This window comes from Salvelinus namaycush, chromosome 11 (assembly GCF_016432855.1).
Source record: "Salvelinus namaycush isolate Seneca chromosome 11, SaNama_1.0, whole genome shotgun sequence".
Lineage (NCBI taxonomy): Eukaryota > Metazoa > Chordata > Actinopteri > Salmoniformes > Salmonidae > Salvelinus > Salvelinus namaycush.
In genome coordinates this window covers 29,342,749-29,414,280 of record NC_052317.1, presented here as the reverse complement: position 1 = coordinate 29,414,280, position 71,532 = coordinate 29,342,749, and the positions used below count along the sequence as shown (strand labels likewise).

At 43.5% G+C, this 71,532-nt stretch overlaps 1 protein-coding gene across 1 annotated transcript; it reads right to left on the bottom strand.

Annotated features, from left to right (window-relative positions):
- Positions 1–11,499: 11,499 nt before the first annotated feature.
- On the bottom strand, positions 11,500–41,189 carry tmie (transmembrane inner ear). The gene is made up of 4 exons (XM_039003203.1): positions 41,070–41,189; positions 31,083–31,200; positions 12,756–12,905; positions 11,500–11,633 (listed from the first exon to the last, which is right to left on the bottom strand). The coding sequence occupies exons 1-4, from the start codon at positions 41,187–41,189 to the stop codon at positions 11,500–11,502; spliced, it is 522 nt and encodes a 173-aa protein (XP_038859131.1).
- Between the last annotated feature and the right edge of the window lie 30,343 nt (positions 41,190–71,532).

The window sequence follows — 71,532 nt, the reverse complement described above, 5'->3', positions numbered from 1 at the left end:
AATTGGATGTAACATATCATACGAATTGCACCAAAAAAAGGAGGTAACATACAGGAAATGGATGACGTAGTAGACGATTGTGCAACATTTTCGGGGACCCGTTTTGGTTCGTGAGCAGTACTTTCAAAGCTACTGGCTGAAATTATACAAAACTTGTATAACGCATCTTGAATACAGTAACAGAGGAGCAAACACAGAGAAATAGAATGGACGTCCCCATTCAAGTCAATGATGGCATAATGGGTGGACCGGTAGTCATTTTTAGTGAACCCATTGGAGCAAAGCAGGAAGTAAAAACAGGAAGTAAAAGTAGGAAGTGTACCCATCAATCTGTGCTGTGATTTGTTGATTCAACTCAACTGACATTACAAAAATACATTCCATTATATGAGCCACATCAGTTAACATAATTTGAATGAACATTCTACATTACATCCAAGATGGATGGAACCAATATACACAGGCAGGTAGGAAAGCAAAGGCTAGCTTTTTCAAACAGAAATGTGCATCCTGTAGCACAAACTCAAAAAAGTTCTGGGACACTGTAAAGTCCATGGAGAATAAGAGCACCTCCTCCCAGCTGCCCACTGCACTGAGGCTAGGAAACGCTGTCACCACTGGTAAATCCGCAATAATTGAGAATTTCAGTAAGCATTTTTCTGTGGCTGGCCATGCTTTCCACCTTGCTACCCCTACCCCGGTCAACAGCCCTGCGCCCCCCACAGCAACTTGCCCAAGCCTCCCTCATTTCTCCGTCACCCAAATCCAGATAGCTGATGTTCTGAAAGAGCTGCAAAATCTGGACCCCTACAAATCAGCCGGGCTAGACAATCTGGACCCTCTATTTCTAAAATTATCTGCCGAAATTGTTGCAATCCCTATTACTAGCCTGTTCAACCTTTCTTTCGTATCGTCTGAGATTCCCATAGATTGGAAAGCTGCCATGGTCATCCCCCTCTTCAAAGGGGGAGACACTCTAGACCCAAACTGCTACAGACCTATATCTATCCTACCCTGCCTTTCAAAAGTCTTCGAATGCCAAGTTAACAAACAGATCACCGACCATTTCGAATCCCACCGTACCTTCTCCGTTATGCAATGTGGTTTCTGAGCAGGTCATGGGTGCACCTCAGCCATGCTCAAGGTACTAAACGATATCATAACCGCCATCATCGACCTGGCCAAGGCTTTCGACTCTGTCAATCACCACATTCTTATCAGCAGACTCAACAGCCTTGGTTTCTCAAATGACTGCCTCGCCTGGTTCACCAACTACTTCTCAGACAGAGTTCAGTGTGTCAAATTGGAGGGCCTGTTGTCCGGACCTCTGACAGTCTCTATGGGGGTGCCACAGGGTTCAATCCTCGGGCCGTCTCTTTTCTCTGTACACATCAATGATGTCGCTCTTGTTGTTGGTGATTCTCTGATCCACCTCTACGCAGATGACACCATTCTGTATACTTCTGGCCCTTCGTTGGACACTGTGAACTAACCTCCAGACGAGCTTCAATGCCATACAACTCTCCATCCGTGGCCTCCAACTGCTCTTAAATGCAAGTAAAACTAAATGCATGCTCTTCAACCGATCGCTGCCCACACCTGCCCGCCCGTCCAGAATCACTACTCTGGACGGTTCTGACTTAGAATATGTGGACAACTACAAATACCAGCTTACTGGTGCTCTTCCATGCCATCCCTAGGAGGGGTGCGTCACTTGACTGGGTTGAGTCACTGATGTGATCTTCCTGTCCGGGTTGGCAAACCCCCCCCCCCCCCCCACTTGGGTTGTGCTGTGGGGGAGATCTTCTTGGGCTATACTCGGCCTTGTCTCAGGATGGTAAGTTGGTGGTTGAAGATATCCCTCTAGTGGTGTGGGGGCTGTGCTTTGGAAAAGTGGGTGGGGTTATATCCTGCCTGTTTGGCCCTGTCTGGGGGTATCGTCAGACGGGGACACAGCGTCTCCTGATCCCTCATATCTCAGCCTCCAGTATTTATTCTGCAGTAGTTTGTGTCGGGGGGCTAGGGTCAGTCTGTTATATCTGGAGTATTGCTTCTGTCTTATCCCGTGTCCTGTGTGAATTTAAGTATGCTTTCTTTTTCTTTTCTTTCTCTTGAAGGACCTGAGCCCTAGAACCATGCCTCAGGACTACCTGGTCTGATGACTCCTTGCTGTCCACAGTCCACCTGGCTGTGCTGCTGCTCCAGTTTCAACTGTTCTTCTTGCGGCTATGGAACCTTGACCTGCTGTTTTCAACTCTCTAGAGACAGCGGTAGAGATACTCTGAATGATCGGCTATGAAAATGTCAGTTGGTTTTACTCCTGAGGTGCTGACCTGTTGCACCCTCGACAACCACTGTGATTATTATTTGACCCTGCTGGTCATCTATGAACATTTGAACATCTTGGCCATGTTCTGTTATAATTTCCACCTGGCACAGCCAGAAGAGGACTGGCCACCCCTCATAGCCTGGCTCCTCTCTAGATTTCTTCCTAGGTTCTGGCCTTTCTAGGGAGTTTTTCCTAGCCACCGTGCTTCTACACCTGCATTGCTTGCTGTTTGGGGTTTTAGGCTGAGTTTCTGTACAGCCCTTTGTGACATCAGCTGATGTAAGAAGAGCTTTATAAATAAATTAGATTTTTATATTCATTACGTGTATGTGTAAATACACACGTTTGCATTAGATCCATGAACACATTCAAACCCCCTCTCCTCATCCCATAATTATTGCTTTGGATTACTGATTTAATGAACTTCAAAACAGTCATAAATACAATGTCAGTGTACCCACATGTTCAGTTACACTGTACCAGCCGATCTAATTACTATGAAAATATAGTCAAGCCAAGTGTGACCACTATCTTCCTCCCTCCCACTGTGACGTCCCTAGGCTACGACTCTTCTCACTGATGGTGTTATTTTCTCAGTCTGAGACACACAGGCGCACTCACACACTCTTGCACGCCCGCTCACACACACTCGCATGCACACTGTTAGTCTACACCTGTTGTTTATGAAGCATGTGAACGAATACTATTATATTTGTCTCTCTCTCTCTGGTATTCTGTCTGTCCGGTGGAGACCGAGGTGCAACATGCACACTCCCCCTCCTGACTCCTCTTTGCATGCGGATATGTAGGGTCATCTGAATAATCCTCAGATGACCCGACACCTCTGTGGGAATGAAATGTGGTTGCGTGTGCATTTGTGACCATGCGTGTGTGCATCAGAGCCAGTAAACTGACACAATGCAGCGCATGACTGATCAAAGTGTGCTGGAATAACGTCTACTTTCCATTTGAATAGCTTTTCCACTTGTCTGTAAGGCAAAGAATTAGGGGAGTGAAGTTACACTTTGTCCCTAATCCTCCCCTCATCGTTTCCTCCTGTCCGGTGTTTGCTTTACCGTCTCCTGTAAATGTCAAACACTTACGGAATTTAACATTTCGAATTCTCTCACAAACAGAATTATATTTTCATTATCAGTTTAACCAAGCTGTCTGAAACCATTTTTTTAAATTTAGGCCAGGGGGGAACCGTGAGGGCCTTCTACGCCTTCAGAGAAGGCCTAAGGATTTTTTTAAACTATAAATGTCGTTTGAATTTATATTTCATCTTTTCAAAACTATTTCAAATGTATTCTAATTTTATTTTTAAATGATATTCTGATTAAATCTCTTCGATTTGTGTTGGAAAGGGTTAACACTGAAAATATGTTTTTACCTACATTCATACAGATTCTTTACTGTGTCCAGTTTGCTAATTATCCCTGAAATGAAAGCTAGACAGTCAAGGAGGAATTTTCTTTCTTCACATTTTGACAGTGAGGAAATAACAAACTGTCAATGCGGCCCTCAGGACATTGTTGAAGACCGACTGCAGCCCATGTGAGAATTTGTTTGACACCCCTGAGCTATATAAAAGGCATGTGCCATTCAATTTATAAAGGCCTTCTCGAAGGCCAAAATAGCGAGTAGTAGTTTTCCGACAGTCTAGCTAGCCAGTTTTTATTGTAAGCTAGTAGTGGCTGCAGCAGCTGTTATCGAAAAAGATGTTGCTAATTTGTTAGATTCGCCATTTTCAAGATTAGCTTTAAACAAATTAAGTTTCAAATGATTATCATCTGTGAGTGGAACCGTGTTTTATTTATTCTTGCTCGATTGCTGTTTGTAGCTATCTTTTTGAATATAGATTGTGTGTGAAACATTTTCCACTTAAACTTTAGATCACCGGTTAGGCTACTTTATATGCTGAATGTGAAAAATATGTTTGCAAATAGAAATATTTTCACATTTCGATTGGGAAATGCTTAGTCTAATGGTTGTTTTTTTGTATTCTTATGTGATTGGGACCTACTGGCTTATTATGTCTGAGTGAATGGGCTGCTTATCTTTCAACTTCATGCTGTGTGTGACTGCTGTCTTTCTATCGACCCTATGTGTTTTACAAAAAGTCTGCTCTCCTACATGGTGATAGTGATTGCGTTAGGCTACCATAGGTTGTGTAAGCTGTGTGGTTGTTGTTGCTGGTAGCATTATCTGTACGGGTGCTGTGTCTGTGAGTGGAAGCCAGTAGCATGGCTCAGCCTCAGGCCTTTTTTATTCAGTTGGGCGCATTAAGTGATGTTATGTTCCTGTTATTATACTTGATTTTTGAGTTTGGTATAATGTGTTGGAAGATTTTCTTTCCACACTTTTTTGTTCTAGGTAGAACCATTTGGGGTTCCACGTGGAACCCTCTGTGGAAAGGGTTCTAAGTGGGACCCAAAATGGTTATTCTAGGAACCAAAAGGGTTCTACCAGGAACCAACAAAGGTATTTCAAAGGGTTCTCCCATTGGGACAGCCAAACAACACTTTTAGGTTCTAGATAGCACCTTAATTTCTAAGAGTGTAGGTCCAATAGCCAATGTTCCCAACTGATTTAGGTCATGCAGGTAAAGTGTGCAGTAAAACTTTTTGAGAAGGAAGGGATGTCAGTATTACCACAGACTTTGCTGTAGGGGCCGATTCCAATTTAGGAAATTATGCCTTTCTTACGCTCGCCTTTCCTACTCACAGTAGTTGGTATTCAGACTTACCTTGTGCAGGTGCGTAACGGGCTTTGAAGGCGGGGTTCCCTTGCGCCCCTGAATAAATGTAATTCAACCTCTGAAAACTCTCCCACTTGCTGGCCAACATATTTTGTCGTGGCCTTTTCATTCAATACGGTTGTCATCTTAAACCATCCCTTTAAATATGGTGTACCTCTAATTAGAATTTTATCGACAGATTAGAATACATTGATAGAACGGGTTAAGAAAATAGGGATCAATGAAAGTAATCCATCTAAATATATGCATATTAGTTTCCGTTTCAGCACCAACTGGTAGATGTAAAAATACTCTGATTTTGTAGATTATTTAGGCACATTTTAGGGTTAGGGAAGAACTGTATGTATGAATCATTAAAGAAATATGTTTGGAGAGCCTTTATGCACAACATATATTGATGGGTTCAAAATACAGTGCTATGATTCATCCTGAAAGTTGTCATATTCAAGTTCAATCCATTAAATATTGGAAATTGGAAAGAAGTATACAATAGGGGTGGTCCTGTAAATCTAACCTAATTTTCACTAATTATGGAACTGTATGACAACGTTCCATTCGTTGTGAACCGATTTTCAGTTTGCTTCCATATGGTTGGTTTCGCATTCATCTCCAGGGATCATAAGGAATAATCATTTAAAACAATTGCTATGTATTTACAATCCCCTTCTCCAAACGGATTACTAATTTACCTAGCTCATATCAATAGCTCTTATCAATGTATACATTACAGTGCATAGAGAATGCTGTTATTTCTATAAGAACGTAGATGCTTTTCCCACGTGATACCGGCAGGTTCGCTCAACCTTAGTCATGGTTTCCTTACTATATGCGGTGGAATTATGAGGGAATTAAATCAATGTCAGAATACGGCTTATCTGTAGACACACCACCGCCACACCTTCATTTCTTAATTCTCCACCCCGAATGAATAGCGGGTAGATAGCATGCTATTCTCATGCTTAAATTCAAGGTCAGAATACGCATAGAGAGAAAAGTGCATACAAAGGGAACAACGTTCCATTTACGCGCGATTAAATCAGGTCGGAATCGGAGCCTAGATTAATTGAAGATGAAGACTATTATTTGGTTCAACATTGCGGTCAATGCCAAGAATGGATTCTTAAAGGTTAGGTTTGGATGAATCCCGGGGTAAACAAATAGAGCTGTGTGGGGTTCATGAGTCTCCACGATTATAAACCATATCTGTTAATCCTTTCCATTTATAATTGCCACACAGCCTTTCTCTCTCTCTCTCGCAGTACATGGTTAACTACTTATATGTTCACTGCAGAGGTTTTGCTGCGTAAATAACTGCATATTAGATCCAGTATCCCCTTATGCTGCACTATAATATACAGCTGTTCTCTTTCATGTAGATTATGATTTCTCTCAAGGATTAAGCTTGTCTCTGACTGACACGTTCATTATGGTAGCAATCCAAATACAGAGTCAGTCCCCAAAAAGCATAATTTTGTTCATGTTATTGTAAAAATAATAATACCGATATTGTGGTATAGTACTGATATTGTGCATTATATATTTACATGTATTTTAGACCCATGTATACCCATGTAAACCTGTGTGATACTTGGAGAGGACAGAAGGCATGTGCAGAAACAAGATAAAGGTAACACAACAAGTACAGTTTGTCAGTGGCTACCAACCTTAGACCTGGATGATCTACACACGGTGTGCAGGCATTTTTCCCGACACTAAAACCTGCGATTCGACTAACAATTAAGACATTGTTGGTTCTAGGTTGAGAAAAAGCCTGAACACCTTGTAGCTCTCCAGGACCAGGGTTGGTTATCACGGTTGTTACTGTATAAACTTGCATGAAAGGGAAGCTATATTTATTCAAAGCCAAGCTTACAGATTGAGTCAGAGGAAGAGAAGGAAAAACAACAAATGACAAGCATAGACATGCAACATCACTGACAGAAGCCTTAAAGATTAATCTACATTTTTTCATAATCCACATTTGGCTACCAGATACTGAACTTGCAGTTCTGTGTCCAATGTACAATCAATGTGTGATCGACAAGGATGAGTATATCAACAAAGAGCAGATGAGGAAATAGTGAAACCCATTTCAAGTACTTAACACCTACAATTGTAACTCTTCAGCAGGCAATATTCTCAACAATCTCCAAGTCATTCTTTCTGGGAAGTAATGACCAACGCTGAGCTACTCAATGAACTATTCTATTCAGCTATTCATTCCTTTTTTGTGAATTACTGAATGCTGAGCTGCATTCTCCAATATTCCCTCTAGTGGATTGCCCATTTTGTCAGAACATAAATAGGAATGTGGAGAGAGGGAAGTTGAGAAGAAATAATAAGAAATAGGAAACGGAGGGATGGACGTAATCCAGTCTCAGGCTGAGTGAGGGGGACCAGAAGGAGGGAGGAAGCCGTCCAGTCTCAGGCTGAGTGAGGGGGACCAGAAGGAGGGAGGAAGCCATCCAGTCTCAGGCTGAGTGAGGGGGACCAGGAGGAGGGAGGAAGCCGTCCAGTCTCAGGCTGAGTGAGGGGGACCAGGAGGAGGGAGGAAGCCGTCCAGTCTCAGGCTGAGTGAGGGGGACCAGAAGGAGGGAGGAAGCCGTCCAGTCTCAGGCTGAGTGAGGGGGACCAGAAGGAGGGAGGAAGCCGTCCAGTCTCAGGCTGAGTGAGGGGGACCAGGAGGAGGGAGGAAGCCGTCCAGTCTCAGGCTGAGTGAGGGGACCAGGAGGAGGGAGGAAGCCGTCCAGTCTCAGGCTGAGTGAGGGGGACCAGGAGGAGGGAGGAAGCCGTCCAGTCTCAGGCTGAGTGAGGGGACCAGGAGGAGGGAGGAAGCCGTCCAGTCTCAGGCTGAGTGAGGGGGACCAGGAGGAGGGAGGAAGCCGTCCAGTCTCAGGCTGAGTGAGGGGGAACAGGAGGAGGGAGGAAGCCGTCCAGTCTCAGGCTGAGTGAGGGGACCAGGAGGAGGGAGGAAGCCGTCCAGTCTCAGGCTGAGTGAGGGGGACCAGGAGGAGGGAGGAAGCCGTCCAGTCTCAGGCTGAGTGAGGGGGACCAGAAGGAGGGAGGAAGCCGTCCAGTCTCAGGCTGAGTGAGGGGGACCAGAAGGAGGGAGGAAGCCGTCCAGTCTCAGGCTGAGTGAGGGGGACCAGAAGGAGGGAGGAAGCCGTCCAGTCTCAGGCTGAGTGAGGGGGACCAGGAGGAGGGAGGAAGCCGTCCAGTCTCAGGCTGAGTGAGGGGACCAGGAGGAGGGAGGAAGCCGTCCAGTCTCAGGCTGAGTGAGGGGGACCAGGAGGAGGGAGGAAGCCGTCCAGTCTCAGGCTGAGTGAGGGGGACCAGGAGGAGGGAGGAAGCCGTCCAGTCTCAGGCTGAGTGAGGGGGACCAGGAGGAGGGAGGAAGCCGTCCAGTCTCAGGCTGAGTGAGGGGGACCAGGAGGAGGGAGGAAGCCGTCCAGTCTCAGGCTGAGTGAGGGGGACCAGAAGGAGGGAGGAAGCCGTCCAGTCTCAGGCTGAGTGAGGGGGACCAGAAGGAGGGAGGAAGCCGTCCAGTCTCAGGCTGAGTGAGGGGGACCAGGAGGAGGGAGGAAGCCGTCCAGTCTCAGGCTGAGTGAGGGGACCAGAAGGAGGGAGGAAGCCGTCCAGTCTCAGGCTGAGTGAGGGGGACCAGGAGGAGGGAGGAAGCCGTCCAGTCTCAGGCTGAGTGAGGGGACCAGAAGGAGGGAGGAAGCCGTCCAGTCTCAGGCTGAGTGAGGGGGACCAGGAGGAGGGAGGAAGCCGTCCAGTCTCAGGCTGAGTGAGGGGGACCAGAAGGAGGGAGGAAGCCGTCCAGTCTCAGGCTGAGTGAGGGGGACCAGAAGGAGGGAGGAAGCCGTCCAGTCTCAGGCTGAGTGAGGGGGACCAGGAGGAGGGAGGAAGCCGTCCAGTCTCAGGCTGAGTGAGGGGACCAGGAGGAGGGAGGAAGCCGTCCAGTCTCAGGCTGAGTGAGGGGGACCAGGAGGAGGGAGGAAGCCGTCCAGTCTCAGGCTGAGTGAGGGGGACCAGAAGGAGGGAGGAAGCCGTCCAGCCTCAGGCTGAGTGAGGGGGACCAGAAGGAGGGAGGAAGCCGTCCAGCCTCAGGCTGAGTGAGGGGGACCAGGAGGAGGGAGGAAGCCGTCCAGTCTCAGGCTGAGTGAGGGGGACCAGGAGGAGGGAGGAAAGTCATCCAGTCTCAGGCTGAGTGAGGGGGACCAGAAGGAGGGAGGAAGCCGTCCAGTCTCAGGCTGAGTGAGGGGGACCAGAAGGAGGGAGGAAGCCGTCCAGTCTCAGGCTGAGTGAGGGGGACCAGAAGGAGGGAGGAAGCCGTCCAGTCTCAGGCTGAGTGAGGGGGACCAGGAGGTGAAGGAGGGAGGAAGCCGTCCAGTCTCAGGCTGAGTGAGGGGGACCAGAAGGAGGGAGGAAGCCGTCCAGTCTCAGGCTGAGTGAGGGGGACCAGAAGGAGGGAGGAAGCCGTCCAGTCTCAGGCTGAGTGAGGGGGACCAGAAGGAGGGAGGAAGCCGTCCAGTCTCAGGCTGAGTGAGGGGGACCAGAAGGAGGGAGGAAGCCGTCCAGTCTCAGGCTGAGTGAGGGGGACCAGAAGGAGGGAGGAAGCCGTCCAGTCTCAGGCTGAGTGAGGGGGACCAGAAGGAGGGAGGAAGCCGTCCAGTCTCAGGCTGAGTGAGGGGGACCAGAAGGAGGGAGGAAGCCGTCCCGGGTGGCGCAGTGGTCTAGGGCACTGCATCGCAGTGCTAGCTGCGCCACCAGAGTCTCTGGGTTCGCGCCCAGGCTGGGCTGGGTTCGCGCCCAGGCTCTGTCGCAGCCGGCCGCAACCGGGAGGTCCGTGGGGCGACGCACAATTAGCATAGCGTCCGGGTTAGGGAGGGTTTGGCCGGTAGGGATATCCTTGTCTCAGTATGTAAAATGTAATGTAATGTAATGTAAAAATGTAATAAAATGTATGCACTCTACTGTAAGTCGCTCTGGATAAGAGCGTCTGCTAAATGACTAAAATGTAAATGTAAATGTAGAAAAGTCATCCAGTCTCAGGCTGAGTGAGGGGGACCAGAAGGAGGGAGGAAAGTCATCCAGTCTCAGGCTGAGTGAGGGGGACCAGAAGGAGGGAGGAAAGTCATCCAGTCTCATGCTGAGTGAGGGGGACCAGAAGGAGGGAGGAAAGTCATCCAGTCTCAGGCTGAGTGAGGGGGACCAGAAGGAGGGAGGAAAGTCATCCAGTCTCAGGCTGAGTGAGGGGGACCAGAAGGAGGGAGGAAAGTCATCCAGTCTCAGGCTGAGTGAGGGGGACCAGGAGGTGAAGGAGGGAGGAAAGTCATCCAGTCTCAGGCTGAGTGAGGGGGACCAGAAGGAGGGAGGAAAGTCATCCAGTCTCAGGCTGAGTGAGGGGGACCAGAAGGAGGGAGGAAAGTCATCCAGTCTCAGGCTGAGTGAGGGGGACCAGGAGGTGAAGGAGGGAGGAAAGTCATCCAGTCTCAGGCTGAGTGAGGGGGACTAGGAGGAGGAGGGAGGAAAGTCATCCAGTCTCCGGCTGAGTGAGGGGGACTAGGAGGAGGAGGGAGGAAAGTCATCCAGTCTCAGGCTGAGTGAGGGGGAGGAGGAGGGAGGAAAGTCATCCAGTCTCAGGCTGAGTGAGGGGGACTAGGAGGAGGGAGGAAAGTCATCCAGTCTCAGGCTGAGTGAGGGGGACTAGAAGGAGGAGGAGGGAGGAAAGTCATCCAGTCTCAGGCTGAGTGAGGGGGACTAGAAGGAGGAGGAGGGAGGAAAGTCATCTAGTCTCATGCTGAGTGAGGGGGACCAGGAGGTGAAGGAGGGAGGAAAGTCATCCAGTCTCAGGCTGAGTGAGGGGGACTAGGAGGAGGAGGGAGGAAAGTCATCCAGTCTCAGGCTGAGTGAGGGGGACTAGGAGGAGGAGGGAGGAAAGTCATCCAGTCTCAGGCTGAGTGAGGGGGACTAGGAGGAGGGAGGAAAGTCATCCAGTCTCAGGCTGAGTGAGGGGGACTAGAAGGAGGAGGAGGGAGGAAAGTCATCCAGTCTCAGGCTGAGTGAGGGGGACTAGAAGGAGGAGGAGGGAGGAAAGTCATCCAGTCTCATGCTGAGTGAGGGGGACCAGAAGGAGGGAGCAAAGTCATCCAGTTTCAGGCTGAGTGAGGGGGACTAGGAGGAGGGAGGAAAGTCATCCAGTCTCAGGCTGAGTGAGGGGGACTAGAAGGAGGAGGAGGGAGGAAAGTCATCCAGTCTCCGGCTGAGTGAGGGGGACTAGAAGGAGGAGGAGGGAGGAAAGTCATCCAGTCTCAGGCTGAGTGAGGGGGACTAGGAGGAGGACGAGGGAGGAAAGTCATCCAGTCTCAGGCTGAGTGAGGGGGACCAGAAGGAGGGAGGAAAGTCATCCAGTCTCAGGCTGAGTGAGGGGGCCAGTGAGCTCCTCCTCCTCTCTCACCACTGGGAGCTGGCTGCTGCTGGCGCTGCGAGCCTGGACCTGCTCAGAGACCGTCGGGAGGGATGCAGTGTCCAGGAGCGCTGGAGGGACAGGATGAAGAGGAAGAGATGGAGAAGGATGAGGGGGAGGAAGAGAGGGAGGATAGAATGGAAGACGAGTGTGAGGATAGAGAGTAGGAAGAGGAGGACAGGGAGGATGAGGAGGAGAAGAGGGAGGATGAAGAGAAAGAGGAAGAGAGAGAGGAACACAAGGAAGAGAGGAGGAAAGACAGGGTTTGGAGAGGAAGGGTACAGGTAAAATGGAAGGGATAGGGTTGGAAGATGAAGGATTGAGGGAGGAAGAAGCCAAAGGGAAGGCATGAAAGTTAGAACAGTCGCAAAGGAGACAGACTCTGACCTAGAGGAAAAAGCTTTAATGTAAAGTCAATGAAACTTTGAATATCCTGTATTCATTCATCCAGAGTGTGTTTATATCTCCAAGACTATATGTCTATGTTGACTCCATCTACATCTTCAGTCAGATAGGACAGGGAAAATATGGCACATTAAACTAATTCAAAACACCATTTGCATCCAGAGAGATTCAGACAGAGGTGTGTGATTTCGTGCTGCTTGTTATCCGTCGGAAATGAGAGAAAACATATCTTAGCTTCGAATGATTGGAAGTGATGACCATTAGCATAATATGATATCTGAGAGAAACATCAAATTAATTAATACAAAAGCTGTCAGGGGCCCAGTCTCGTTAGTGTGCCAAGTCAAACAGCTATGATTCTCCTACTGTATAAACAGGCCTAGCAGGTGGTATTTCATTAATAGAATCCATAACTCGCTCAGCAGTTGCCTGTCAGAGTAGTTCTTAGAGTAGTGTAAGTAAACAAAGGATGCACACCTCGCACTTAATTTTCTCCTTGCTGTGGATTTATTTCACCAAGGAGAGAGGAGTGTGTGACTTTTTTTCCATTTGTAAAGTTATAATGTAGTTCAAAGAGAGTAGGGACATTTGTCACAAGGAGAAGGGATGTCCTAAAATGTACACCGCACCTGCCTCCTAGGGACTTTGTCATAGAGAGTAGTAGGGATGTCCTAAAATGTACACCACAACTAACTCCTTGGGACTTTTGTCATGGGCAGAAGGTTTTTTCTATAATGTGCACCATAGTATTCTTGGGGAGATTCTGAGAGGAGCTTTAGCCTACTTACCTCCTGGGATCTCTGTGAGCTCGTTGAGAGGAGGCACTGTCTCCAGTGTGTTGGCGTAATCCTTAGCTGCTGCTCTCTGAGCATGTCGCGCCTCAATCTCCTTCTTCGTCCTGGGGATACGGCATTTGAAGATGCAGCATAGGGTTATGACTTACAAATGGAGAAAGAGGGAGACAAAGAGAGAAAGATAAAATATAATAGTATTTCCTATGTGGAATGTTATGTGTTTCTGAAGTACATCTGAAGACGTTTTGAATTAGACACTACTCAACTGTGTCACATTACAGCTATTATATAACTGTATAAGTGATACTTCATTATCTGCTGTTATCAGACTATTTTCCTTTTTTGTTGATTTGGGCTCTGTCATGACATGGTAAATTATTACTGTATAGATGTCTGATGGATTATCACCCCTTATTGAACCATGCATCATGTGGTTTGATAAACCAATCACAAACAGACGATGCCATTACCATTTGGAACTCTCCCTCATAATAACCATCATGACAATTCAGCGCATATAATATTACAGGACCATGATATTTATTTAACCTTTATTTTAGCAGAGTCCCCTTGAGACCAACGTCTCTTTAGCCAAGTATAACTCAACTCCACACATTGTCCCGTGTAATTGAGTACTGTTCTTTGGGTGCTGAAATCCATAGTATTAAAAAAAATATATAATAATTTTTTACCCCTTTTCTCCCCAATTTCATGGTATCCAATAGGTAGTTACAGTCTTGTCTCATCGCTGCAACTCCCATATGGACTCAGGAGAGGCGAAGGTCGAGAGCCGTGCACCCTCCGAAACACAACCCAACCAAGCCGCACTGCTTCTTGACACAATGCCCACTTAACCCGCACCAATGTGTCGTAGGAAACAGCGTACACCTGGCGACCGTGTCAGTGTGTACTGAGCCCAACCCGCCACAGGAGTCGCTAGTACCCGATGGGACAAGGACATCCCTGCCGGCCAAACCCTCCCCTAACCCGGACGACACTGGGCCAATTTTGCGCCGCTCCATGGGTCTCCCGGTGGCAGCCAGCTGTGACAGAGCTTGGACTCGAACCCAGAATCTCTAGTGGCACACACCACTGCGTCACTCGGGGGGCCCGAAATCCATTGTTTTTTATACAAACTTTTATGTGATGTAGGAGCTCCAGTCCGCCCACACTAGTTGCTGCTCAACTCTGTTGATGTAAAGTACATCATGGAGTTCAGTTTTACTTGGCTAAGGTCTAAAGCCCTGCATCTCACAATAAATACAACAAATTACACATTCGCCTCTCCATGCATCATGCAATATATCTGTTCAGTATGCAAACTAGTTGGACGATGAAGCCAAATACAGTGCCTATCATAAGTATTCAACCCCCTTGGATTTCATCACATTTTGTGTTACAAAGTGGGATTAAAGTGGATTTAAATGTCATTTTTGGACAATGATCTACACAAAATATTCTGTAATGTCAAAGTGGAAGAAAAATTCGAACATTTCTCTTAGATTAATGAAAAATATAAAACTAATATACCTTAATTAGATAAGTTCAAAACACCTTTGGCAGCTAATTACTTCTGTGAGTTGTGCAATATTTGCCCATTATTCTTGAAAAAATTCTTCAAGCTTCGTCAAGGTGTTGGGGATCATGACTAGACAGCAATTTTCAAGTCTTTCTATAGATTTTCAAGCAGATTCAAAACTGTAACTTCAAATCAAATGAAATGCTTTGTAACAACAGGTGTAGACGAAAAGTGAAATGCTGAGTTACGGGTCCTTTTCCAACAATGCAAAGTTAAAGATAAAATATATAAACTACCGGTCAAAATTTTTGGGTTTGTTGTTTCATCTGTACAAACAATAGTACGCAAGTATAAACACCATGGGACCACGCAGCCGTCATACCGCTCAGGAAGGAGACACGTTATGTCTCCTAGAGATTAACGTACTTTGGTGTGAAAAGTGCAAATCAATCCCAGAACAACTGGATGCTGGAGGAAACCGGTACAAAAGTATCTATATCCACAGTAAAACGAGTCCTATAGCGACATAACCTGAAAGGCCGCTCAGCAAGGAAGAAGCCAGTGCTCCAAAAACGCCATAAAAATGCCAGACTACGATTTGCAACTGCACATGGGGACAAAGATCGTACTTTTTTGGAGAAATGTCCTCTGGTCTGATGAAACAAAAATAGAACTTTGGCCATAATGATCATCTTTATGTTTGGAGGAAAAAGGGGGATACTTGCAAGCTGAAGAACACCATCGCAACCATGGGAAGCTTGTGGAAGGCTACCCAAAATGATTGACCCAAGTTAAACAATTTAAAGGCAATGCTATCAAATACTAATTGAGTGTATGTAAACTTCTGTCCCACTGGGAATGTGATGAAAGAAATAAAAGCTGAAATAAATCATTCTCTCTACTGTTATTCTGACATTTTACATTCTTAAAATAAAGTGGTGATCCTAACTGACCTAAGACAGGGAATCTTTACTTCGATTAAATGTCAGGAATTGTGAGAAACTGAGTTTAAATGTAATTGGCTAAAGTGTATGTAAACTTCTGACTTCAACTGAATATATATATATATATATATATATATATACACACTGAGTGACACGAGAAGTAAATACACTGAATAATGAATAAAAATAACCAGTAAAAATGGCAGGGAGTACCAGTACCAAGTCGATGTGTAGTGGTACGAGGTAAATGAGGTAGCTATGTACAGGTAGCGGTAAAGTGACTAGGCAACAGGATAGATAATAGACAGTAGCAGCAATGTATGTGGTGAGTGTGAAAGTATGTCTGTGTGTGTGTGTGTGTGTGTGTGTGTGTGTGTGTGTGTGTGTGGTGTCAGTATGCTTATGTGCGCGTGTTATGTGTGTGTTTGGGCATATGTGTGTGTTAGGTTGTCTATGTACGTATGTGTGAGCGTGTGGGTAGAGTCCAGTGTGTGTGCATAGTCAGTGCAGGAGAGAGAGTGAAAGAAATGTATGTGTTGGGGTGTCAGTGTAAGTATTTGTGAGTGTACCTACCCGCCCCCAGGTGGTGAGGGTAGGTAACAACATCTCCACCCCGCTGATCTTCAACACAGGCCCCATAAGGGTGCGTTCTCAGCCCTCTCCTGTACTCCATGTTCACCCACGACTGCGTGGCCATGCACGCCTCCAACTCAATCATCAAGTTTGCAGATGACACTGCAGTGGTAGACTTGATTACCAACAACGACGAGACGGCCTACAGGGAGGAGGTGAGGGCCCTCGGAGTGTGGGGTCAGGAAAATAATCTCACACTCAATCTCAACAAAACAAAGGAGATGATCGTGGACTTCAGGAAACAGCAGAGGGAGCAGCCCCCTATCCACATCGACGGGACAGTAGTGGAGAAGGTGGAAAGTTTTAAGTTCCTCGGCGTACACATCACGGACAAACTGAAATGGTCCACCCACACAGACAGCGTTGTGAAGAAGGCGCAGCAGCGCCTCTTCAACCTCAGGAGGCTGAAGAAATTCGGCTTGTCACCAAAAACACTCACAAACTTTTACAGATGCACAATCGAGAGCATTCTGTCGGGTTGTATCACCGCCTGGTACGGAAACTGCTCTGCCCATAACCGTAAGGCTCTCCAGAGGGTAGTGAGGTCTGCACAACGCATCACCAGGGGCAAAATACCTGCCCTCCAGGACACATACACCACCAGATGTCACAGGAAGGCCAAAAAGATCATCAAGGGCAACAACCACCCGAGCCACTGCCTGTTCACCCCGCTATCATCCAGAAGGCGAGGTCAGTACAGGTGCATCAAAGCGGAGACCGAGAGACTGAAAAACAGCTTCTATCTCAAGGCCATCAGACTGTTAAACAGCTATCACTAACATTGAGTGGCTGCTGCCAACATACTGACTCAACTCTAGCCACTAGGTCTGCCGACGAATACTCCATCCGCTGTGCCTTCAACCGGACTCCGTCGGACGTCGGAGCAGACGCTTCTACTAGCCCCGGGCTACTAACTTTAAACGCCGGGTCGCCCGCGTGCTAGCGTAGTAACGACTACTCCGCGGTTTCTCTGTTCCTTCTATTGCTGCCACCTGGACCCTATGATCACTTGGCTACATAGCTGATGCCGGCTGGACTGTCCATTAATCACGGTACTCCATTCCATTTATTTATTATTCTTTTTTGTTTATCTGTCGGCCCCAGCTGAGAACTCAGGCTCGGTGTGAAGTTAACCGACCCTCTTTGCCCATTCATCGCCATTTTACCTGTTGTTGTTTTAGCTGATTAGCTGTTGTTGTCTCACCCGTTGTTGTCTTAGCTAGCTCTCCAAATCAACACCTGTGATTACTTTATGCCTCGCTGTATGTCTCTCGCATATGTCAATATGCCTTGTATACTGTTGTTTAGGTTAGTTATCATTGTTTTAGTTTACAATGGAGCCCCTAGTTCCACTCATTATACCTCTGATACCTCCTTTGTCCCACCTCCCACTCATGCGGTGACCTCACCCATTATAACCAGCTTATCCAGAGATACAACCTCTCTTATCATCACTCAGTGCCTGGGCTTACCTCCGCTGTACCCGCACCCCACCATACCCCTGTCTACACATTATGCCCTGAATCTATTCTACCACGCCCAGAAATCTGCTCCTTTTATTCTTTGTCCCCAACGCTCTAGGCGACCAGTTTTGATAGCCTTTAGCCGTACCCTCATCCTACTCTTCCTCTGTTCCTCGGGTGATGTGGAGCTAAACCCAGGCCCTGCGTGTCCCCAGGCACCCCCATGTGTTGACTTCTGTGATAGAAAAAACCTTGGTTTCATGCATGTCAACATCAGAAGCCTCCTCCCTAAGTTTGCTTTACTCACTGCTTTAGCACACTCCGCCAACCCTGATGTCCTTGCCGTGTCTGAATCTTGGCTTAGGAAGGCCACCAACAATTCTGAGATTTCCATACCCAGCTACAACATTTTCCGTCAAGATAGAACTGCCAAAGGGGGAGGAGTTACAATCTACTGCAGAGATAGCCTGCAAAATTCTGTCATACTTTCCAGGTCTATACCCAAACAGTTTGAACTTCTAATTATAAAAATTAACCTCTCCAGAAATAAGTATCTCACTGTTGCCGCCTGCTATCGACCCGCCTCCGCTCCCAGCTGTGCCCTGGACACCATTTGTGAATTGATCGCCCCCCATCTAGCTTCAGAGTTCGTTCTGTTAGGTGACCTAAACTGGGATATGCTTAACACGCCGGTAGTCCTACAATCTAAGCTAGATGCCCTCAATCTCACACAAATCATCAAGGAACCCACCAGGTACAACCCTAAATCCGTAAACATGGGCACCCTCATAGACATTATCCTGACCAACTTGCCCTTCAAATACACCTGTTTTCAATCAGGATCTCAGCGATCACTGCCTCATTGCCTGTATCCGCTATGGGTCCGCGGTCAAACGACCACCCCTCATCACTGTCAAACGCTCCCTAAAACACTTCTGCGAGCAGGCCTTTCTAATCGACGGGATGAGGTCGATATCCTGGAACGTTATTCCTGGAAGGATATCAACCTCATCCCGTCAGTCGAGGATGCCTGGTCATTCTTTAAAAGTAATTTCCTCACCATCTTAGATAAGCATGCCCCGTTCAAAAAATGCAGAACTAAGAACAGATATAGCCCTTGGTTCACTCCAGACCTGACTGCCCTTGACCAGCACAAAAACAACCTGTGGCGGACTGCAATAGCATCGAATAGTCCCCGCGATATGCAACTGTTCAGGGAAGTCAGGAACCAATACACGCAGTCAGTCAGGAAAGCAAAGGCTAGCTTTTTCAAGCAGAAATTCGCATCCTGTAGCTCTAACTCCAAAAAGTTTAAGGGACACTGTAAAGTCCATGGAGAACAAGAGCACCTCCTCCCAGCTGCCCACTGCACTGAGGCTAGGTAACACGGTCACCACTGATAAATCCATGATAATCGAAAATTTCAATAAGCATTTCTCAATGGCTGGCCATGCCTTCCTCCTGGCTACTCCAACCCGAGCCAACAGCTCCGCCTCCACCGCAGCTACTCGCCCAGGCCTCCCCAGATTCTCCTTCACCCAAATCCAGACAGTAGATGTTCTGAAAGAGCTGCAAACCTGGACCCGTACAAATCAGCTATGCTAGACAATCTGGACCCTCTCTTTCTAAAACTATCCGCCGCCATTTTTGCAACCCCTATTACCAGCCTGTTCAACCTCTCTTTCGTATCGTCTGAGATCCCTAAAGATTGGAAAGCTGCCACGGTCATCCCCCTCTTCAAAGGGGGTGACACCCTAGACCCAAACTGTTACAGACCTATATCCATCCTGCCCTACCTATCTAAAGTCTTCGAAAGCCAAGTTAATAAACAGATCACTAACCATTTCGAATCCCACCGTACCTTCTCCGCTGTGCAATCCGGCTTCCGAGCCGGTCACGGGTGCACCTCAGCCACACTCAAGATACTAAACGATATTATAACCGCCATCGATAAAAGACAGTACTGTGAAGCCGTCTTCATCGACCTGGCCAAGGCTTTCGACTCTGTCAATCACTGTATTCTTATCGGCAAACTCAATAAATCAAATCAAATCAAATTTATTTATATAGCCCTTCGTACATCAGCTAATATCTCAAAGTGCTGTACAGAAACCCAGCCTAAAACCCCAAACAGCAAGCAATGCAGGTGTAGATAGCCTTGGTTTTTCTAATGACTGCCTCGCCTGGTTCACCAACTACTTTGCAGACAGAGTTCAGTGTGTCAAATGGGAGGACATGTTGTCCGGACCTCTGGCAGTCTCTATGGGGGTTTTAAAAATAAAGGAGAGCCGCACACTCTAGGAGCTCAGATGCAAAAATGTATTTACCAACGTTTCGACAGCCACGCTGTCTTCATCAGGGTATAATCACAAACACTGCGGGATGACTCGTTTATATAGTGTCAAAAGACACACAGGTGTCCGTAATCATGGCCAAGAGTGGCCTAATATCATTGGTTAATTCTCAAAATATTAAAATGGCATACAAAGAGCAGCATACAAAAATCAAATGTATAGCATACGATCATAGATTCATTTTAGACTACACAAGCTTACAAACAATTACAATGGCAAAGTCACAATGATCACAAGAATGGCTTCAGATCAAAGTCTACGTTGAGACCGAAGGGAGCAAGGGTCTTTAAGTTAAAGATCCAGGCAGCCTCTCGTTTTAACAATAAATTGTCAAGGTCACCCCCTCTCCTAGAGAGGGTGACATGTTCGATGCCAATATAACGCAGAGACGAAATCGAGTGGCCTGCCTCCAAAAAGTGAGCCGCAACTGGGTAAGTCAAGTTTTTGCACCTAATGGTGCTACGATGCTCTGAGATACGTAATTTAATTCGCGCTTTGTTTTACCCACATAATTTTTACCACAAGGACAAGTTATAAGATAAATAACTGCCTTAGTGGAGCACGTAATAACACCTTTGATTGGGATCGATTTCCCTGTTTGTGGGTGTTTGAAGGATCTGCATTTATAAGTGCCATTGCATTGAGCACAGCCATTACACTTGTAATTTCCATCCAGTAGGGGCGCAAATAGACGTTGTTCAGGAATATCTTGGGGTGGTAAATCAGAGTGTACCCATTGGTCTCTGAGATTTCTGCCCCGATAAAATACGACCAAGAGAAGGTCCGAAAACACATTACCGAGACTATCATCGGATTTTAGAATGTGCCAATGTTTGTGAACGATTCCCTTAATTTGTTCAGAGCGCTTTGAATAGCGGGTAGTTAGAATGCAAGAATGCTTATTTTTGCGAGACTGCCCTTGAAAAAGGTCATGTCTCGTTTTGTTTTTAATTTTCTCAATGGCAATATTAATCTGATAATTTTTGTACCCCCTCTCCTTGAACTTTCTTTGCGTCTCAGCCATATTTCTGTCGAAATCTGATTGTTTTTGCAAATTCTTTTGATTCGACAGAATTGGCTGTAGGGCAAACTATTTTTCAAGGGAAGTGGGTGACAACTGTAAGCCCTCAACAAACTGTTACGATCAGTAGGTTTCCTGTAAAGATCAGTGTATAGAACATTATTTTCACACAAGATCAGAAGATCAAGAAAACTGATTTGACGTGTATCAGATTGCATAGTAAATCTCAAATGTTCAGAACAGGAGTTAAGAAAAGCATGGAATGCCTGGAGCTGTTTTGCATCACCCCTCCATAGAACAAAAATATCATCAATATACCGTTTCCAAATAATGATGTTAGGCAAGAAAACATTTTTGAGAGGATTGAAAATAGACTGTTTCTCCATGTAACCCACATACAAATTAGCATAGTTAGGAGCCATGGGGGATCCCATAGCAGTACCCTTCGTCTGAATAAAGAAATCATTTAGAAACATTAAATAGTTGTGTGTGAGTACTATTTCAGCCAATGTTATAATGCATTCACTGGAAGGTAGTTTATTAGGGTCACGTTGCAGAAGAAAATGTTCCATAGCTTCAATACCGCCCTCGTGTGGAATATTTGTGTATAACGACTCAACATCAAAAGTAACTAACAAGGTATTCTCAGGCCTGTTGTCCGGACCTCTGGCAGTCTCTATGGGGGTGCCACAGGGTTCAATTCTCGGGCCGACTCTTTTCTCTGTATATATCAATGATGTCGCTCTTGCTGCGGGCGATTCCCTGATCCACCTCTACGCAGACGACACCATTCTGTATACTTCTGGCCCGTCCTTGGACACTGTGCAAACTAACCTCCAAACGAGCTTCAAATGCCATACAACACTCCTTCCATGGCCTCTAACTGCTCTTAAACGCTAGTAAAACCAAATGCATGCTTTTCAACCATTCGCTGCCCGCACCCGCCCGCCCGACTAGCATCACCACCCTGGATGGTTCCGACCTAGAATATGTGGACAACTACAAATACCTGGGTGTTTGGCTAGACTGTAAACTCTCCTTCCAGACTCATATTAAACATCTCCAATCCAAAATCAAATCTAGAATCGGCTTTCTATTTCGCAACAAAGCCTCCTTCACTCATGCCGCCAAACTTACCCTAGTAAAACTGACTATCCTACCGATCCTCGACTTCGGCGATGTCATCTACAAAATAGCCTCCAACACTCTACTCAGCAAACTGGATGCAGTCTATCACAGTGCCATCCGTTTTGTTACCAAATCACCTTATACCACCCACCACTGCGACCTGTATGCTCTAGTCGGCTGGCCCTCGCTACATACTCGTCGCCAGACCCACTGGCTCCAGGTCATCTATAAGTCTATGCTAGGTAAAGCGCCGCCTTATCTCAGTTCACTGGTCACCATAACAACACCCACCCGTAGCACACGTTCCAGCAGGTATATCTCACTGATCATCCCCAAAGCCAACACCTCATTTGGCCGCCTTTCCTTCCAGTCCTCTGCTGCCAGTGACTGGAACGAATTCCAAAAATCGCTGAAGTTGGAGACTTATATTTCCCTCACCAACTTTAAACATCAACTATCTGAGCAGCTAACCGATCGCTGCAGCTATACATAGTCCATCTGTAAATAGCCCACCCAAACTACCTACCTCATCCCCATACTGTTTTTATTTTATTTACTTTTCTGCTATTTTGCACACCAGTATCTCTACTTGCACATCATCATCTGCTCATTTATCACTCCAGTGTTAATCTGCAAAATGTTAATTATTCGCTCCTATGGCCTATTTATTGCCTACCTCCTCATGCCTTTTGTACACACTGTTTATAGACATTATTTTTTTCTACTGTGTCATTGACTTGTTTATTGTGTTATTGGCTTGTTTATTGTTTACTCCATGTGTAACTCTGTGTTGTTGTCTGTGTCACACTGCTTTGCTTTATCTTGGCCAGGTCGCAGTTGTAAATGAGAACTTGTTCTCAACTAGCCTACCTGGTTAAATAAAGGTGAAATAAAAAATAAAATAAAAAACTTTAATAATGGAAAAATGTATGTAATAAATGTATCACTAGCCACTTTAAACAATGCCACTTTATATAATGTTTACATACCCTACATTACTCATCTCATACTGTATGTATATACTGTACTCTATACCATCTACTGCATCTTGCCTAAGCTGTTCGGCCATCACTCATTCATATATTTTTATGTACATATTCTTATTCATTCCTTTACACTTGTGTGTATAAGGTAGTTATTAATAATGTGAAATTGTTAGGTTAGATTACTTGTTAGATATTACTGCATGGTCGGAACTAGAAGCACAAGCATTTCGCTACGCTCGCATTAACATCTGCTAAACATGTATATGTGACAAATACAATTTGATTTGAGTTGATTTGAGTGTGTTTTGCTAGAGTCCAGTGTGTGTGCATAGAGTCAGTGTAGGAGAGTTAATGCAAAAAGGGTCAATGCAGTTAATCCGGCTAGCCATTTCATTAGCTATTTAGCAATCTTATTTAGCAGTCTTATGAATTGGGAGTGGAAGCTATTGAGGGTCCTGTTGGTTCCAGACTTGGTGCACGATCAGCTCCTTTGTCTTGCTGACTTAGCCAAGCAGGAACATTCACTGTCTTCTTGGTAAGCAACTCCAGTGTAGATGTGGCCTTGTGTTGTACAGTAGGTTATTGTCCTAATTAAAGGTGAAATTCCTCTCACAGTGTCTGGTGTAAAGCAGACTGAAGCAGATTTTCCTCTAGGATTTTGCCTGCGCTTAGCTCTCTCCCATTAATTTTTTTCCTGAAATACTCCCCAGTCGTTGCCGATGTCAAGCAAATACATACAATGATGCTGCCACCACCATGCTTGAAAATAAGGTGGCAGTTACTCAGTGATGTGTTCTGTTGCCGCCCCAATAGGTCCACAGACGACGCAATCGCAACCACACTGCACACTGCCCTAACCCATCTGGACAAGAGGAATACCTATGTGAGAATGCTGTTCATCGACTACAGCTCAGCATTTAACACCATAGTACCCTCCAAACTCGTCATCAAGCTCGAGACCCTGGGTCTCGACCCCGCCCTGTGCAACTGGGTACTGGACTTCCTGACGGGCTGCCCCCAGGTGGTGAGGGTAGGTAACAACATCTCCACCCCGCTGATCCTCAACACTGGGGCCCCACAAGGGTGCGTTCTCAGCCCTCTCCTGTACTCCCTGTTCACCCACGACTGCGTGGCCATGCACGCCTCCAACTCAATCATCAAGTTTGCGGACGACACTACAGTGGTAGGCTTGATTACCAACAGTGACGAGACGGCCTACAGGGAGGAGGTGAGGGCCCTCGGAGTGTGGTGTCAGGAAAATAACCTCACACTCAACGTCAACAAAACAAAGGAGATGATTGTGGACTTCAGGAAACAGCAGAGGGAGCACCCCCCTATCCACATCGACGGGACAGTAGTGGAGAGGGTAGTAAGTTTTAAGTTCCTCGGCGTACACAAACTGAATTGGTCCACCCACACAGACAGCGTTGTGAAGAAGGCGCAGCAGCGCCTCTTCAACCTCAGGAGGCTGAAGAAATTTGGCTTGTCACCAAAAGCACTCACAAACTTCTACAGATGCACAATCGAGAGCATTCTGTCGGGCTGTATCACCGCCTGGTACGGCAACTGCTCCACCCACAACTGTAAGGCTCTCCAGAGGGTAGTGAGGTCTGCACAACGCATCACCGGGGGCAAACTACCTGCCCTCCAGGACACCTACACAACCTGATGTCACAGGAAGGCCATAAAGATCATCAAGGACAACAACCACCCGAGCCACTGCCTGTTCACCCCGCTATCATCCAGAAGGCGAGGTCAGTACAGGTGTATCAAAGCAGGGACCGAGAGACTGAAAAACAGCTTCTATCTCAAGGCCATCAGACTGTTAAACAGCCACCACTAACATCGAGTGGCTGCTGCCAACATACTGACTCAACTCCAGCTCACTTTAATAATGGAAATTGATGGAAATTGATCAAAAATGTAACACTAGCCACTTTAAACAATGCCACTTAATATAATGTATATGTATATACTGTACTCTATATCATCTACTGCATCTTGCCATCTTTATGTAATACATGTATCACTAGCCACTTTAAACTATCCACTTTTATGTTTACATACCCTACATTACTCATCTCATATGTATATACTGTACTCAATACCATCTACTGCATCTTGCCTATGCCGTTCTGTACCATCACTCATTCATATATCTTTATGTACATATTCTTTATCCCTTTACACTTGTGTGTATAAGGTAGTAGTTGTGGAATTGTTAGGTTAGATTACTCGTTGGTTATTACTGCATTGTCGGAACTAGAAGCACAAGCATTTCGCTACACTCACATTAACATCTGCTAACCATGTGTATGTGACAAATAAGATTTGATTTGATTTGATTTGTTGGATTTGCAGCAAACATAAGGCTTTGCATTTAGGCCAAAAAGTACATTCCTTTCCCGTGTTTTTTTTCTTCATTACTTTTGTCCCTTGTTGCATGTTATAGAATATTTGTTTTCTGTGTAATTTTTTCCAATCTGTCATTTAGGTCATTATGGTGGAGTCACTACAATGTTTTTTTTAATCCATCCTCAGTTTTCTCCCATCACAGCCATTGAACTCTGTATCTGTTTTAAAATCACCAATGGACTCATAGTGACATCCCTGAGCAGTTTTTTTTAATACACAAGAGTGGGGCTTCCCGAGTGCCGCAGCGGTCTAAGGCACTGCATCACAGTGCTTGAGGTGTCACTACAGACCTGGGTTTGATCCCAGGCTGTGTCACAACCGGCCGTGACCGGGAGTCCCACAGAGCAGCGCACAATTTGCCCAGCGTCATCCAGTTTAGTTGACGCTGGAGGGTTTGGCCGAGAAGGCTTTACTTGGCTCTTCGCGCTCTAGCGACTCCTTGTGGCAGGCTGACTTCTGTCATCAGTTGAGCGGTGTTTCCCTTCAACACGTTGGTGCAATTGGCTTCCGGGTTAAGGGCGGGTGTTAAGAAGCGTGGTTTGGCGGGTCATGTTTCGGAGCACACATGACTCGACCTTCGCCTATCCCTAGCCCGTTGGGGAGTTGCAGCGATGAGACAAGATTGTAATTGGATCGCAGTTGGATATAACGAAATTGGGGTCAAAAAAATTAATTAAATAAAAAATAACAAAAAGTGTGACAGTGAAGGTGTTTGTGTCAGAGTGGGTAGAGACCTGTGGATGGTCTGTGGGAGAGGGAGAGCAGTAGCTGTTAGCCATTTAACAGTCTTATTGCCAGGGGATAGAAGCTGTTTAGGAGTCTGTTGTTCTGAGCATTGATGCTATGGAGTATGGAGAACAGTCAATGTTTTGGGTGGCTGGAGTGTTTGGCAATTCTTTGAGCCTTTCTCAGACACTGTCTGGCATTTACGTCCTGGATGGCTTGGGGATCACCCCCAGTGATGCGCTGGGCTGTCCGCATCACCCTCTGTAGGGCCATCCTGTTGAGGGCGGTGCAGTTGCCATACCAGATGGTAATACAACCAGTCAGGATGCTCTTGATGGTGCAGCTGTAAAACTTCCTGAGGATCTTTGGGGCCATGCCAAATAGTTGCAGCCTTCTGAGGGAGAAGAGGCTTGGTGTTGTTTTTTGTTGAAGCGTGCATAAAATGTATTGAGTTCGTCTGGTAGAGAAACATTGTTGGGAAGATCACGGCTATGTCTTCCTTTGTAATCCGTAATTGACTGTAGCCCTTGCCACATCCGTTGAGTGTTGGAGCCGGTGTAATCAGATTCCACCTTGTTCCTATATTGTCCTTCTGCCTGTTTGATGGCTCTGCAGAGGTCGTAGCGGGACTTCTTGTACGCGTTCGTGTCCTCAGCCATAGCCTCTGGGTTGGCTGAGATAGCCCTGTGTGCAGTAGTTCTGTCCTTAAATTTATCGCATGCCTCTGTGTTAATCCAGGGCTTTTGATTGGGGAAGCAGTGAACCTTTACTGTGAGGACAACATTGGCGATACATTTGCTGATGAAGCTGGAGGTGGTTAGCTCGTCGACGCTATCGACGGAGTCCCAGAACAAATTCAAATCAGCGCTAGCAAAGCAGTCCTGCAGCATAGCCTCCGCTTTGGAGGACCATTTCTCTATGGAGCGCATCACAGGTACTTCCTGTTTGAGCTTTTGTTTGTAATTGAGTATATTCAATGTGTTATTTGTTATTGTTACCCATCTTTTAACTTTCAATGCCTTTCTTCATGCGACTTTTAACAAGTTGTTCGTATGGGGGACAGAGGAAAGAGTAGTCCTTAGAAAATCATTCAACCCCTAGCATTTAATTTTTCAATCCCACTTTGTAATGCAACAAAATGTGAAAAGGGGTGTGGATACTTATGATACCCACTGTAGCTGAGCTGTGGCATTGTGGCTTAATTGACTGACTGACTAACTGACTAACTGACTGACTAATTGACTGACTGGCTAACTAACTGACTAACTGACTGACTGACTGACTAAATGACTGACTGACTGACTAATTGACAGACTGACTGATTGACTAACTGACTAACTAACAGACTGACTTACTGACTAATTGACTGACTGGCTGACTGACTGACTGACTGACTGACTGACTTACTGACTGACTGACTGACTGGCTGACTAAATGACTGACTAACTAACTGACTAATTGACTGACTGACTGACTAACTGACTGAATGATTGACTGACTGACTGACTAATTCACTGACTGACTGTCTGACTGACTAACTAACTGCAGACTGACTAACTAACTGACTGACTGACTGACTGACTGACTGTCTGACTGACTAACTAACTGCAGACTGACTAACTAACTGACTGACTAACTGACTGACTGACTGATTAACTGACTAACTGACTGACTGACTGAATGATTGACTGACTGACTGACTAATTCACTGACTGACTGTCTGACTGACTAACTAACTGCAGACTGACTAACTAACTGACTAATTGACTGACTGGCTGACTGACCGACTGACTGACTAACCGACTGACTGACCGACTGACTGACCGACATTGACTAACTGACGGACTAACTGACTGACTGACTGACTAACTGACTAACTGCAGACTGACTGACTGACTGACCAACTGACTGACTAATTGACTGATTAACTGACTAACTGACTGATTAACTGACTAACTGACTGACATTGACTAACTGATGGACTAACTAACTAACTGCCTAACTAACTGATGGACTAACTAACTGACTGAATGACTAAATGATTGACTGGCTGACTGACTGACTAACTAACTTACTAACTAACTGATGGGCTAACTAATGGACTAGCTAACTGGCTGACTAACTAACAGGCTGACTGACTAACTAGCTAACTGACTGACTGACTACTGACTGACTAACTAACTAACTGACTAACTGACTGATTAATACATGAATTGTAACGGCTGTCGTCCTCTTCTTCCTCTGAAGAGGTGTAGCAAGGATCGGACCAATACGCAGCGTGGTAGGTGTCCATGTTTTAATAGGGAAAAACTGAACATCAAGACATATACAAAAACAATAAACGTGAACAAACCGAAACAGTCCCGTGTGGCACAAACACTGACACAGGAAACAATCACCCACAAAATACCCAAAGAACATGGCTGCCTAAATATGGTTCCCAATCAGAGACAACGATAAACACCTGCCTCTAATTGAGAACCAATCTAGGCAACCATAGACTTACATAAACACCTATAATGAACACAACCCCATAAATCTACAAAAAAAACCTAGACAGTACAAACACCCTAGACGAGACGAAAAACACACAAACCACCCTCGTCACACCCTGACCTAACCAAAATAATAAAGAGAACAAAGATAACTAAGGCCAGGGAGTGACAGTACCCCCCCCAAAGGTGCAGACTCCGGCCGCAAAAACCTAATCTAAAGGGGAGGGTCCAAGTGGGCCTCATTCATGGCGGCGGCTCGGGTGCGGGACGTAGACCCCACTCTTCCATAGTCATTGCCCGCTTTGGTGGCGCCTCTGGAGCGAGGACCTTTACAGCGAGTCCTGGACTGAAGACCATCCTAGAGGGCGCCACTGGACGGAGGGGCAGCTCCGGACTGAGGGGCGGCTCCGGACTGAGGGGCGGCTCCGGACTGAGGGGCGGCTCCGGACTGAGGGGCGGCTCCGGACTGAGGGGCGGCTCCGGCGGCTCCTGACTGGCGGGCGGCTCCGGCGGCTCCTGACTGGCGGGCGGCTCTGGCGGCTCTGGCGGCTCCTGACTGGCGGGCGGCTCCGGCAGCTCCTGACTGGCGGGCGGCTCTGGCGGCTCCTGACTGGCGGGCGGCTCTGGCGGCTCCTGACTGGCGGGCGGCTCTGGCGGCTCCTGACTGGCGGGCGGCTCTGGCGGCTCCTGACTTGCGGGCGGCTCTGGCGGCTCCTGACTGGCGGGCGGCTCTGGCGGCTCCTGACTGGCGGGCGGCTCTGGCGGCTCCTGACTGGCGGGCGGCTCTGGCGGCTCCTGACTGACGGACGGCTCTAGCGGCTCCTGACTGACGGACGGCTCTAGCGGCTCAGGACAGATGGGCGGCTTTGACGGCTCAGGACAGACGGGCGGCTCTGGCGACTCCTGACTGACGGACGGCTCTAGCGGCTCCTGACTGACGGACGGCTCTAGCGGCTCAGGACAGACGGGCGGCTTTGACGGCTCAGGACAGACGGGTGGCTCTGACGGCTCAGGACAGACGGGCGTCTCAGACGGCGCTGGGCAGACGGGCAGCGCAGGCGGCGCTGGGCAGACGGCAGACTCTGGCCTGCTGAGGCGCACAGTAGGCCTGGTGCGTGGTGCCGGAACTGGTGGTACCGGGCGAAGGACACGCACCTCAAGGCTAGTGCGGGGAGCAGCAACAGGGCGTACAGGGCTCTGGAGACGCACAGGAGGCTTGGTGCATGGTGCCGGAACTGGTGGTACCGGGCTGGAGACACGCACCACAGGGCGAGTGCGTGGAGGAGGAACAGGGCTCTGGAGACGCACTGGAAGCCTGGTGCGTGGTGTTGGCACTGGTGGTACTGGGCTGGGGCGAGGAGGTGGCACCGGATAGACCGGAACGTGAAGGCGTACTGGAGCTCTTGAGCACCGAGCCTGCCCAACCTTACCTGGTTGAGTACTCCCCTTAGCCCGGCCAGTGCGGCGAGGTGGAATAGCCCGCACTGGGCTGTGCTGGCGAACCGGGGACACCATGCGTAAGGCTGGTGCCATGTACACTGGCCCGAGGAGACGCACTGGAGACCAAATGCGTTGAGCCGGCTTCATGGCACCTGGCTCGATGCCCATTCTAGCCCGGCCGATACGAGGAGCTGGGATGTACCGCACCGGGCTATGTACACGTACAGGAGACACCGTGCGCTCTTCCGCATAACACGGTGTCTGCCCGTACTCTCGCTCTCCACGGTAAGCACGGGGAGTTGGCGCAGGTCTCCTACCTGACTTCGCCACAGTCCCCGAGAGCCTCCCCCCAAGAAACTTTTGGGGCTGCCTCTCTGGCTTCCAGCCGCGCTTCCGTGCTGCCTCCTCATACCACCGCCTCTCGGCTTTAGCTGCCTCCAGCTCTTCACGAGGGCGGCGATATTCTCCAGCTTGAACCCAGGGTCCCTTACCGTCCAGAATTTCTTCCCATGTCCAGGAGTCCTGTGTATTTTGCCGCTGCTGCTGCTGTCCTTTACCACGCTGCTTGGTCCTTGGTTGGTGGGTGATTCTGTAACGGCTGTCGTCCTCTTCTTCCTCTGAAGAGGTGTAGCAAGGATCGGACCAATACGCAGCGTGGTAGGTGTCCATGTTTTAATAGGGAAAAACTGAACATGAACACATATACAAAAACAATAAACGTGAACAAACCAAAACAGTCCCGTGTGGCACAACACTGACACAGGAAACAATCACCCACAAAATACCCAAAGAACATGGCTGCCTAAATATGGTTCCCAATCAGAGACAACGATAAACACCTGCCTCTAATTGAGAACCAATCTAGGGAACCATAGACTTACATAAACACCTATAATGAACACAACCCCATAAATCTACAAAAAAAACCTAGACAGTACAAACACCCTAGACGAGACAAAAACACACAAACCACCCTCGTCACACCCTGACCTAACCAAAATAATAAAGAGAACAAAGATAACTAAGGCCAGGGCGTGACATGAATTGTATTAATGTGATTTATGTAAATAGAATTGGAAGGGAGAATTGATGTGAGATTGATAGATACTTAAGTGAATGTGTGTGAATATTCTGATCTCATAAATCATCTTGAATGAGTCTGGCACACGATTATGACAGGTTTGATGAAATACTTACTGACTGCTAGAATAAACATAGAGAAGATGCCAATAACCTGCCATAACCGCAGTCCCCAGAACACGACTGTTTCTGAAGTGACTGGGTCTGGCTTCTTTGGGGGATCTGTCGGTAAAAGCTGAGGAAAAAGAGTCAAAATTTGCATTAGTTACTTATTGTGTAATCTAGACAGGTACTCTTCAAATCACGATGCAGTTTGAGAATCTTCATATAAATTAGTCTAAGGCAAATTGGAAAAATACCGCAATGGAAGCAAATATCAATCTGATTGAGAGAAAAATAGTTTTAGCTTCCTTTCAGTTTCTGAAGAGACATGGCGGAAAGACAACTGGAGGAAATACAGAATTGGAAAAGACAACCCACTGGGCACACACTGGTTGAATTTTCTATGAAATGATGTTGAACCAACATGGAATAGACATTGAATTGACGTCTGTGCCCAGTGGGAAGTTTATGTCACTGTGTGTTTAGGGAGAAAACAACAGGGAAGATAGGCTTGGAATAAAACCCTCAAAAAGAGGATTTAGTAGATCATGCAGAATGTGGAACATGCCAGTCTGGTGTGACCCCTCATGACCCCTTCATATTCTGAATATCTCAATCAACCTTAGGCCACTTGTGAGAGCTACCAGCTCAAGCCTAAAAGAAATCTACTCTGCCTCACAAATTGCCTCAAAAATGGAGAACAATGGGTTGAATCTCAACCACCTTTCACAGAAATAGAAAGATGACTATCTGAATAAGAAAAATGAAAAAAAAAAAACAAGAGCATTGAACAACAAGCAACAATAGACAGCAAGCAATAGACAAAGAACAACATTATGTTTGTCGTGTCATGCCCAATCACTTCGAACACTAGAATCTGTATTAAGTCATTTTTTCCCACCAATTTGTTATATTATGTTGACTTAACCCAACTTTTGCTGAAAACTCAAGTTGGAAATAAGGCCCTGGAAAGCTACCGAATGCTGAGAAATACTGTAAGAACACAATGAAAACAAAATAATTGCCTCACTGAGTGAATGGCACTGATGGAGGAGAATGAATCACACATCTTGGCACAAAGAGTGAATGGAAGAAAACATTAAGCACTCTCTCCCTAATTAGAGGGATCCAAACACTGTTTGTTTCGTGGAGAGGAAAAGGGCACTTTTAAACTGAACATGCTCCTTCTTTAGTGTGACAACAATCTTAAGATATTGTTTTTGAGATATTGATCTAATATGATTGGAAGCATGTTTTTTGCTGACTAAAAAGAGTCTCTAAAGTGTTGAAGGTTATAGTGTTAGTCTGAGTATTCACATTTCAACACTTGTTTTTATTTCAGATAGGTCTTGAGAAAATGGGGAAATTCAGCGCTAGCAGACAGACATGAATCAAGAAAGATATGCCAACCCCTCTTAGATCTAGTCCATTTCTTTGACATCACAATTAGGCTACAGAGGTTATGCTGTTTTATTAATACAGTCATCATTATGATTAATTCAAAGCCCTGTTGATGAGCCTTAAATGATCTGTAGTGTCTGAAATGTTTGTTAAAAGGATAGTTCACCCAAACTACAAAATTACATGTTGGTTTAGTTTATACCCTGTAACCAGTCTAACAAACAAACAGTGCCAGAGAAATACAACCAAAGCATGTTCATAGACTGCTTACAAGCAAACAAATGTGTATTGTGTGAACTTGTGTGAATTTGTGTGAACTATCCCTTTATGTGAATAGCGGTTATGAAAAGAACTGTATGCTGTGATTGCAGTTCATTCAGGAAGGTGTTGGAAATCTATACCGTGCTGCATGGTGTTCTGCGGGCAATGTGAGCCATCACACTTACCCTACAACATATACACGCACACACACACTCACACTACGGGTCTCATTCCTCTACCACACCACAGTCAGTGAGGTATTCTTCCTGGTGCTCCAGTATTGACATGCTTGGTTTAATTGAACAACAAGCGATGGGTTACATCCCATTATGTACAGTGCTTTTGGAAAGTATTAAGACCCCTTTACCTTTTCAACATTTTGTTACATTACAACCTTATTCTGAAATGGATTAAATAGTTGTTTTACTCATCAATCTACACACAATACCCCAAAATGACAAAGCAAAAACAGAATTTTAGAAATTTGTGCAAAAAAATAAATAATAATATATAAATATTCAGACCCTTTACTCAGTACTTTGTTGAAGCACCTTTGGCAGCGATTACAGCTTCGAGTCTTCTTGGGTATGACGCTATAGCTTGGCACACCTGTATTTGGGGAGTTTCTCCCATTCTTCTCTGCAGATCCTCTCAAGATCTGTCAGGTTGGATGGGGAGCTTCGCTGCACGGATATTTTAAGGTCTCTCCAGAGATGTTCGATCGGGTTCAAGACCGGGCTCTGGCTGGACCACTCAAGAATATTCAGAGACTTGTCCCGAAGACACTCCTACGTTGTCTTGGCTGTGTGCTTAGGGTCGTTGTCCTGTTGGAAGGTGAACCTTCGCCCCAGTTTGAGGTCCTGAGAGCTAAGGAGCAGGGTTTCATCAAGGATCTCTCTGTACTTTGGCCTGCTCATCTTTCCCTTGATCCTGATTCATCTCCCAGTAACTTCTGCTGAAAAACATCCCCACATCATGATGCTGCCACCAGCATACTTAACTGTAGGGATTGTGCCAGGTTTCCTCCAGACGTGACACATGGCATTCAGGCCAAAGAGTTCAATCTTAGTGAAATCAGACTAGAGAATCTTATTTCTCATGGCTTCTGTCTGGGCACTCTACCATAAAGGCCTGATTGGTGGAGTGCTGCAGAGATGGTTGTCCTTATGGAAGGTTCTCCCATCTCCACAGAGGAACTCTGAAGCTTTATCAGAGTGACCATCGGGTTCTTGGTCACCTCCCTGACCAAGGCCCTTCTCCCCCGATTGTTCAGTTTTTGCCGGGTGGCCAGCTCAAGGAAGAGTCGTGTGGTTCCAAACTTCTTCCATTTAAGAATAATGGAGGCCACTGTGTTCTTGGGGACCTTCAATGCTTCAGAAATGTTTTGGTACCCTTTTCCAGATCTGTGCCTCGACACAATCCTGTCTCGGAGCTCTACGGACAATTCCTTCGACCTCATGGCTTGGTTTTTGCTCTAACATGCACTGTCAACTGTGGGACCTTATATAGACAGGTGTGTGCCTTTCCAAATCATGTTCAATCAATTGAATTTACCACAGGTGGACTCCAATCAAGTTGTAGAAACATCTCAAGGATGATCAATGGAAACCGGATGCACCCGAGCTCAGTTTCAAGTCTCATAACAAAGGGTCTGAATACATTTGTAAATACGTTTTTTTTTATACCTTTGCAGAAATGTATAGAAACCTGTTTTCGCTTTGTCATTATTGGGTATTGTTTCTAGATTAATGAGGAACATGTTTAATTTAATCCATTTTAAAATAACGGTGTAATGTAGAAAAATGTGGAAAAAGGGAAGGGGTCTGAAGACTTTCCGAATGCACTATATATAAACCCTGGATTGCTGATGCTATGTATTGGCTTTTGAGAGGCTTTGAAGCCACCGGTCGGCCATATTGGCACTCCCCTGTAGGAGCAGTCCTCCATAGGAATGAATGTAATTCTACAGTATTTCAATTAAATGTTTCAAGGACAACATTACATGTTTTTTTGTTTTTTGTTGTTGTAGTGGGGACAGTAACGTTAGTAATCAAAAAGAATATATGTACTTTAAGGGAAAAAAATATTTCTGCATTTTTTTATGTTTATCTCAAATAAAGCAATTTAAAAGTATGCATTAAGGTGTCTGTAATGGAATAAATGTCACGACTTTCGCCGAAGTCTGTCCCTCTCCTTGTTCGGGCGGCGTTCGGCGGTCGACGTCACCTGTCTTCTAGCCATCGTCGATCCACCTTTCATTTTCCATTTGTTTTGTCTTGTCTTCCCACACACCTGGTTTCAATTCCATCATTACATGTTGTGTATTTAACCCTCTGTTCCCCCTATGTCCTTGTCCGGAATTGTTTATTTGTAGTGCTTTTGCACGTTATGCTGGTGTGTAACGGGTTTTGTTTACCCATTGATTTATTGTTCTGTTTACGGTGGTTATTATGTTTTCTGCCGTTGTAAATAATCTAATCTCACACTGAAATGGGAAGACGGTTTATGGAACAATACATCTGGGAAAAAGCCAAAACACTTACTTCAGATGACTGTCAAGCAAATTGGACTTTCATGTGAAAAATTACATAGTTAAAAAAAATTCAGAGCGCAATATTAGAAACATTCATAAGAGCACCTCCTCCCAGCTGCCCACTGCACTGAGGATAGGAAGCACTGTCACCACCGATAAAGCCACAATAATCGAGAATTTCAATAAGTATTTCTCTACGGCTGGCCATGCTTTCCTCCTGGCTACCCCAATCCCGACCAACAGCTCCGCACCCCCCGCAGCTACTTGCCCAAGCCTCCCCAGGTTCTCCTTCACCCAAATCCAGATAGCACATGTTCTGAAAGAGCTGCAAAACCTGGACCCGTACAAATCAGCTGGTCTAGATAATCTGGACACTCTCTTTCTAAAATTATCCGCCGCCATTGTTGCAACCCCAATTACCAGCCTGTTCAACCTCTCTTTCGTATCGTCCGAGATCCCTAAAGATAGGAAAGCTGCCGCGGTCATCCCCCTCTTCAAAGGGGGTGACACTCTAGACCCAAACTGTTATAGTCTTATATCCATTCTGCCCTGCCTTTCTACAGTCTTTGAAAGCCAAGTTAACAAACAGATCACTGATCATTTCGAATCCCACCGTACCTTCTCCGCTGTTCAATCCGGTTTCCGAGCTGGTCACGGGTGCACCTCAGCCACGCTCAAGGTCCTAAACGATATCATAACCGCCATCGATAAAAGACAGTACTGTGCAGCCGTCTTTATCGACCTGGCCAAGGCTTTTGACTCTGTCAATCACCGTAATCTTGTCGGCATAGTCAACAGCCTTGGTTTCTCAAATGACTCTCTCGCCTGGTTCACCAACTACTTCTCAGATAGAGTTCAGTGTGTCAAATTGGAGGGCCTGTTGGCCCGACCTCTGGCAGTCTCTATGGAGGTACCACAGGGTTCAATTGTCGGGCCGACTCTTTTCTCTGTATATATCAATGATGTTGCTCTTGCTGCAGGTGATTCCCTGATCCACCTCTACGCAGACGACACCATTCTGTATACATCTGGCCCTTCCTTGGACACTGTGTTAACAAACCTCCAAACAAGCTTCAATGCCATACAACACTCATTCCGTGGCCTCCAACTGCTCTTAAACGCTTGTAAAACTAAATGCATGCTTTTCAACCGATCACTGCCCACACCTGCCCGCCCGTCTAGCATCACTACTCTGGACGGTTCTGACTTAGAATATGTAGACAACTACAAATACCTAGGTGTCTGGTTAGACTGTAAACTCTCCTACCAGACTCATATTAAACATCTCCAATCTAAAATAAAATCTAGAATCCGCTTCCTATTTCGCAACAAAGCTTCCTTCATTCACGCTGCCAAACATACTTTCGTAAAACTGACTATCCTACCGATCCTCGACTTCGGCGATGTCATTTACAAAATAGCCTCCAACACTCTACTCAGCAAGCTGGATGCATTCTATCACAGCGCCATCCGTTTTGTCACCAAAGCCCAATATACCACCCACCACTGCAACCTGTATGCTCTCGTCGGCTGGCCCTCACTACATATTCGCCGCCAGACCCACTGGCTCCAGGTCATCTATAAGTCTTTGCTAGGTAAAGATCTGCCTTATCTCAGCTCACTGGACACCATAACAACAACCACCCGTAGCACGCGCTCCAGCAGCTATATCTCACTGGTCATACCCAAAGCCAACACCTCCTTTGGCTGCCTTTCCTTCCAGTTCTCTGCTGCCAATGACTGTAACGAATTGCAAAAATCGCTGAAGTTGGAGACTTATATCTCCCTCACTAGCTTTAAGCATCAGCTATCTGAGCAGCTAACCGACCGCTGCAGCTGTACACAGCCCATCTGTAAATAGCCCATCCAATCTACCTACCTCATCCCAATATTGTTTTTATTTACTTTTCTGCTCTTTTGCATACCAGTATTTCTACTTGCACATCATCATCTGCACATTTATCACTCTGGTGTTCATTTGCTAAATTGTAATTACTTCGCTACTATGGCCTATTTATTGCCTCACGCCATTTGCACACACTGTATATATGCTTTTTTCTATTGTGTTATTGACTGTACGTTTGTTTATTCCATGTGTGACTTTGTGTTGTTGTTTTTGTCGCACTGCTTTGCTTTATCTTGGCCAGGTCGCAGTTGTAAATGAGAACTTGTTCTTAACTGGCCAACTTGGTTAAATAAACGTGAAATTAAAAAAATTATTATAATAATTAAAGGAAGAATAATATCCTTTCAGCAAAAAACTTTTTGGGGATTAAACTTGACAGGGAGGTAGTGAAGTAGCTGGGCTTTTCCAATAATGACCAGGATGGAATATTACAGTCGTGCATTTGACCAACGGTGCAAATTTCAGTGGTGGCTGGTAGCACTTTGTATGGAGAGGACAGGCTCATATTAATTGCTGGAACAGAATGAATGGAATGGTCTCAAACACATCAAACACCTGGTTTCCATGGGCTTGATACTATTCAATTCATTCACTCCATTCCATGAATTATTATGAGTCATCCTCCCCTCACCAGCCTCCTTTCTCCTACCCTCACCAGCCTCCTTTGGGTGAAATGTAATCTAACAGTCAATAAACAGGATGGGAACAATGTACAACTATGACATTATCAAAACATAGATTTCTGTACATCTTGAAGCCATTGTTATTTATGTAGATGTGTTGTTTAGTCATTGGTGGATTGACCAACAAATAAAATCATATGTAGGAAATTATATTTTGTAAGAGAATTGTAATTCTTTGAATTGTTATGTTGTAATTTTTCTCAGTATTATTGCCATGTTGTCTCTCATCTCAGTGTGACAGACAGGGGTGCGTCCGAAATGGCACCCAATTCCCCATAATAGTGCACTACCTTTGACCAAAGCCTATCTATTCCCTACGTAGTGTATTACTTTTGACCAGGGCCCTAGGGCGTTGTACAGGGAATAGGGTTCCATTTCACACTCAGCCAGGGTCTTACAGGGCTGAGTGTTTGGCCTCAGTTGGAAGCTGCGTGTTAGAGCTGATTGGCTTTGGTGAGTCAGCATGTTAACGAGATGTCATGGGCCTAACCTTGTCTGACTTCTCAGCCAATCTCCAAATATCAGCAGTGTACCGTATGAGTATGTGTTCTATCTGCCAAGGCCATCAGCCTGTTGCCAAAACAAAAATTAATAATGGATTTTTGATGAAAATTGTTTGTAGCTTGACATGACTTTACTCCAGAGTGTAATGCCACTTTAGGGGGGGAAACAGATTGTAACTCTGCTGCCCTTAATTCAAAGTAGTGAATTCATAGTATTTCAACATGATTATGTAATGCTAAAATGTCTTTCTCGCTCTCCTATTTGATGTGGTGTGATTAGTAGATGAGCCAGATAGCTTAGGTAAACATATTGAGACAACTCAGATCCAGTGGGAGAGTTGACTCTGGCTGCAGCTTGCAGTTGCTATGGTTGTCGAATTTTCGATGTCAAACCTGATTCAGGAAAGGCTTAGTTGAGATAATTCTGACTTTATGCCATAAAATGAACACACTCTTAGCATATTTTTTTCTAAGTAGAACCATACAGGGTTCTTTGGTTTGTCCCCATTGGGGAACCCTTTTTGGTGCTGGGTAGAACCTTTGCAGAACCTCTTCAAAGAATCCCCAGTATCCTCTATGAAGGGTTCTACCGAGAACCCTTTTATCTTAGGAGGGTTCTTCCTAGAACCCTCTGTGAACGGTTCCACCAGCCTTATTAGCCTTAAAAATGTAATTAGTTATAACAATATATTACAAACTGTACATCATAAGGCCTTTCTTTGATGGCCTAGTTTTACCCTAGGAATCTCCTGGTTTACAGGCCACATCAGGCCTACAAGTCACATTATACTGGCTTATAAAGTGATGTGTAATTCCTATTGGAATCCACCCATTCAGAATGACTGCCAGGGTAGGGAAGGTTGAATACTGAGACTACCTCAATCATCTAAACTGGAACAACCATCTCAGTAACTGGTGCAATAAATCCAATTACTAACAGATGAAATTATACAATTCATCAATCAACCAATCAATGTACTGTACATGCAAAAACACAGATATTACAGTAAAACAAACAATTCTGAAAATCTCCCTGCAATAGAGCATGCTGGGAAATATTATATATGGTTCTATGTATAACCCTTCATGCCTTCTAAATCATTCTTCTTCTCTTCTAAAGAATCATCAAAGAACCCTTTCTTCCAAAAATAGTTATTATGATGTTAAAGGTTTTAGGTAGAACCCTTTGCCTTACAAAAAACCCTTGTCTTCCAAAAAGGGTTCTTCTGATCAAAACGGTTCTTGGTAGAATAACCCTATCCCTCCGCAAAGAACCCTTTTGGAACCCTTTTTTCTAAGAGTGTACAGGAGAGAATATTCAAACTGAACCGGATGCCATTCTTCAAGCGAGTATACATCACATGGGTATTGTAATTCAAATCATTTGGGAGAGGTGTCATGTGCATGCTGGTTCTCTTTCTTTGTTATTATCTAAATGATAATAATTTTCCTCTAAGATTTCCCATTATTTAGATCCCTCTCTAAACATAATGAAATCTACCCCCTAAGTGAATGAAAATACACTGAGTATACAAAACATTAAGAACAAAACATTGAATCAACATGGAAAACTAATTGGATTAGAAAAAAGTTATCAACGTAAGGGAATTTAGTCTTTTTTTCACCCAATTTTTTACCTAAATCCAATGACATGGTGACATTTTTTGTTGGTTTCACAGTGAATTCACGTTAGTTGACAACTTAACCAAATGTAAATCAAAACTAGATGCTGAAATGAGGGTTATGATTGACCTTGTTCACCAAATTCCAATTTCATTACAATCAATAATATTTTTTTAAATGGCTCATTATATTTATTAATGAATCAGCTTTTCCTACTGGATCTGTCACCTATTCTCTATTAAACTCTCTACCAAAATCTTCTGAAATCAACATTTGAATATCAGAGACCGATAAGTACAAATACATGGAGCGACCACCTTGGGAAAACTATGAGAAAACTCTGGATCTATTGAAGCAAAGTCAGGGAATTACATGAATATTAAAGCTACTCTGCCTCATCGGAGGATTTCATCACTAACGCCCACAAACTACAAATGCTGCTGGCGCTGCTGGTGCAGCATATCAACACAGAAATTGTTCACACGATCAACAGTCTGGGCATCCATCAGCAATAACATTACATGTGTTGTCACTATATCAAGATGAACATTTCTAGAACTTTCATGTTTATTCTCTGATCTAGCATGGAATTGTGTTGCTTGTTTTGTACAACACCCTGTATGTGGTATAACATGGAGTCTCACATTTCAAAACAATGCATTAGCTCCCTTCTATATTCTGCCGTGGTGCTCTCAACTACCTGCCACAGTATTTCATTTTTGATTCCGCCGCTTACAGCATCACTCCCAGCTTTAGAAAATACAAATGGCGGCAAATGGCTATCACTACGTCTGTGCATGCTGCAACGGCCCGTATTCGCCATGCTACTCTAGGAAGAACGCCACCACAAAGTATCCCATTACAACACATGTAGATTGACTATTGTCTAAGGGGCCGCCCAACACTATAGCTCTATAGCGAACATAGCTCTATAGCGAACAGGCCCCATTCATTAATCACATGAAAACAAGCAACCAGCCTATAAACAGTGGAGGGAGCGAGTATGACAGACACCCACACCTCCGTAAGCAGTAACCCGATGATGAGCCTCAACCAGTGGACAAAGATGTGTATGAACGAACACGTTCTTACCTCTGGGTCTGGGACCTGGGAGAATACAGTGGAGATGCAGAAGGAGAGCAGCGCTGCCCCTAAGCCCAGCAGCACTGGCTGGAGAGGAGGACAGGAAGAAGGCTGTTCCCTGACTGCCATTATTTTCCACTTTCCTTTCTCCCTGAAGGCTACAGCTCCTTGCCCCCTCTCTCCTCTCCTCTCCTCTCTTCTGCCTGCCTGGCTGGGTGGCTGGGCTGTGTGGTTGCGCTGCAGGCTACCCTGGACAGGACCACAATGGCCCTGGATGATTGATGGTCAGAGAGGAGTGCTGAAGAGGAAAGAGGGCGTCCTCTCTCGCGAGGTTATAACACTGCTCTGTCTGGGGATGGGAGGTATGTACGTTATAACACTGCTCTATCTGGGGATGGGAGTCAGCGAGGTTATAACACTGCTCTGTCTGGGGGATGGGAGTTAGTGAGGTTATAATACTGCTCTATCTGGGGGGACGGGAGTTAGGGAGGTTATAACACTGCTCTGTCTGGGGTACGGGAGGTAGGTAGGTTATAACACTGCTCTATCTGGGGATGGGAGGCAGGGAGGTTATAACACTGCTCTGTCTGGGGGATGGGAGGTATGTACGTTATAACACTGCTCTGTCTGGGGATGGGAGGTAGGGAGGTTATAACACTGCTCTGTCTGGGGATAGGAGTCAGCGAGGTTATAACACTGCTCTGTCTGGGGGATGGGAGGCAGGGAGGTTATAACACAGCTCTGTCTGGGGATGGGAGGTATGTACGTTATAACACTGCTCTATCTGGGGATGGGAGTCAGCGAGGTTATAACACTGTTCTGTCTGGGGATGGGAGGTATGTACGTTATAACACTGCTCTATCTGGGGATGGGAGTCAGCGAGGTTATAACACTGCTCTGTCTGGGGGATGGGAGGCAGGGAGGTTATAACACTGCTCTGTCTGGGGGATGGGAGGCAGGGAGGTTATAACACTGCTCTATCTGGGGATGGGAGGCAGGGAGGTTATAACACTGCTCTGTCTGGGGGATGGGAGGCAGGGAGGTTATAACACAGCTCTGTCTGGGGATGGGAGGTATGTAGGTTATAACACTGCTCTGTCTGGGGATGGGAGGCAGCGAGGTTATAACACTGCTCTGTCTGGGGGATGGGAGGCAGGGAGGTTATAACACTGCTCTGTCTGGGGGGTGGGAGGCAGGGAGGTTATAACACAGCTCTGTCTGGGGATGGGAGGTATGTAGGTTATAACACTGCTCTATCTGGGGATGGGAGGCAGCGAGGTTATAACACTGCTCTGTCTGGGGGATTGGGAGGCAGGGAGGTTATAACACTGCTCTGTCTGGGGGATGGGAGGCAGGGAGGTTATAACACTGCTCTGTCTGGGGGATGGGAGGCAGGGAGGTTATAACACTGCTCTGTCTCGGGGAGGGAGCTGCCTGCTTGTGTTGAAAAATCAGGGGAACATAGAGAGGTGAATGACATCATCTTTCAGTTCTACTGTCCTTGTCCTCTGTGTGGCAGGATATAATATAAAGCATAGGTTGTAGGTGTCTGGCTTCAGAACACAGTGTTGACTGACACTATGTTGTTGCCAGTGGACTGTTGACAGGTATTTTGCTCCTGAAATTACAGATGGATAAATATAATCAATCACTTGGGTAATTTACTGACCTCAGAGTTGCAAGTATGTTATAACATAGTTCGTGTTTTTGTCCAGTTTTTTTGGTCTACAGTAACCAGATGTTCACACAAATCTGACTGGTCCATTTCACAGGATTGGTTGCTGCATTTATTGGTAAAAATTATGTGGAAATCAGTTTACTCTATACTCTGCTTTGACCATATGTAACACCCCCACCTCCACAGTAAGCAGGCAGAGGCAGAGGTGGTTAGCTAGTGGTCATGGAACACACTGATGATGGCTCAGTTACACAATAAGAGAGCTGAGGCATAGTGACTGTCACTGTACCAGCAGCATGGAGGAGGATCCCTTTCCCTTTAATCCCAGGCTCACATCCACATCACAGGAAGAGATCTACTGGTTGATTTAGTTTAGTTTACTTTTTTAAGATATCCATTAGTCCATCAGGGATAATACTCCCAGAGTCTTTGTCTGGCTAAGCCACCTTTTCTCGACTGGCTAAGGAGTCACTTAGGCTACTTAGGCTCCGTTCACACTTTTTTTTACTAATTGGTCTTTGACCAATCACATCAGGATCTTTTCACATCAGATCTTTTTCAGAACTGATTGTTCAAAAGACCAATTAGTGGAAGAAAATGACCCATCAGAATCGGGCTGCCTGTCTAAACGCAGCCAATGCCCTAGATCTGTGCTCTTCAATATTAAGCTGTCATACTCTCAATGATTAACCCTTACAGGATGTGAGAGGCCTACTCAATATGATACATTAATGTGCTGCTCTTAGTTTGAATTAGGTTGCATCTTGTCATGTAAAACAAGCCACAATTAAGGATTTCATAAAGGGGGCCAACAGCCTAGGTGTTTGTCTTAGTCTTTTTAATGATCAAATACCTCACTTTGACATGTAAGTGCTCTTACAATGTGGTAAATAACTGCATTAAATTACTCATCATTCCCTTTTGAGTGTTTTGTGTACTAGGAGATACCAATGAGCTTCTGATAATGGTCTTCGGGAATGTCAAATGGTGGAAAATGTACAGGTTATTTTGGATCTGGGTTGCGCCGGCAACATGAGGTAGCTAACTGGGTGACAACATCCCTTCCTGTGGGCAGCCATCTGGAACACAAGAATAAAGGGGTTTAAATACATATCACTTAGGTTAATTGTCCAATGGAAACACCTGCTGATTTCACAGGAGCAATTAGTCACACCTGTGACTGAACAAATGACACAATCTGGCCTGATTCTTCTGATGGTTAGATGGCCTGATGGTTAGATGGCCTGATTCTTCTGATGGTTAGATGGGAGGATAAGGGGGTTAACATGACCTAGTGTAAGTGACACAAGCAAATGGTTGGAAAACAAAATATGATTGAAAGGTGATAACTGGTTATTTTCTTCCAAAATAGGTAATTTTTTTGTTTAGTCTAAATCTATTTGATATAGATGAAAGTGGTGATTAGGCAATAATTATTTAAAGGCATCATACAAACATTTCATCAACTAGTTTTATAATCCCCTCTGCTCTAAGATGATATGAGAGTCAATAACCACAGCATGAATGGCATTGGAGGAAGCTTTTGGACATTTGCTTGGTTACCAGAAGCCATAGCAGCGCAACAACTAAATGGATGTCAATGGTATCTTTTATTCAGCATTGCCCTTGGTGCTACAGATTTTGTCACACAATTGCACATTTGTATTGCTTTTCTCAATACAAATTGCTGGCATGATCAGTTATCCACTCCAAGCCTTTGCTGTACTCCGTGTAGACACTAGACAGTGGGCAAGGTTTTGACTAGATAATATACAGCTACGGAAATAATTTACTTTTTGTAGCAGGTTAGGAGAACTTATGCAGCAGGTTAGGATAATTAACATAGTAGGTTAGTAGAAATAGGTTAAGGTTAGGAAAAGGGTTTGGGTTAGGGTTAGCTAAAATTATAAAATTCTCCCAGACCAGTAGACCTACGGGCAACATGGGAATGAATAATTGGCCAATTAGGTTTTATTTTCTATAGTCACAAGATGCGAGGGGGGAGCTGTCATCTTCATAGCTCACAACAGGAAATAGGCAGCAGTCACGCACAAAGATGTGCTGATATTCTGTTCTCTAACAGCTAGGTCTGAAACAATATGTTCGTGGAGGAGGATTTCCCTCATGCTCTTTTCTTCTTCATGACAGTTCCCATTATGGTCTTTTTATATATATATAACCATTACTTAGTGATTTGTCACAATGTCAGTGTTATATACTGTAGCTATATACTGTATCTTTATTTGATTTTTAACATATCCTTATTAGATGTATTGTACATTGGGAAATAGGGTTCTTCACTGTTTGACCCTGTGTACTTTGCACCCTGACTTCTCCTTCGACCTACTCTTCCTCAGATCATGTGGATTACATCATGTGCTAGAAGCACACACGCACACACACACACACACACACACACACACACACACACACACACACACACACACACACACACACACACACACACACACACACACACACACACACACACACACACACACACACACACACACACACAGGGAGCAACCTTTACCTTAAGGTCATTAAAGCTTGGGACCAGGAAGTAGAGGACAGAGCAAGGTGAGAAACAGGAAGTGCCCTCTGGAAGCACTTGAATAAATGTAGTCTGACAATAATGTATTACTCTATATGACCTTCAGTGATTGGATCCATCGAACATGAATACATTGAGATGCTGTACGTGAGCAGACGTTGTCCTTTTGACAGCTGCTTTTGACAGTATCATTAGTCTATGAATTATTAATCTGACAATTTTCAGGGGATCTGACATTTCCTGGTCTGATCTATTTCTCCTTCGGACTAAGATCAGCATTCTTATCTGAGCAGGGACTGGAAAGACAAACTGATTTCTACAACCACTGAGAGAGCTTGACAAGCCAAGATAACCAAAGAAAATACCAAGAGAAACATGCAAAAACTAGCCTGCATTCTTAAAATACTAATTAAATAACTTTGAGGAAAGAGAATATTCCCTTGATCAATGGTACTCTTCCTGCCGTTTGCTAGAAACAAGGCAATTCCCCTGTATCTGTTTTGCCATGGCACTGTGATATAACACAACACCAGTCATATCCACCAACCATCTGTCGGTGGGGCGTCATGGACAGCAGTGTGTGAATGTGAAGAGGAGTTGAGCTAAAACAGTCGCCAGGCCTTATCCCCACTTATCCTGCCTTGCTTGTTTAACATATGACTCATGGCTGATCTTACATGTCAACTGGGGTACAAAGGGTATCTGCATCAGTGGCTATGGCTATCGCTGTGGCAGACACATAACACAGTCAGTGATTCAGACTTCCATGCAGCTTGAGTTGGGTCTATTCATCCTTACTACCTCAGCCATAAAAAGTATATGCCCCTTTGCCATGAGGGATGATTGGTAATAATGTGTGTGGTGTCTTCTCAGTGAAAGGTAAAATACACTACTGTTTGGGGTCACTTAGAATTGTCCTTGTTTTTGAAGGAAAAGCAATTTTTTTGGCCATTAAAATAACATAAAATTGATCAGAAATACAGTGTAGACATTGTTAATGTTGTACATGACTATTGTAGCTGTAAACGGCAGATTTTTTTATGGAATATCTACGTAGGTGTACAGAGGCCCATTATCAGCAACCATCACTCCTGTGTTCCAATGGCACGTTGTGTTAGCTAATCCAAGTTTATCATTTTAAAAGGCTAATTGATCATTAGAAAACCCTTTTGCAATTATGTTAGCACAGCTGAAAACTGTTGTTCTGATTAAAGAAGCAATAAAACTGGCCTTCTTTAGACTAGTTGAGTATCTGGAGCATCAGCATTTGTGGGTTCGATTACAGGCTCAAAATGGCCAGAAACAAAGACCTTTCTGCTGAAACTCGTCAGTATATTCTTGTTCTGAGAAATGAAGGCTATTCTATGCGAGAAATTGCCAAGAAAACTGAAGATCTCGTACAACGCTATGTACTACTCCCTTCACAGAACAGCGCAAACTGGCTCTAACTAGAATAGAAAGAGGAGTGGGAGGCCCCGGTGCATAACTGAGCAAGAGGACAAGTACATTAGAGTGTCTAGTTTGAGAAACAGACACCTCACAAGTCCTCAACTGGAAGCTTCATTAAATAGTACCCGCAAAACACCAGTCTCAACGTCAACAGTGAAGAAGCGACTCCATGATGCTGGCCTTATAGGCAGAATTGCAAAGAAAAAGCCATACTGTATCTCAGACTGGCCACTAAAAATGGTATATTAAGTTGGGCAAAATAACACAGATACTGTTCAGAGGAAGTTTGAAAAAAAGTGTTATGGACAGACGAATCTAAGTTTGAGGTGTTCGGATCACAAAGAAGAACATTCGTGAGGCGCAGAAAAAATGAAAAGATACTTGCATAGTTTGGAGTGCTTGACGCCATCTGTCAAGCATGGTGGAGTTAATGTGATGGTCTGGCGGTGCTTTGGTGGTGGTAAAGTGGGAGATGTGTACAGGGTAAAAGGGATCTTGAAGAAGGAAGGCGATCACTCCATTTTGCAACGCCATGCCATACCCTGTGGACGGTGCTTAATTGGAGCCAATTTCCTCCTACAAAAAGACAATGACCCAAAGCACAGCACCAAACTATGCAATAACTATTTAGGGAAGAAGCAGTCAGCTGGTATTCTGTCTATAATGGAGTGGCCAGCACAGTCACCGGATCTCAACCCTATTGAGCAGTTGTGGGAGCAGCTTGACCGTATGGTACGTAAGAAGTGCTCATCAAGCCAATCCAACTTGTGGGAGGTGCTTCAGGAAGCATGCGGTGAAATCTCTTCAGATTACTTCAACACATTGACAACTAGAATGCCAAAGGTCTGCAAGGCTGTAATTGATGCAAATGGACGATTCTTTGACGAAAGAAAAGTTTGAAGGACACAATTATTATGTCAATCAATTATAACCTTGTCAACGTCTTGACTATATTTCCTATTCATTTTGCAACTCATTTCATGTATGTTTTCATGTGACCCAAAACTTTTGTATGGTAGCAGTGGCGGATTTAGGTATAGGCGACATGGGCAGCAGCCCGGGGCGGCACAGGACGCCCGCACAAAAAAAATCGTAATGGTGACATTTGTGCAATCAGTTTTCTGTTGCTCATTTGCACGTCACGTCAATGATATCATGTCACCGTGTGGGACTGTGGGTGAATTAACCTTGTCAGAGGGGGCACCCTGATTTTAGTTTGTGCGCTAGGCAGGCTACTGCCTGGGAAGGTCTCCCACTCAGAAGTACGAGATGGGGATGGGGCGGGGTAGATTGACCTCATGTGTCCCCACTGTAAGCCCGTGGTAGGGGGAGCGGGGAAATCTGTCAAATAGCGCACCTCTAACTTTGTACAGTACTAATGCAATTAGTAAAATCAGTCACACTACGAAATGCTACCAAATAAATCCCAATTCATTCATAATACTGTAAATATATAGTTTCAAAGACATATTGTTGCATTTTTTTCTGGTTTGTGCGAAATTGTTAAGAATAAAACCAGTCTGCACACCACCAACGTGAGTTGGTTTAGTTTTGACACTTGGTTGACAGTGTTGGGGTCATGGGTAATGTATTGATGCTCGAGTGCCAAATCAACACAAATTTGTTTTTATTTGTCTTTGTTACTTCTTTTTGATATTTATGAGTCTTATTTTTGTATATATTTTTTATATTTATATAGTTTTAAATGTTATGATTATTTATTTGTGTTGTTCCAAATGTCTGAATAAAAATTACAGTTAGTGCAGAATGGTGCTTTTTTTGTTGTTGGGTGGGGTGGGGGGGTTCGCCCAGGGAGCCATACAAGCTAGAACCGAGAACTAATTTTCCAAAATGATTGCTTTGATGGTAGCCTCTGTCACAGGCTACTATGATAGAGTTGGGGTCAGCTGCCAAGGTGTGCATCCGTTAACATCTGATAAAAAGAAGGTATAAAAACAGCTATAACTAGAGGACAGAGTCATATGAAGACAAAATAGAGGAATTGTCCAAGATAACATACTGGTGTATTGCAGCCTAGGGCTTAGCAATTTGACCAAATACGTGAGTTACACAAAATGGGGTGCTCCCATTCATTTTCAGAATAAAAGTGTTTATTTGTAGACTCGAACATTGCTATTCGTTGAGGCCTCAGGCAACATCTTATCTTTGATTATTTCCCAGAAATGTTTTCTTCTTGGAAATAAAAGCAGTGCTTGCTGTACCTGTTGAAAATACAATATAAGTCTGGAACACATAGACTATGAATTCAAATTGGTAATTTAAGGGATAATCTAATTTATTAGAATAGAAAGCTGCACATATTAATGTATTTTGTCCATTGTGAATTCAGATGAGACGTTCATCACATGAAATTAAATTATAATTCATTGTCAAAATCATTTCATCAGAGGTAGAAAATGGAAATACAGAATTGACCACACTGCCATCTAGTGATATGCACTGAATGTAAATGTTGACCCTGTCCCGTCTGTTTGTGCTTAAGCCAAGTCTCTGTGTATAATATATTTGATATCATTCCAAAGATGAGTTGGTTACAGCACAATATGGTTAGTACTGTTTGGGTGCAGAGCTGGTTTGTGTGCGCAGTTTAAAACCCTGAGAACTTCCCTTTTAAAACCAATGACAGGGAGTGACTGACTGTGATATCAACATCTATCTATATTGTACATCATGATATATTGAACATCAAGAACAATGTCAAGATCAGTTTCAGTTTCAATTATTTTCATTGTTGTAAACCCAACCTTGATTTATTTTTATCAAGCCTAAATACCTTTGTTGTAAAACCAGTCTTGGCTTGGTTTCCTCCTTACTTACTGTAGATTAGGACTCATCTGGGGCAGCATATTTATTTGCTTTCCATTGCATGTAAATGAGAAAGTTGTTACAGTGGGAATGAATAGACTCATAGAGGGGCACGCGTTCGTTTTCAGGGCCTAGAGACATGTTCACACACACACACAGTATCCCTCAAATACTGATGGCTAACTTAAACCTCTGCGTTCACAGCTCGGGTGGTTGACTTTAGTTTCTGGATGCAGTGAATGGTCTGGAGGAAGCACTGATCCAGAATGAGGGGGAACACCTCTGAGGAGAAGGATGGAGAAAGGAGTCATTGAAACCTGGAATGACAAATAGGTCAGCATGTTTACGTACTGCTGTGTTTACACAAGCTTATGTTTGGCTTGGTGGGTTATTGGGCATTTTGGAATAAATCTGCACCTTTCTGCGTAATCCAACTTTCATACAACAACATTAAAATCGTTTGGTGTAAATGTAATTTATTTGAAAGTGATGACAGTGACATCCCTGTAATTACTGAAGTCATCAGGAATAGACATATTAATGTTAATGCTTCGTTTGTAAACAAGAGGCGGGAATTTACCAGCTGTGAAGTTGTAAATACCAGTTGGATGTATTCACGTGCTTTGAACTCATTCAAAGTATTCACGTGCTAATGACCAACAAGCTACATAAACCATAAACTAAAAGTACAGCTATCATGCTTGGAAACAAATTACAGTGTTCAAAAACCATATTAGTCGATTGCTTTTTATAAATAATGTTTTGTTGCTTCATTTAACTGCCGAAAATGCTGTTATTGAGGTCATTTCCTTAGTAGGTGATGTCAGAGGTCAGGATGTGGGAGAAGTGGGTGAAGTTGGTCATGATGATAGAGGAGTTTCCCACTAGTAATTTACCAGTGGAAGGGCTGTTGAAGATTTTTCCCAGTCGTATGTGGTAAATTCTCACTTCCCACTTGGTTACAAATGCAGCATTAGACAACATGGGGGTTTACTACTTGGCGACATACAGGAGTGACTGACAGCTCATTTAAGTTGCAAATGAATGCAATATAATGGTATAATTGTATTCATAACTGACTTACACAGAATGTAAAAAACATTAGTCCCGTGTGGCTCAGTTGGTAGAGCATGGCGCTTACAATGCCAGGGTTGTGGGTTGATTCCCACGGAAGACAAGTATGATAAATGTATCCACTCAATACTGCAAGTCGCTCTTGATAAGAGTGTCTGCTAAATGACTAAAATGTACAAATGTATTAGGAAGACATGCTCTTTCCATGACAGACTGAACAGGTGAAATCTATGATCCCTTATTGATGTCACCTGATAAATCCACTTTAATCAGTGCAAATGAAGGGTAGGTGACAGGTTAAAAAGAAGGACAATTGAGACATGGATTGTGTATGTGTGCCATTCAGAGAGTAAATGAACAAGACAATAGATGTAAGTGCCTTTGAATGAGGTATGGTAGTAGGTGCCTGGCACACTGGTTTGAGTGTGTCAAGAACTGCAACGCTGCTGGGTTTTTCATGCTCATCAGTTCCCGTGTGTCTCAAGAATGGTCCACCACCCAAAGGAAACCCAGCCAACTTGACAAAACTGTGGGAAGCATGGAGTCAACATGGGCCAGCATCCCTGTGGAACGCTTTCAACACCTTGTAGTCCATGCTCAAACAAATTGAGGCTGTTCTGAGTGCAAAAGGGGGTGCAACTCAATGTTAGGAGAGTGTTCCCAATGTTTTGTAGCCTCAGTGTATACTGTGCCTTCGGAAAGTATTCAGACCCCTTGACTCTTTCCAAATGTTGTTACGTTACAGCCTTATTCTAAAATGGATTGAATAAATAAAAATCCTCAGCAATCTACACACAATACCCCATAATGACAAAGCGAAAACAGGTTTTTAGAAGTTTTACCAAATTGATTAAAAATAGAGAACAGAAAGACCTTATTTCCCTAAGTATTCATACTCTTTGCTATGATATTCAAAATTGAGCTCGGGTACATCCTGTTTCCATTGATCATCCTTGAAATGTTTCTACAAATTGATTGGAGTCCACCTGTGGTAAAGTCAATTGATTGGACATGATTTGGAAACTGTGTGCCTTTCCAAAAGGCACACAGACCTTTACCATCAGTCCTATCAGCCAACATACAATCAATCGATAAAAAAATAGACAAAGTATCCTACCAACGGGCCATTAAAAACTGTAATATCTTATATTTCACACAATCTTGGCTGAATGACGACATGAATAAGATACAGCTGGCGTGTTTTAAGCTTTTTCGGAAGGATAAAACAGCGGCCTCTGGTAAGACAAGGGATGGCAGTCTATGTATATTTGTAAACAACAGCTGGTGCACGAAATCTAAGGAAGTCTCAAGGTTTTGCTCACCTAAGGTAGGGTATCTCATCATAAGCTGTAGACCACACTATTTACCAAGAGAGTTTTCATCTGTATTTTTCATAGCTGTCTATATACCACCACAAACCGATTGCTGGCACTAAGATCGAACTCAATGAGCTTTATACGGTGTTACAACCTGGCTCAAGATTGTAACAAACAATGGAAAACCACACACTGAGTAAAGGATTAACAAAATTAATTTATTACATAAATAAAGTAAACACTCACAACAATAATCAGATGGGACATGAAGGTCAGTAAATTAGGTGTCAACTGCCAAAGCCACAGCGAAACAACCAAAGGTATGCATGGAGAGAGGTATTGCTGAATTGGGAAACAGTGGCTTTATGCCACATCTGAGTTTTCACAGGTGTGCCCCATCAGCACTGACGACCCTCCCTGCTCCGCCCACCTCTTCTAATCCGCCCAGCATTCTCCTGCAGGAAGTAAGCACAGCAAAACCCAGTGGACAGAGAAGGGGGGGGCCGTCACAACGGCCATAAGCAAACAGGAAAACGATCATCCAGAGGTGGCGCTCCTAGTAGCCGGGGACTTTAATGCAGGGATACTCAAATCCGTTTTACCTCATTTCTACCAGCATGTTAAATGTGCAACCAGAGGGAAAAAAACTTGAGACCACCTTCACTCCTCACACAGGGACGCGAACAAAGCTCTCCCTCGCCCTCTATTTGGCAAATCTGACCATAAGTCTATCTTCCTGATTCCTGCTTATAAGCAAAAACTAAAGCAGGAAGCACCAGTGACTCGGTCAATAAGAAAGTGGTCAGATGAAGCAATTGCTAAGCTACAGGACTGTTTTGCTAGCACAAACTGGAATATGTTCCAGGATTCTTTCAGTGGCATTGAGGAGTACACCATATCAGTCACTGGCTTCATCAATAAGTGCATCGATGACATCGTCCCCACAGTGACCGTACATACATACCCCAACCAGAATCCATGGATTACAGGCAACATCCCCACTGAGCTAAAGGGTAGAGCTGCCGCTTTCAAGAAGCGGGACTCTAACCCAGAAGCTTATAAGAAATCCTGCTATGCCCTCCGACGAAAGCGTAAAAGCGTCAATACAGGACTAAGATTGAATCGTACTACTACACTGTCTCCGACGCTCGTCGGATGTGGCAGGGCTTGCAAACTATTACAGACTACAAAGCACAGCCGCAAGCTGCCCAGTGACACGAGCCTACCAGACTAGCTAAATTACTTCTATGCTCGCTTCGAGGCAAGTAACACTGAAGCATGCATTAGAGCATCAGCTTTTCCCGGAAGACTGTGTGATCACGCTCTCCATAGCCGATGTGAATAAGACCTTTACACAGGTAAAAATTTACAAGGCAGCAGGGCCAGATGGATTACCATGACGTGTACTCCGAGCATGCGTTCACCAACTGGCAAGTGTCTTCACTGACATTTTCAACCTGTCCCTGACTGAGTCTGTAATACCAACATGTTTCAAGCAGACCAACATAGTCCCTGTGCCCAATAACACTAAGGTAACCTGCCTAAATGACTACCGACTCGTAGCACTCACGTCTGTAGCCATGAAGTGCTTTGAAAGGATGGTCATGGCTCACATCAACACTATTATCCCAGAAACCATAGACCCACTCCAATTTGCATACCGCCCCAACAGATCCACAGATAAAACAATCTCTATTGCACTCCACACTGCCCTTTCCCACCTGGACAAAAATAACACCTATGTGAGAATGCTATTCATTGACTACAGCTCAGCATTCAACACCACAGTGCCCTCAAAGCTCATCACTAAGCTAAGGACCCTGGGACTAAACACCTCCCTCTGCAACTGGATCCTGGACTTCCTGATGGACCGCCCCCAAGTGGTAAGGGTTGGTAACAACACATCCGCCACACTGATCCTTAACACGGGGGCCCCTCAGGGGTGCGTGCTCAGCCCCCTCCTATACTCCCTGTTCACTCATAACTGCATGGCCATGCACGACTCCAACACCTTCATCAAGTTTGCCGATGACATAACAGTGGTAGGCATGAACACCAACAATGATGAGACAGCCTATAGGGAGGAGGTCAGAGACGTGTCCGTGTGGTGCCAGGACAACAACCTCTCCCTCAATGTGATCAAGATAAAGGAGATGATTGTGGACTACAGGAAAAGGAGGACTGAGCACGCCCCTTTTCTCATCGACGGGGCTGCAGTGGAGCAGGTTGACTGAAGGAGACTGAAAAGATTTGGCATGGGTCCTCAGATTCTCAAAAGGTTCTACAGCTGCACCATCGAGAGCATCCTGACTGGTTGCATCACTGCCTGGTATGGCAACTGCTCAGCCTCCGACCTGCAAGGCACTACAGAGGGTAGTGTGTACGGCCCAGTACATCACTGGGGCCAAGCTTCCCGCCATCCAGGACCTCTACACCAGGCGGTGTCAAAGACTCCAGCCACCCTAGTCATGGACTGCTCTGTCTACTACCGCATGGCAAGCGGTACCGGAGCGTCAAGTCTAGGTCCAAGAGGCTTCTAAACAGCTTCTACTCCCAAGCCATAAGACTCCTGAACAGCTAATCAAATGGCTACCCTGACCCCTCTTTTACGCTGCTGCTACTCTCTGTTTATTATCTATGCAAAGTCACTTTAACTCTACCTACATGTACATATTACATCAATTACCTCGACTAACCGGTTTCCATGCACATTGACTCTGTACCGATACCCCCTGAATATAGCCTCACTATTGTCATTTTACTGCTGCTGTTTAATTATTTGTCACTTTTATTTTCTATTTTTTACTTAACACTTTTTTTCTTAAAACTTCTTAAAGTATTGTTTGTTAATAAGGGCTTGTAAGTAAGCATTTCACTGTAAGGTCTACAACTGTTGTATACGGCGCATGTGACAAATACATTTTGATTTGATTTGACTCAAGGCTGTAGTCGCTGCCATGGGTGCTTCAACAAAGTACTGAGTAAAGGCTCTGAAAACTTATGTAAATGTTATATTTCAGGGTTTGTTGAATGATAAATTAACAAAAATGTATAAAAACCTGTTTTTGCTTCGTCATTATGGGTATTGTGTGTAGAATGATTTACTGTTGTTTTATTTCTTTACTTACCTATTGTTCACCAAATACCTTTTTTGCACTATTGGTTAGAGCATGTAAGTAAGCATTTCACTGTAAGGCCTACACCTGTTGTATTCGGCGCACGTGACAAATAAACTTTGATTTGATTTGATGAGAACATTTCCTATTCAAAGAAGGCTGTAACACAAAAGAATTTGGAAAAAGTCAAGGGGTCTGAATACTTTCCAAAGGCACTGTATGAGCTGTCAGTCACTAAGTGTAGTGAGTACTTAGTTTAGAGAAAATCCTGGTTTCATTTGTGCAGATTGACGTTGTGAAGGGATCCCAATCATAATCATGAATGTTTGGTATAGCATAACAGTGTCAAATTGGTTATTGAGGAATATTCAGAATGCACACATCATCCATTGAGTAGCCTACACTTAACATATCAGACTTTGTCATATGATCATTTGAGGATGTTTCTATATCGTGATGATGTAGTTATTGCATATGATAACAATTTGCTCCATCAACAAAAGCTGTGAAGTTACTTTGATACAAAACCTGGCACCGTTGTGGTGAAAGCCTAAAGTAGCAAGTCCTTTGCTTTCTTCTCTGTCTTATCTAGTCAAAGTCACAGCTACAGTAAGTAAAACGCTGCTAATAGTGCACTACCTAGAGTGCCTCACCTTCGATCCTAGGTGTGCATTGCAACATCAGCAGTTTTGTGTTGTGTTTCTTGCAGTATAAAGCATTTCTTCATCATATCCTGAAGTCTGATATTTTTGTCTTGTGGCACTTTTTCTCTCTTTCGCTCGGTCCAGCCGGGACCCGCCAATCTCCCAAGGGGTTCTGGGAGAAATAGTGCAGTATTTCAAGCAGCACACTAACTCAGCCATGGGTTTAAATTAAGCGTGATGTGGAGGGACGGGGAGGGAGAGCAGGGGGTTCTGCTGAAATCCTTTTGGCTAACTCCCACAAGGGTACACAGTCCAGTGGACAGATCTTTGGAATCCACTAGTGGAATGAGATGCACAGGTCATATACTGTAGATACAGTATGCATTGAGAACATGCTCTAGGGATCCTAGTTTGTGTAGCTTTAAGTCTGCATTCGTTTTCGACCACTATTCCCCCACATCTGGTTTTAAGTCAGAAGTGATTATCTGCGATAACTCTGAATAATTTGGAACTATTGAGTGACTTTACCTTATTTACTATTTGGTTTGGGGTTGTCAAATATTTATGTGTGATACTGTAGCCAAGTCTAACTAAACATTACCAAATATCCTTTCATTGATCAAATTAAAATAATATTTCTGTTGCTTTGTTGCTATAACATGTTAACGACTCCATTGGTAGAATACAAACACACTGCGGCTCTCTATAATATATCATACAAACACACTGAGGCTCTATAATATATATTAGAAACACACTGAGAAAGTGCTAGAGGTTTTAAAACAAGGATACACTATATTAATACGATATGAAAGTGACATTTAGAGAAGAAAAGCACCTATGGACAAGTCTATCCACTACATGGGGGCCATCAAAGTAGGTCATTGTCTTTTTGTGGTGAACAGGGTTAGCAGGGAGCAGTCAGGAGACCAGGAAGCAGTAATGACATTGTATTGCTGAAACAGACAGGCCTGTTCCTTTACTGTTCTTCCTCAGAGCTGATATGACTGGACAAGAGGAACTAAAGGTCTTGTGGGACGTTGTTGATGTCCAGCAGCCAGCCAGGGCCTATTATAACATAGCTAACTAACTCCCCTGGTTTGTGTCCCTGTCCTGCTTGTGTTGTCGCAGCGCCTGCAGGAAGACGTGCTTGACCTGGTTCATCATGTCACCGCAGAGCTGCATGTTCTCAACCTTGGCCTGGAGAGTGCTCCTCAGCTCAGCCCCTCATAGCTTCGTTCTCCCCCTGCAGCACCGCCAGCCTGGGGGACAGAGGGAGGGAAACACACAACAACATGGTGGTGTGCTCCACTCATTTAGGAGTTTGTAATGTATGACTACCCTCTGCATTTTACCAGCTGTTCTTAGTCTTCATAGAAAGCAAAACTCCAATGTATACACATGTGATGCATCTGTCTTTGTTTCCCTAATTGTGATTATACAGTACATTTACATTTTAGTCATTAGCAGACGCTCTTATCCAGAGACACTTACAGTAATGAGTGCATACATTTTCATACATTTTTCATACCCATGTGCCATGCTATACCAACTGAGCTACACAGGAACACAGTACTGTGTACTGTGTAAGTATTTCTAGTATGTTAGTTATATTCTGTAGTCTTGTGTGTGATCTCACTGAAAACTTTCAGTCTTATCAGAATTTAACAGAGGTTGACAGTTTGTTTCTCCAGGCTCTGAGACCGACAGGGTAACCACCCATGACTTCAAGGAGAGATAGAAGACAAAATAACACTAAGTCAGATTCACTAGGTAGTTAGTTCATTGACTTGGGTCTCCCTGGAGAGGTCAGGAGGGCTTCGAGAGGATGATTCCCCCTGTCTCCCGCTGGATGAAGCTCCTGGGAACCGGAGGAAAAACAACAAATAAGAGAAATAGCAGGTATGGATCAATATATATCCCATTTTCAGTCTTCTCACTGTGTTACTGTGTTATAGATCAGTGTGCCTAATCCGAGACTTATCTCCAGTGCCCTTGTTGCTAGTTGTCCTGGGAGTCAATCCTTTGCCCAGATCCAGCTTTGCCTTCTCTAGCTGCTGCTCTAGGGCTACGGCCCTTCTGCATTCTCCCTGGAATGTTTGCTCTGCCCCTAGGCACCACTGCTTCACTTCCTCCTCCCTGTCACATCAATCACACAAGCCCAGTCTCTCACTACTACTGTGTGGTCATCATGAAAATCCCCATCAGGTACTGTAAATGTAGTAATTACAAAGTAAGGAGAGTTTCATTTCCATGGCAGAGAGATGTAAAACTCAAAGATTAACAGTGGTTGAAAGAAAACACACATAACTCTGCTGATGCAATGGTTTGAAAGCATTGATAAAACAAGAAAGGGAAAACAAAAAGGCCCACACAAAATATTTGCATTCTAAACACCCACCCGGGAAACTAAACTAACATACTGTACACAATACACCCCTAAAATAAAATGCATTGGGTTGCTGTATGTAATAACTGGATTGCTGAAGCTTGACTAGCCCTAGGAGCCTATCTCTCTCCACACAGGCAGCCTTACAGAGGGTCTGGGACTCTGTACACTGAGAATTCAGGGACCTCACCTCCTCTGAACTGTGCTGACAACCCAAAGGAGCTCCTGCATCTCTGAGATAGTAGTGGTAAGCTGTATCAGTCCACCATAAACAGCTTTTATTGTAGTATTAACTAGTACCACACGTTGCTGAGGCTAAGACTTGCCTGACCTCTAAACTGATCTCAGCTGCTGACAACACTAGTTCATGTCCAAGTTTAGATACAGAACTATATGAGAGAAGAAGAAAAACTCAATTGAGAAAATGTATAATGCATCAATATAGTCATTATACAGTCAATGACATATCAACAGATAATTCAATAATTTGTAGGCAAGTTAGAGGAGTCATAAGTACAGGAAATCTACATGGTCATGGATGTACTATAATATTGAGCGTATAACCTCTCACTGTTGTCTCCCCCTGCTGTCGAAGGCCTGGAACTGTCAGTGGTAGTCTTGGAGCATGACTGACCGTCATCCCCTCTCAGCAACACATTTACAAAGTCCATTGTGTTTCAATTACAGCCCTGAATTCCACAGGGAAGTTTCATTTGAATACAGGCTCTTCCACCATATAGCATCCTTGTTACATTTTTCTATACCGGAAACGACAGGAACAAAATGGAACTGGAACAAAATGCTGGTGCCAAAACTCTCAGACAACCTTGTGAGTTGTCTAATAGCACCGTCGTCACTTAAGCTACTTTTATCCCCTCCTCCAGCTCTTTCACTTTGGCCTCCTTCTGAAGGTATTTTTTAGCTTAGAGGACAGTTGCTGTCTCCCAATCTCCAATTGCAGAATCACAGTCAGCTTACCTTTAAGGACAGTTGCTTTATCTCATCCTCCAGCTCTTTGACTTTCGCCTCCCTCTCGGAGACCATGTGTTTCAGCTGCTGGATGAGGAATGTGTGTCTCAGCTTATGTCCCATGTTCTGCTGGCTCTCCTTGGTCTGCAAGTCCTGCTGGCTCTCCTTGGTCTGTAAGTCCTGCTGGCTCTCCTTGGTCTGCAAGTCCTGCTGGCTCTCCTTGGTCTGCAAGTCATGCTGGCTCTCCTTGGTCTGCAAGTCATGCTGGCTCTCCTTGGTCTGCAAGTCCTGCTGGCTCTCCTTGGTCAGGATTACGGGGACAGGGGAGAGGGGACATAATTAGGAAGACAGGGTTAGTGCAAGGAAGGGGACAGGGAGACAGGGTTAGGGGCGAGAAGGGGGAGGACATGTCAAAGGACTCTTCAATCTATGAACACTATGTGTCGCTAAGCATCAGCATATTACTAACTAAAGAGTAATGGATTATTACTCTGTGATAGATATGTGTATTTGCTGTTGGCAACTGCCATAGGCCTACTGCATTAACATACTGTTGTTATGTAAAGAGTACCTAATGCATAACAAGTAGTGTTTATAATCAAGACTAATATCATGCATAAAGGCTATGGTAGGATTTCATTTACATTGATCCTGAAGGGAGCACCTAACCAGAGGTCTATAAGCTTACAATACATACCCTAACAAGCCATGATAATCTCGACTGAAGACATCTACATAATATTATTATTATTATTATTATTATTATTATTTTTTTTTTTTGGGGGTGGATCAGCTTAATATTGCGGAAAGAATGTTGCTTCCAATGTAATTGTCTGCATCATTTCCAATCCCCCATATTTTTTGGGGTAAATATATATATCCATACACGCATGCATACATATATACATATATACATACACATACCTATATAGACATACATACTTTTTTAAAGAATATACCTTTATTATTATTCCCCGCAACCCTACCACCGCTCCCCCAATTGGAGTAAACTAATAAACACTTCTGCTTTTACCTTCAATTTATACATCTTATACCTATTTTACAGACACAGACTACTTTATAATAGTTCTCTCTTGTTTGTTCTTAGTCCTTCCTCTATTTCTGTTGTCCATCCAATTTTATTTCCACTTGTAACTGTGCTATTTCACAAAAGCTCCGCACCTATACACATTTCACAGATCCCGTATGCCCTACATTGTTTATCTTGTTATTAGTCCCACCCTTCAGTTCTACTCAACCCTTCCCATCTATCTTCCAACATCATCCATTTCGGATTTTTATTTGCCATATATTTTTCAACTGTGCTGTGATGCTTCACAAACGATTTGAACCTTCCTATTCTCATAGCTTCTACAGATTGTAAATTAAAAATAAACATTTTTGCTAAAATAATTATTATATTATTGATTGATTGACTATGGCTTTTCAAATCCCCCAGTATTGCTATCTGTAGCGTTAGTTCTAGGCAAATGTTGCAATTCTTCAGCCATTCCTGGACCTGTGACCAAAAACGAGCTACATATGGACAATACCAAAATAAATGGTCTAATGACTCTGCCTCCTCACAGCAGAATCTACAGAGCTGGGAAGATTGTATACCCCATATATATAACATTCTATTAGTTGCAAGAATTTTGTACAATAATTTAAATTGAAAAATTCGAAGTTTTGAATCCGGCGTTGTTTTGCGTATCAATTCATAAACCATGTGCCATGGAATGGGTACATCGAACATCTCTTCCCAACTATTTTGCAATTTATATGGCACAGCTGTCAGTTTTTTGGTCCTTAAATGAAATTGGTATATGTTTTTATTTATCACACTTTTCTTTAACCATTTATGTTCTTTAATACAGGGCCGACATACAAGTTCCTTACTTTTTTCCCCTTCTACTTGCCTCTTCCATTTTTGTGGTAATGCTGCAATTAATTGGTTGTAATTTTGGGTAGAGCAGACATTTCCATATGTCTGTGTGAGCTGCATGTGTGACATAACTCCACCAGTCCTATTTATGATATCATTCACAAAAATTATACCTTTTTTAAACATTTCTTCGATAAATACAGTTTTTTTATCAATTACTATATTTGAATTTAACCACAATATTTGTTGTACTATTTGTTCCGTCCTTTCAGGTGGATTAAACTGAAATTGCAACCAACTTTCTAAGGCTTGTTTAAAAAATAAGGATATTTTGGAGATTATTTCCTTTTCAAACAACCGAAAGTGAGCAGGTGTAATCTGAATAAAGGGAAAAAGGCCCTTCTTGAACATAGGATGAGACATTCGTACCAATTTACTAGAGAACCAGTTTGGATTTAAGTATAACTTTTGTATGACTGATGCCTTTAGTGAGAGGTCTAATGCTTTAATATTTAATAATTTCTGCCCTCCGAATTCATATTCGTTATATAAATAGGCCCTTTTAATTTTATCTGGCTTGCCGTTCCAAATAAAATGGAATATTTTTTGTTCATATAATTTAAAAAGCAGGTCACTAGGTGTAGGCAAAACCATAAGCAAATAGGTAAACTGTGATATGACTAAAGAGTTAATCAGGGTGATTTTTCCACAAATAGACAAGTATTTTCCTTTCCATGGTAGCAAGATCTTATCTATTTTTGCTAACTTTCTATAAAAATTTATTGGAGTGAGATCATTTCTTTCTTTTGGGATTTTTATACCGAGTATATCCACATCTCCGTCAGACCATTTAATTGGTAAACTACATGGCAATATAAAATGTGTATTTTTTAGTGATCCAATACGTAATATGGTACATTTATCATAATTTGGTTTTAATCCAGAGAGGATAGCAAAGGTATCTAGATCCTCTATGAGGCCGTGGAGAGACTCTAGTTGTGGTTTTAAAAGAAAACATGAATCATCAGCGTACAATGACACCTTAGTTTTTAAGCCACGGATTTCTAATCCATTAATATTAATGTTTGATCTAATTTTAACAGCTAACATTTCGATGGCAATAATAAATAGATATGCCGATAGTGGACAACCTTGTTTTACTCCTCTAGATAGTTTAAAACTTTCTGAGATGTAGCCATTATTTACTATTTTACACCTAGGGTTACTATACATAATTTTAACCCATTTTATAAGAGATTCCCCAAAATTGAAATATTCTAGGCATTTATATATAAACTCCAGTCGTACTTTATCAAAAGCCTTTTCAAAATCAGCTATGAAAACCAGACCTGGTGTCCCCGATATTTCATAGTGTTCTATTGTTTCCAGTACTTGCCTTATATTATCTCCAATGTATCGTCCATGTAAAAAACCTGTCTGATTAGGATGAATAATATCTGACAAAACTTTTTTTATTCTATGCGCCAAGCATTTTGCTAGGATTTTTGCATCACAACACTGAAGTGTAAGAGGTCTCCAATTTTTTAATTGGACTGGATCTTTATATATACCACTTGGGTCCTGTTTCAGTAATAACGATATCAGACCTTCTTGTTGCGTGTCTGATAATCTACCATTTATATAGGAGTGGTTAAAACAAGCTAATAATGGTCCTTTGAGTATATCAAAAAAAGTTTTGTATACTTCCACTGGTATGCCATCCAGCCCTGGAGTTTTCCCATCCTTAAAGGCCCCAATTGCATCAAGCAGTTCCTCCTCTGTAATTTGGCCTTCACATGAGTCTTTCTGTACAGATGTTAATTTTACATTATTAATAGGAAAAAAATCCATACAATTAGTTTCAGTTAGTGGAGATGGAGGAGCCTGAAACGAAAACATATTCTTAAAGTACTTTACTTCCTCTTTCAAAATATCATTTGGTGAATCATGCGTGACTCCATCATTTGTAACAAGTTTTAATACATTTTTTTTGGTAGCATTTCTATATTGAAGATTGAAAAAGAATTTGGTGCATTTTTCCCCATATTCCATCCAGTTCGCTTTATTTTTATAATGTATTACACTGGATCTTTCTTGAATAAGTTCCTCCATTTCTTTTTGTTTTTCCTCTAACTTATTCTGTGCCTCTATGGTACTGTTTTTATTGCTATCTAACTGTACTGTTAGTCCTTCAATTTCCTTTGTTAATATGGACTCTTTTGATCTAAATTGCTTTTGTTTTATAGATGAGTACTGAATTGCATGGCCTCTAAAGGCACACTTAAAAGTGTCCCATACAATAAGGGGATCTGCTGTACCTATGTTATGTCTGAAAAAGTCAGTTATAAAATCTTCTGTCCTAGTTCTAAACAATTTATCATCTAGTAGACTTTGATTAAATTTCCAATATCCTCGCCCACGTGGAAATTCTGTAAGAGAAATATATATGCCAATTATGTGATGATCCGACCGCATTCTGTCCCCTATCAACACTTTTTTAACTTTTGGTGCCAGAGAGAATGGTATAAGAAAGTAGTCAAGACGACTAGCTTGATTCAGCCTCCGCCATGTATATCTCACTAAATCAGGGTATTTAAGTCTCCATATATCCACTAATTCCAATATATCCATGACATTCATGATTTCCTTAAGTGCCTGAGGGTGATAGTTTGTAGTGTGATTTCCTTTCCGGTCTATAGAGGTATTTAAGACCGTATTAAAATCTCCCACTATAATAATAGAGTCTAGTGTTGCTTGTAGAGTTGATAAATTCTTATATATATTTTCAAAGAAGCTTGGATCATCATTATTCGGACCGTATAGGTTAACAAGCCATATTTGTTTATTGTCCAATAACATATTTAAAATAATCCATCTACCTTGAGGATCTGTTTGGACAATTTGCACATTTGGATCAAAATTATTGTTAATTAAAACCATCACCCCTTTTGAATTTCTTTGCCCATGGGAGAAATATATTTTTCCCCCCCAGTTCTTTTTCCACAAAACTTCATCTAAAACTGTTGAATGGGTTTCCTGTAAACAATAGATATTATAATCCTTCTCTTTTAGCCAGGTAAATACTGATCGTCTTTTCTTATTATCTGCTAAGCCATTACAATTGTAACTGGCTATACTTATTTCACCACTTACCATAATGAGACCCACCTTTCATTCTTTTAATCAGAATATATTTTTGTAAACGTACTATTAAAAAGTAACATAATGATTGAGTGTCTATATAGTTGTACCATGATATTTGCATTTCTACTAAGTAAACCTCCAATTGGTCCCTACTATTCCACCCGCTAAAAGGCCTCATCTCGAGATGGCTTGTCATCCCAATGCCCGGTAGACCACCCTCGACCCCCTGTATCCCATAGCCCTGAACCGACTGGGATCCATTCTTTGAAAAGAGCATACAGTGCCATTTACCGAATTGAAGAAGATCAATTACCATATGCATTTCCATTGCCCTCACCTCGATTTGTATTATATATATCTGTGGATCATCCTCTATTGTCCCTAACATCTTTTACTTCTTCCTTCGCAACAGTTGTGGGATACACACATACACCCACACACACTCAGCCCTTACCCCCACACAACCATAAGCTCACTTTCTCAACAATTGCACCATCCCAGAGCCCAACTCAAGATGGGTCATGATTTACAAATGCACTTGCAGTTGCAGCTGCATGAGAAGGCCTGCAAGACCGCACAAAAAATTAGCAAAAATTGAGAGATTTATTTACCATTGTCATATCCTAGATAATGGAGGTCAAATGTACACCTTATTCCTGAAACACCCACAATACGGCCACCCGTCATGACCATGTCCCCACGCATCTCCATGCAGTCCGACTTTGATTTTGTGCCGCCAGGGCCACAATAATATACCCCCTCTCTGAATGTCCGAGTGTGACCCCCTCCCCATGGGTTACTGCAGCTAGTGTTGCCAGCACTGCCACTGCCTGGGTGGGGGCACCCCACCGGAATCCCCACCGGCTAGGTACAAGGTCGTCAAGGTTCTCATTAGCAGCTTTGAGAATTTCCTTGTATATTATGCTCTCCCTTATTGGGGCTTTGGCTTTGCAGGACCAACCCTGCCAAGCAGGCTCAGAATCTTGAGGGGGCAGTGCTGCTCTTGGTCTCTGACCTCATTTTAGCTGCATACAGACCGCTTACAGCGGGCACATAAAACAGTTAGGGACTTCTCCTTAGTATCTGGGTCATTCAGGTGGGTGTCTAGGGTATAGTGCCATGGACCGTACCATTAAAATAGGATAATAAATAATTAGATATAATTTATAAAAAATAAATAAAAAATGTAGTTCTCCATGATAGGACAATAAATAAATAAGACGTATAATTCATTATAAAAGTATATCCATCATCTGAACAACATTGAAAGCCCTCTCATACCCAGCTCACAGCAATACATTGGCTCTGGGATATGCAACCATTTCATTACCCACTCACTCAACTTTCCAAACATAACAAATAAAATAAAAAATAAACACAAACCATACCATCCACACATACTGTGCCTTCTGTTTACTTAGTTTTTATCTTCACTATGTTGAATTAGTGCTTGTGTGTTCAATTAGTTATATGTGAAGATTTATAGAAAAGCTATATTTTTTATTGTATTGTTACAATCAGTAACCGGGCTTGAATTGTGTTTATTTCCCTCGTCTATGAGAACTTTGTAATTTTTAAAATAACCATGGAGTAGTCTTTGTGTCTCTGAACAACTGGTTATCAATATATAGTTTATCAACGACGAGAGCTACTCGTTTCGCTTTTAATCTATTTTCTTTGAAAATTGGATACATAGCTTTGCGCCGTTCTGCAATTTCCTTCGGAAACTGATCATTCATGCCAATTTTGGTCCCAGCAAGTCTTTTACCCAGGCTTTTAACCATTATTTTATCTTTAAATGAAGCAAATTTGGCAACGATTGGGCGTTCGTACCTCTGCCCTCTCTGTCCGAAGCGGTGAACGCGTTCAAGTTGGATTTTGTCGATAACTTCGCGTGGAATCTGAAGCGCTGTAAGGAGGAACTCTCTAACTATAGATTCAGGAACTTCTCCTTCTTTTTCTTGGATACCTGTAAGTACCAAATTCTCTCTCATGGATCTAGTTTGTATGTCTAGTAAGGTTTCCTTCAGAACGGTGTTCTCCTTTTTAATTCCATTCATTTCGGTTTCAATCTTATTGACTGTCCCTTTTAGCGCGTGTGTTTGCTTCTCCAATGTCGCAGCTTTTTCATCACTCATCTCTAGGCTTGCCTTCAACTCTTTTATATCCTTACTAACTAATTCAAGTATACCCAGTTTGTCATTTATTGATTTTAACAGATCGGTTTCGACCTTTACCATTCCGGGTGGTGAGAATATTAAATCATCAGTGTCTGTAGAAGAGTCACGTTTTCGTTTTGTAATCGGTTCCCCTGTCTTACTCTCCGTCATGTTTGGTTGTTGCCTGTTTTCGTAATATTTGTCGATAAATGTCTCTAGTTTTAGGATTTGTTTTGTGTTATTGTCCAGATTGAAGGTTATCACTCACCAGATTAAGTAGTGCTAATATTTTAGTCTAATTTAGCAGATATTTCGAATATTATGTTTTATCTTGAGGTGCTCTACATAAATCCCTTCAGTCCGCCATTACCCTTACGTTACCTTTACGTCATACGTCACCCACTACTAACTTACTAACTAAAGAGTAATGGATTATTACTCTGTGATAGATATGTGTATTTGCTGTTGGCAACTGCCATAGGCCTACTGCATTAACATACTGTTGTTATGTAAAGAGTACCTAATGCATAACAAGTAGTGTTTATAATCAAGACTAATATCATGCATAAAGGCTATGGTAGGATTTCATTTACATTGATCCTGAAGGGAGCACCTAACCAGAGGTCTATAAGCTTACAATACATACCCTAACAAGCCATGATAATCTCGACTGAAGACATCTACATAATATTATTACCATGATGCTGTCTCAAAGTTTTAATCTGATATATAAAAATACCTGGTTTCATACATTAAATAATTATCTTTAGAATGGAATAGTCCCAAACCCCGCTCATCTGGCACTCAAGAGAGTCTCAATCGAATGCTCGAAGCAGTTCGAAGAAAACAAATACTATTTGAATCTAGGTCTGTTTACATACCAGTAAGGCATCCACCAGCTTATCATCACGTTTTCCTTTGTCCAGCTGGGTGGAGATCAGGACCTCAGTGATTTCATCTCATTGCTCAGGTTCTTGTTTCTGACCTTGGAGCCTTCCTGCTCTTTTTCACGTCCTTGTGGCTTTCATTACTAACGTCACACTAACTGTGCCCCAGTCCCCCAACTTTTCTGACTGTTTCCGCATGTGATGGCTGAGGGAAAGGTTTCATGTGTGTGTATATATCTCTGCGCTTCATTTAGTTAGTCTGCCTTTTAATTAGTTTTAGGTCCCAAACCTGGGGACAAAACCAACGGAGACACATTAAGATGACTACATTGCAGTCTACAAATCACCTTGTATGTTAATGACTTATGTGATCAAATCAAATCAAAGTTAATTGTCCGCGTACAGTTTAGCAGAGGTTATAGCAGGTGCAGCAAATTGCCTATGTTACTAGCTCAATATTTTGTTCATTGAAAGCTTTCAATGACAGCAGTCAGTCAGCTCACCCTGCTCTGGGGAGACAGTATCTGCTGAGAGTGACTTCTCCAGTTCCCTGGGCTGGTCAGAAGCTGCTGGATGCCTCACCGGATAACACTTAGAGTAGTAGGAACAAAAACAGTCCTGGAATAGTATTTCATAAGCTTTGAAATGTTTCAACTATTAACAAATGTCTCTAATGATTATTTTGTAACAATCAAAACAATCCTTATACACAACTTCTGAGCTATTCTCAATTCCTGTTTGACAGCTTGAATCTGGTTGTTCTGTTGGTGTCACGCCCTGGCATTAGTATTCTTTGTTTCCTTTATTATTTTAGTTAGGTCAGGGTGTGACATGGGGAAGGTATGTGTTTTTGTATTGTCTAGGGTGGTTGTATGGTTTAGGGGGTTAAGTAGAGTAGATGGGTTTGTGTTTAGTGTAGGTGTCTAGCTGTGTCTATGGTTGCCTGAATGGTTCTCAATCAGAGACAGATGTCATTAATTGTCTCTGATTGGGAGCCATATTTAAGACAGCCATAGGCACTAGGTTAATGTGGGTAATTGTCTATGTTTTACGTTTGTACCTTGTGTGTGCACTTACGTCTATAGCTTCACGTTTGTTGTTTTGTTTCAGTTTGTTAAAGTGTTCGTTGCGTGTTTTTTCCTTTCTCTCTAAAATAAAAGAGAATGTATTTTGCACACGCTGCGCCTTGGTCCACTCTCTCTCAGCAAGACGATCGTGACAGTTGGTGAGAGGAATGCAGTCATAGTTGTCACTGACAAGTCACAATATTAATACCAATACAATTTGCTTCAAATAAACATGTACAAAAGTTTTACTAAACTGCATTGCAATGAAAGCTACAACAACACAAGCATTTCTGTGTGGCAGAGTTCCCTTGAGTATTGTCTCATATTTGTTCATGACTTAAAAATCTGTCATTAAGGCTAATTACCTCCTGGAAGTCCTGGTATTGTCACGCCCTGACCTTAGAGATCCTTTTTATTCTCTATTTTGGTTAGGTCAGGGTGTGACTAGGGTGGGTACTCTAGTTTTTGCATTTCTATGTTGGCCTGGTATGGTTCCCAATCAGAGGAAGCTGTCTATCGTTGTCTCTGATTGGGGATCATATTTAGGCAGCCTTTTCCACCTGTTTTGTGTGGGATCTTGTTTTTGTATTGTTGCTTTTTAGCCCTACAAAGCTGAAAGTTTCGTTTGTTATGCTTTCTTGTTTTTGTGCCGGTTATCAATAATAAAAATGATTAACCTACCCCACGCTGCATCTTGGTCCGACCATCCTTCCAACAACGAGCGTTACAGGTATGACCTCACGTCATGTGGCTTTACATCCATCTTTTTTCCCAGGAGGACTGAGCAGCAAAGACCTGAAGGATTTACCATCATTTATATTATTTGAATCAATTATCCATTCAGTCAAGAGCTTACATCAGTCTATAAAGCAATACCACTGACAGATGGCTGATTGGGTCAACAAGTGGACATGCTTTGGCAATTATGTATAAAAGAGTAGCTGCTGCCAAGGCAGCAGTTACTCTTCCTGGGGTCCAGCAACATTAAGACGTTTATATACAGTTTAAAATATTATATGACATTACATTCTATAACACTTTAGCCAATACATTTAGTGTGTTCCCTCAGGCCACTACTCCACTATCACATATTTACAATACAACATCCATGTGTATGTGTGTGTAGAGTGCGTGTCTTATCATGTGTATGTGTATGGTGTCTGTGCCTGTGTGTGTCTCTTCACAGTCCCCGCTGTTCCATAAGGTGTATTTTTATCTGTTTTTAAATCAAATTCTACTGCTTGCGTCAGTTACCTGATGTGGAATAGAGTTTTATATAGCCATGGCTATGTAGTACTGTGCGCCTCCCATAGTCTGTACTTGACTTGGGGATTGCAAAGAGACCTTTGGTGGCATGTCTTGTGGGGTATGAATGGGTGTCTGAGCTGTGTGCTAGTAGTTTAAACAGACACCTCGGAGCATTCAGCTTGTCAACACTTCTTACAAAAACAGGTAATGATGAAGTCAATCTCTCCTCCACTTTGAGCCATGCATATTATTGCATATTATTAATGTTAGTTCACAGTGTACATTTAAGGGCCAGCTGTGCTGCCTTGTTCTGAGCCAATTGTAATTTTCCAAGGTCCCTCTTTGTGGCACCTGACCACACAACTGAACAGTAGTCCAGGTGCGACAAAACTGAGCCTGTAGGATGTGCCTTGTTGATAGTGTTGTTAACCACTAGGTTACCTGGGGCAGCAGGTAGCCTAGTGGTTAGAGCATTGGGTCAGTAACTGAAAGGTTGCTAGATCGAATCCCTGAGCTGATAAGGTAAAAATCTGCTGTTCTGCCCCTGAATAAGGCTGTTATGTAAATACAATTTTTTTCTTAACTGACTTGCCTAGTTAAATAAAATAAAAAAATTAAAAGGCAGAGCAGTGCTTTATTATGGTCAAACTTCTCCCCATCTTAGCTGCTGTTGTATCAACATGTTTTGACCATGACAGTTTACAATCTTCACTATTCTTGGGTAGTGGAATGACTTATGCTTCCCTCCAGGCCAGAGGGCACACACTTTCTAGTAGGCTTAGATTGAAGATATGGCAAATAGGAGTGGCAATATCGTCCGCTATTATCGTCAGTAATTTTCCATCCAAGTTGTCAGACCCCGGTGGCTTGTCATTGTTGATAGACAACAATCACTTTTTCACTTCTTCCACACTCACTTTACGGAATTCAAAATTACAATGCTTGTCTTTTATAATTTGATCAGTTATACTTGGATGTGTAGTGTCAGCATTTGTTGCAGGCATGTCATGCCTTAGTTTGAAAATCTTGCCAATGAAAAAATCATTGAAGTAATTGGTAATATCAGTGGGGTTTGTGATGAATGAGCCATCTGATTCAATGAATGATGGAGCTGAGTTTGCTTTTTTGCCCAAGATTTCATTTAATGTGCTCCAAAGATTTTTACTATTATTTATGTAATTTCTTTGTTTCATAGTGTAGTTTCTTCCTTTTTATTCAGTTTATTCACATTTCTCAATTTGCAGTATGTTTGCCAAACGGTTGTGTCAAATAAAATAAAATGTATTTATATAGCCCTTCGTACATCAGCTGATATCTCAAAGTGCTGTACAGAAACCCAGCCTAAAACCCCAAACAGCAAGCAATGCAGGTGTAGAAGCCAGACTTTTTTCACCCTTTTGCCTCATCCCTCTCAACCATACCATTTTTCAATTCCTCATCAATCCACAGGGATTTAACCGTTTTTACAGCCATGTTCTTAATGGGTACATGCTTATTAGTAATGAGAATAAACAATTTCATAAATCTGTCAAGTGCAGCGTCTGGTTGCTCCTCATTACACATCACAGATCAACAACAGGAATCACCACAAAACGTATTGAATGACCTCTTATACACTATATTAGGCCTATATTGTTGATGGTTTGCTTAAACTTTTTCTTATTCAATTTCAGCAGCCAACTCTCGATTCCTCTTAGAAAGCGCAACAATCTTAGTAGCTGCCACATCAGTATGACATTGTTGCCGCCCGTAGCATTGAATGCAAGGGAAGCCATTAAGCATTTGGCCTCCCTTTACAAAAAAGTATAAAAGATTAGCCAATCAGCGTTGAGCTAAACTGAGCGAGCTCAACTGTGAATGGTCCTGGCGGGAAAAAAAGGGTAAAGGGAAGGCAGCTTGGATTTGGTGCCTCTCCTATCTTTGAAAGCGTACATCATAACAGAAATAACTTGAATTGCTGCATCTCGTTGTGTTGTTGTCCTCTGGTGGCTAGCTACCTAGAAAAAAATGTCCCTTTCCTAAATTAGCCATGGATGGAGACAGGGATTTTGACTTGTGGTTTTAATT

Bases quoted from the DNA above. Each gene is read 5' to 3' on its own strand.
- tmie (XM_039003203.1), bottom strand. From the start codon at position 41,189: ATGGCAGTCAGGGAACAGCCTTCTTCCTGTCCTCCTCTCCAGCCAGTG. The intron at 31,201-41,069 runs GTAAGAACGTGT...CTTTTTCCTCAG, and splicing joins CCCAGGTCCCAGACCCAGAG to CTTTTACCGACAGATCCCCC. The intron at 11,634-12,755 runs GTAAGTAGGCTA...CTGTCCCTCCAG, and splicing joins GCTCACAGAGATCCCAGGAG to CGCTCCTGGACACTGCATCC.